Source organism: Oncorhynchus clarkii, chromosome 3 (genome assembly GCF_045791955.1).
Source record: "Oncorhynchus clarkii lewisi isolate Uvic-CL-2024 chromosome 3, UVic_Ocla_1.0, whole genome shotgun sequence".
NCBI classification, from domain to species: Eukaryota; Metazoa; Chordata; class Actinopteri; order Salmoniformes; family Salmonidae; genus Oncorhynchus; species Oncorhynchus clarkii.
The window spans coordinates 71,571,702-71,632,455 of record NC_092149.1 but is presented as its reverse complement, the minus strand read 5'-3'; the positions used below and the strand labels follow the sequence as shown (position 1 = coordinate 71,632,455).

The 60,754-nt window shown below is 40.6% G+C and overlaps 2 protein-coding genes across 5 annotated transcripts; one reads left to right on the top strand and one right to left on the bottom strand.

Moving 5' to 3' along the window:
* Positions 1-4,117: 4,117 nt before the first annotated feature.
* On the top strand, positions 4,118-46,551 carry LOC139403212 (F-box-like/WD repeat-containing protein TBL1X). 3 transcript variants are annotated; one of them, XR_011633301.1, is made up of 16 exons: positions 4,928-5,198; positions 33,554-33,663; positions 34,616-34,761; positions 35,551-35,770; positions 40,880-41,012; positions 41,235-41,376; positions 41,507-41,570; positions 41,679-41,776; positions 41,892-41,952; positions 42,068-42,189; positions 42,393-42,467; positions 42,574-42,701; positions 43,683-43,848; positions 44,118-44,219; positions 44,463-45,577; positions 45,721-46,547. XR_011633301.1 is itself a non-coding variant. In XM_071146930.1 (16 exons), the coding sequence occupies exons 3-16, from the start codon at positions 34,733-34,735 to the stop codon at positions 44,487-44,489; spliced, it is 1,422 nt and encodes a 473-aa protein (XP_071003031.1). In that variant the 5' UTR covers positions 4,928-5,198; positions 33,554-33,663; positions 34,616-34,732; the 3' UTR covers positions 44,490-46,550. The 3 variants fall into 3 exon arrangements, 2 of the variants coding, with proteins under 2 accessions (XP_071003030.1, XP_071003031.1); XM_071146930.1 differs by adding an exon at positions 35,246-35,300 and having other exon boundaries at positions 44,463-46,550; XM_071146929.1 differs by having other exon boundaries at positions 4,118-5,198; positions 44,463-46,551.
* Positions 46,552-46,778: 227 nt separating this feature from the next.
* Positions 46,779-60,253, bottom strand: LOC139406119 (G-protein coupled receptor 143-like). Of its 2 annotated transcripts, XM_071148597.1 has the most exons (10): positions 60,185-60,253; positions 59,580-59,860; positions 55,902-56,011; positions 54,651-54,745; positions 53,363-53,455; positions 52,702-52,811; positions 50,633-50,741; positions 49,723-49,840; positions 49,295-49,562; positions 46,779-47,743 (listed from the first exon to the last, which is right to left on the bottom strand). In XM_071148597.1, exons 2-10 carry the CDS (start codon positions 59,836-59,838, stop codon positions 47,640-47,642), a joined length of 1,266 nt encoding a protein of 421 aa, XP_071004698.1. In that variant the 5' UTR covers positions 59,839-59,860; positions 60,185-60,253; the 3' UTR covers positions 46,779-47,639. The 2 variants fall into 2 exon arrangements, with proteins under 2 accessions (XP_071004698.1, XP_071004696.1); XM_071148595.1 differs by lacking the exon at positions 60,185-60,253 and having other exon boundaries at positions 59,580-59,914.
* Between the last annotated feature and the right edge of the window lie 501 nt (positions 60,254-60,754).

Genomic DNA, 60,754 nt, shown 5'->3' with positions numbered 1-60,754 from the left:
ACACACACACACACACACACACACACACACACACACACACACACACACACACACACACACACACACACACACACACACACACACACACACCATTTGTATAACGGTTTTATGATCTATTTTGCAATAAAATGTAATGACAATGCCAATCACTGTAATCTCACCTGGAAAAAGATCTTTAGGAAGGGCTTAGTAACCTCATAAATGACCTTTATGATGTGAAAAATACTGCTTGTCCATTGCTCCAGTCCACCTTACACAACACCTTTCTTCTGCCACATACAAAACTCCCTGGCCCATAGCTCATATACACACAGTGTCATTGATATATGTCTTTATAGGAACTAAGGCAGCTCAGTAATTAAGTAGACCCAATGCATACACACAATCCCATTAGTAAAGCAAGGTGATAGTGTGGGGTGACGACTCACTCGGCTGTATTACTACTGTCATTGGCTGGCTGGGCTGAGTGGATGGCCCCATTACACAGCAAAATGCTGATATGACAAAGCACCAGGCTGAATCCACTGATTTCACAGCGGTAACTAGGCTATAGCAGACGTCCCCTAACCTTCAAAACAAACAATGCATTATCACTATTAGACCACATCTCCAGTTAGATTTCTGTATAAATCATATTTTGTTTTAGATGTATCCAGGCTGTGAGGTGAAATTCATGAACCATCCAGAGCATTTAGTGTCCCATAGGGGAATGCTGTGAAAGTTATAAACTAGACATTTAATGTTAGTATTTAGCTTGCTTTTATTTTACCAAAATATGCAATCGATCTTACAAGGAGTCCTGTTTTATTGTCTGAACACTGTGATGATGTAGAAATATAGACCTTGGTGATACTGTTGGTGATATCTTAGTACAATTATTTTGCATTAAATGAAAAGCTTTTGGTCTTCTCAAAGGTGTTGTTAGATTACATTGTGGTAATACACATTGGTTCTAATTACAAAGTGAAAGATTAACAACTGAGAAAAAATGAGGGCGAACAATGGTTTTGAATGAGATTTGTCACCTCAGTGGACAATGAAGCAGAACTGTAAATTGTCATTTCTAGCTACCGAGTGTGAAGGGGGTTCATAACATAATATTCAGCACCGCCAGCGTCTCCATTAAAACCTGGAATCGCTGACATTTCAACTAGCTATACCATTAAAGTAATCTGCATTGTACATGTTCTATTTTGGCTATTGTGACTAAAGACAATGTCTCCGAACATCATGTCTGCTGTGGAAAAGGATCTTTAATATATACATTTGATTCATTTAGCAGAATCAAACCCACAACCCTGGCATTGCAAGTGCCATGCTCTACCAAGTGAGTCACACAGGACTATAATATTAATTTAGATTACAATCTAAAGGCTTTCATATGTTTACTTTCCTGCAAGGGTATGTATATGAAATACATTCTCACATTGACTTTAAGTGGGAGTTGTAACAGCCTATGGCGTCAAAATCATTATAATTATTAAGGTTCATTTGGCCATTCGGACCCCAAAAAATATTGAGCAGTATTACATAGGCCTAGATGATGTGTAAACATATTGCAGTTTGGATACAGATTGTTCTAGTAATAGAGCCAAATCAAGATGGATTTTCTATAAGAGAAATCATGAAGGGAATCAAGTTGCTTCTCACCACAGATAATCCCTGTATAATCTATTGCACATTCTCAGTACATTAGAATATAAAACCTACTAGAGACATCAACTGTCATGTCATTCTTTAACACTTATTGTTTGAGTACTTGGAGGAGGGAAGGAAGCAAGAGGTGGAAGGAGGAGAGGAGAAGCAGCAGGAGCCTCAGGTCATCAACCCTTGACCCCTGACCTCAGCTCTTAAATCGCTGGCATATGTCTGATTTCCCCACTTTTCCCCTCACTCCCTCCATCCCTCAGAAATGTGACTATAGCTGAGAAAGAATGCACTGCAGTTACCCTTTAAGGAGCATTCCTCAATGTGTGAACTGCCCCTCTCTACCACCACTACACCCAACCTGAGTCACCTCTGGTCTCTTGGTCCTCCCTTTCATGAACACTCACACTTGACTTTTTTTCCTCTCTTACCACCTCTGACTTTGTTGATAGCTACTTTATTGAGTAAACATGTACTTACTATGACTGTGATATGTGGTTGTCTCACCTTAATACCTTAAGAGAGACGCACTAACTGTAAGTTGCTCTGGATAAGAGCTTCTGCTAAATGACTAAAATGTCATGTCAGATGTGAACATGGTAATATATTTCCTCCAGATAAACATCTCAGCGGAGAAGTATCGACCTAATAGATTTATGTGAGAAGATAAAATACAGTATACATTTGCAGGAAAAAGTGCAGTCATATAAAAAGTATATTCCCTCTGAGAAGTGGAATTTCACAAAGGTAAACACTCAAACCCTGTCGCTGAAAATAGCTTTCCTTTTCTTGTATGCTGTGTTGCTCTGTCTGGAAAATGGGTCTGTATGACATAACAGCACCATAGAAACCCTCATGCGTCTCTCGCCTGTGCGGTTGCTTGCAGTGGGGGATGGGAAGGATGGAAGTAGGGGGGGTACAGTGTTACTGAGTTCACAAAGCCTTTCCTCACTCACACGCATGTGCACACAGAGGCACACACATAGGCACTGACTTACACACACACGCACACACACACACACCCTAGCACAAACACACACACAGATGCGAGCACACACACACATGTGCATAAACACTAGCACACACACACATACACAGTAGGCTTATTCTTTGGTGGGTGGATTGTCTTGGCCCTGCCAGACTGACTCACACCTTGCCTGTGCTCGTATTCTCTTTATGGTATGAATAAAGCAGGAGGGCTTGGGAGCTAAATCCAATATGTCAATGGGTACTGCAGCACAGTGAGAAACAGAGACACAGCTGGATAAAACCCTGCTAGAGGCTGCGCTTCCCAGTGCTAATAACAGCCCAACAAGAGCTGTGTGACTATCGGCACCCTTCCCCCACATCAACATATTACCATCCCCACTCTGTGCTGTCTAGAAAGGTCACGTGACCCTCATCAGTCTCCCGGGTTGGGGGAGGGGGAACAGATTGAACCTGTTCTTTGTTAGGAGGTCAGACCCAGCTCCATGGCAGGAAGAGTTCTTACCACATACACACTAATAGCCGTACACTTACAGGCTACAAATTAAGCCCAGTTCAAATAATTAACATAGGCCCTACTTCAGAGCAGAAAACACTAGCCACGCTGGCCACAAAATCCCCAGAGGCCTGGAAAGTGTAGTTACAAGTGCATATTGGAAAAGGCAATTTTTTCGTCCGTTCACCCCTAAATAAGGGGGTAATATTGTAATAAGACAATGTGATGAGGAATATGATCAAATCCTTTAATCTGTTTGTACAGCCAATATATATATTTAATCAGAATAAAGTAGAAAATATGGTTTTACCATAAAATCATTTGCAGAAGAAAGGAGAAAGCTAAATCCTGGGATGCAAGGATGCAGCAACTTTACTCGCAATAATGATTTATAAAGTTTGATGTAAAAGTGTAATGTATTTGGATGGTTTTACTGTCAGTTACATCTTAATTAATCTAAATTATATTTAAATTCAATTTTGACTATGAGTGATGCTTTTGATATACAGTCACACTTAGCAGTTCAGAATCCACATTTTACTTGGCTACAATAGTAGTACAGTCGGTATCACTATCATTGGTGAAATAAAATGTGGAAACGGTAACAGTGATTACTAAAGTACTATGCAATACTGTGTAATACGTGTTAATAACAATGTTATTACATAGGTATGAATCCATTGCTATCTTTTTCAAACGTGTGCATGGTACTCTGACCTACTGTATGATGATGAATTGCATAATTATTTAGTCTTTTGTGCGCAAATATTCACGCTCATACGGTAACCAAAGGAATGTGTCACACGAATGTAGAGCAGTAACGATGTCAACTTGTTATTTACTTTCCAAATCTGAATGACTGAGCAATGCCAAAGGAGAATTAATCAACCACTATGTGACCCTACAGGCGAAAAATACAGATCGGTGGGGGAGGGAATTCAACTCAAAGGCCAGATACAATGTAGGGTTGTATCTGTGAAGATTACTACCGTAGCCCTTTTACCAGATCCAACCAACCCAAGGTCTTTGGCCTTTGTGCATTAGAAACACTAGTCATTTTCTAACAAAGCTGAGATTATAATGATTGCAATTCTTCAAACTTGGAATTCCGATTCACTTCAAATATATATTTTGGGATTACAGTGTAGTTTATTCTTGATTGATGTAGATGTGTAATCAAACAATAATATTTTACCATATAAAGTAATACATAGGCCTACTTTAAAATAATATCACCAAATATGTTTTGTAGGGGTTGCAATTACATTAATCAATAATCATTGTTATCATCACTCAATTTATATTTGTCTTTTAAAATGGCAAAATGCATTGTAAAAATTACAAGTAGGCTACCAAATACAATACATGACTATAGCTACAATGCTCTTTGGTTGAAGTTTGCAGTGGCCATGTTCTGAGACCACATATAGCCTACATGTACATGCAATTATGTACAATAAATTAACTTGAGGCAATAACAGCTAATAACCATAATTTTGAAATGGCACAATAGAGGAAATCATTGAAGAGAGGTCAAACAATGCCATTCACGTGCATTAGAATTGACTATAAATTCTAATTTTTTATCTATAAAGAACATGGCATGTAGGCAAAATAACATCATGGTATTTCGTTACCATTTAGGCTACTGGAAGGATTTTTATGTTTTGAATAAGCAGGATCAAGGTCAGGTGCTGATTTTTTCATTGTAGGTCACGACAGTCTCTATCTCTCTCTCTCAGCCCTCTTTCTCTATGCCGATGAGCGCTTGCTGCTGTCTCTTGACGTTCTATTTTCAGAAACGCTGAAAACTCAATTGCATACATCCCCAGCTTTAGACCTCGCGCTTCTTTAAACTTTACATGCCACACAATCATTTGCCAGGAATATATATTTTAGACCATCTCTGTTACCTTCGGAACGCAGTTAGAGATAGCAGCGGTGGACAGAACTTGAAGTATGATAAGCAAAATGGGAGGAAAGTCGTCCCTTGCTTATTGAGTTGCAGGCTCTCCTTGTGGAAGTGGAAGAGGTGGCGGCAACACCACGAGCTCACTCTCTGAGAAAGGTAAGTTAGAACTTTTGTTCAAGTGTCATTAATAGTAACATTGTATTCCCATGAATTATACATTGTTGCATGTTAGTACTTGCTGAACTGAGTAACACTGTTATTATGACACGTTTACTGGATCACACTACATGTGTAGATATGTCTTCCAAAGGAACATTTAGATTTTTCAATTGTTAGTAGTCTAATATAAACGTTGCTTTTTATTTTAACATAGTACTTTAATTATTGTATATTTTGACATAAATGAAACATTTTGTTGAGCTGCAATACATCAAATGTAGTAACTTCTGGTGGCAGTTACTGTGTTTCCCTGCTGAGTTATAATCCTGATTTTTAGATTAAAGAGTAAATGAAAAAGAAAACGTGTGATGCAATTTAACATACTCAAACTTAATAATAAAATGTCATATTGGCCACATTTAAAAGGTATTGCTCATGCTGATAGTTCGGAAGCGCATGAGTGGGGGAGGGGAAGTAGAGTCAACTGCACCACCAGTCAGACAGACATTGGCTTCATAGTAGCTTAACCTGCTGCCAGGGTTGCTTCTTTTTACAGTATAAGTCAAAATGGTGACATTTAGCCCATGTGTAAAAGCAACACTCACCCTCCAGCCCATTCAATAAATTAGTTCAAATGCTAATTGAGTATTAGAGTTTAGAGTTTGTGTATTTCCTTATATTTACACATGAAATTAGAGGAGTCTTTCGAGAATGGATATACTGAATGGTATTGGCGAAGCTTGAGGTTTGGAAGAGGCATCATCACATGGAATGTAGCCTAGGCCTATCCCACTGGGCAAAAACGGGTTGACTCAACGTCATTTCCACACCATAAATGTTTTTCAGCTTGGAATTGTTAAAAATGTAACTTTATTTAACGAGGCAAGTCAGTTAAGTCAGTTAAGAACAAATTCTTATTTACAATGATGGCCTACCGGGGTTCAGTGGGTTAACTGCCTTGTTCAGAGGCAGAACGAGAGATTTTGTACCTTCTAAGTTCAGGATTTGATCCAGCAAACTTTCAGTTACTGGCCCAACGCTTTAACCACTAGGCTACCACCTGCTGCTCTCTGACTCTGATTGGATTCGCAAAAAGTACTTTTTTTCACCCAACTTTGAACCTAAATCCAATATCATGGTTGAATTCACGTTAGTTGACAACTCAACCAAATGTAAATACAAAATAGACATTTAACTGATGTCTGTGCCCAGTGGGATGGCACCACCTCGATCACCTGTTGATCTGATGGTATCTAGGTCCTTACGTTAGACACAGAACACAGCGCTGTAAAGACTATTTAGGCTCTATGTTAACATAAAGTCATTTCCATCCTCCCACTTACATTTTATGGGATAATGTGCAGTCATATAAAACTTGACAACAAAAAACAACATTCTTCAATGTATGGCAAGAGTTTATCAGTACAGTGAGACTGGAATTATTGTATTCTAACTCTTATGATAATCCTCCATTACCGAGGAATCTGAACTAATAAAGGCCTAGAATACCAACAAAAACTGGAGCTTGTCTTGCCTGTGTCCACTGCTTTGGTTGTAGAGTGAAACCAAATGAGTCATAAGAACAACTGGTTTAGTGCCATCTATTAAAAGAACAATGGGGGTTTATTATAACTTAATTGCTGCTCCTGGATGACAAGGCTTTTCCATTTGTGGAAATCTACAAGCTATTAGAGAGTGGTAATGTAGAAAGTCATTAGTAAGCTATGACTGTGAACCTTGACCCCATTTTGGAGATGGAGCAGTATCGATGGTTAATAGCAACGCAAAGCCTTAATGCAGCGTTTCCCGAGCTTGGTCCTCGGGACGCTAAGGGGTGCACGTTTAGTCAGCGCTTAATGATTAGTTGATTATTTGAGTCAGCTGTGTAGTGCTAGGGCAAAAACCCAAACATGTATCCCTTAGTGTCCCAAGGACCGAGTTTGGGAAAACCTGCAATGATATTGTCAAGATTTTGAATTGGTTTATGTCTCAGTGAACATTATGTTCTGGGAGATTATATAGTTGTTTTTCTCCCGATGAGCAGTGTTTCAGAAGTCCCAGATTTTTTACACTTGAATGTCTCAGCTTTCTAGGGGGCCTAGATTAATAATATAGTTGGCCATGGTATGGCTATTGAAGGTTCAGTGATCTGATTTGGCCTTTGGCTTTAGTGGTGACGTTGTGTGTTCAGGTTAGAAATGCCTGGATGGTTGTTGCTAAAGTGCGCTAAAGTTACTAGAATTATATATACAGCCAACTTAACATAATTTGGTCACATACACTGGATATCTGTAGTGAAATGTGTTGTTTTACAGCAGACAACCCTGGACATGGAGTGCCACAGGCACTTTATGTTTTTGATTTATCTGACCTGGAAGACCAGGTGTGTTGAATTTAGGCAATCACTGAACTGATCAATTAGCTCAGTTGGTCAGGGCTGCTTTCAGTACATTAAAACGTAATTGAATGGAAGTGGTACTGTACTAAACGACCAGTTGAAAAATGGGGAAGGACTGGGTTGTGGGTTCAGAATGCACCGCTGCCCTTTAAATATGTCACTCATTGCGTCAAGCCACACACTGGCACGCCCAATGAATGGAGTAAACATAGCTCAATGTCCGTTCAAGAATGTTTTGGGAAAACGTGTCATTCAGTAAAAAACGTTCAGCAATGTAGCAAACGTTCAAGCGAACTGAATTCACCCCTTGTTTAGGGCCAGCCTAGATGGAACTTAACTTAATCCTGCAGTACCTTAGGCACTCCAGGAATAGGGTTGCCTACCCATAGCCATAGTAGTACGGCACCCCTGGAGCAAATTAGGGTTAAGGGCACATTGGCCAATTTTTATTATTACCTTTTTTATTATTATATTTTTTTTACCTTGTCCACTGGTTTGGTTGTAGGACCAATGCTCTAACCGCTAGACTATCTACCGCTCTTTCAGATGGACCCTTTGCCCTGAGTTGTAGTTTAAAAAAATATTAGTTTTCATTTTTCAAATAGACATGTTTTACATACAACAAAAACATTAATTGCCTGAAAAAAGAAAGTAGCGTAAAACAGAAAAGGTAACCTATTTCCTTCCATGAACCAATAACACAACCCTACCATTCTCCAATGTTCCACTGTATTCTAATGGCCATTTAGACGTTCTCCTTCAGTCAGTAGTTTGTTGTTTCCTTTGGTTATACATTTTGTTATTTAGATACATTTGTGAAAGTTACCCCTTTGTGCAAGAGATGAGATCTTTCAAATAGAGGGCATTTTGTGTGGAACTCCCATTTGTTCACAGCAGTGCTTCAATTCCCATTCACCAGCAGTACCTGAAGTTAGCCCCACATACAGAAACCCCATGTGACAACCACTCTCAAACTCTGCATATTTATGCAGCAATATTTATTTCTAATAGAACATGGGAGGAGGCATGGCAGGCAAGAGGGGCTTACGGTTCACATGGGCCACCAGCCAGTTGGCATGCCAATATTTTACTCAGAAATAACACCCATTGATGGCATTACAGCCTTGTTCAAGACTACATCCATTTATTTGGGATCTGGGATGGTTGTGTTTGTTGTTGTGTCTGGCTCTACCCTCATGACTTTGTTTGTGTGTAAAGACAAGTTGCAGGCCTGTCGAGAGTGTACCGGAGGCCACAACAAAAACCTCAATGTACATGTTGTTACGGCAACTGCTCGCTGCAGCTGCGAATCAATCTCTATTCTCAGACCTAAACTGTAATGATTGCTAGTGCCCTTGTTTGAATGCTATAGATTCCAGACAGACTCCATTCTGCTCCTGGTAAAGCACAAAAGTAATTGAGACATATCCAATAAGCTATCCTATGAATTGTGTAACCCAGGAGATAGTGGTGTCATATATGTGTCAGGTTTGTGACGTGTCATAAAAAGGATAGCGAGAGATTCAAGGGAAGTACAGGGGAATACACATTAAGCTTTAAACCCATAGGCCTACTGTTTATTGAAAGTTGTAAAAAAAAAAAAAAATAGTATTTGTAAAAAATTATGTCGATTTATCTGATGACCTCCCAATTTTTTCCATGTATGATTTCACAATATCACAGTGTATTTGGGGAGCATTTACTGTGAACCCATGATTTTGTGTGACATTGTATTGTCCCCAATGTGTTGTGAGGTTTTTTCTAGTGTGACAAAGAAAACCTGCGTCCCTTCTCTGGAGTTCTTTTGCTGTATTTTTTCCTTGAGAATAATTAGTTTGTTGTGAATACTTAACATTAAATCATTAGCTGTCAGCTGTTCGGCATGGTTACCACTAGTGGGGAAAACAATCGATACAGTTGCATATCGCAATGTTATTTTTGGACAATATTAATTTGACTCCAATTATCAATTTGTTAAAAGAATATATATATATATATATATATATATATATATATATATATATATATATATTAGAGGTCGACCGATTAATCGGAATGGCCGATTAATTAGTGCCGATTTCAAGTTTTCGTAACAATCGGAAATCAGTATTTTTGGGCGCCGATTTCCGATTATTTATTTTAATTTTTTAATATATTTTTTTATACCTTTTATTTAACTAGGCAAGTCAGTTAAGAACACATTCTTATTTTCAATGACTGCCTAGGAACTGTGGCTTAACTGCCTTGTTCAGGGGCAGAACGACAGATTTTCACCTTGTCAGCTCAGGGGTTTCAATCTTGCAACCGCACAGTTAACTAGTCCAACACTCTAACCATTGCACTCCACGAGTAATCTGCCTGTTACGCGAATGCAGTAGAAGCCAAGGTAAATTGCTAGCTAGCATTAAACTTATCTTATTAAAAACAATCAATCATAATCACTAGTTATAACTACTAATCCAGTTTAGCAGGCAATATTAACTAGGTGAAATTGTGTCATTTCTCTTGCATTCATTGTACGCAGAGTCAGGATATATGCAAGTTTGGGCTGCCTGGCTTATTGTGAACTAATTTGCCATAATTTTACGTAATTATGACATACATTGAAGGTTGTGTAATGTAACAAGACTATTTAGACTTAGGGATGCCAGCCGTTAGATAAAATACCGAACGGTTCCGTTTTTCACTGAAATAATAAATGTTTTGTTTTCGAAATGATAGTTTCCGGATTCGATCATATTAATGACCAAAGGCTCGTATTTCTGTGTGCCATTATGTTATAATTAAGTCTGATTTGATAGAGCATTCTGACTGAGCAGCAGCAGGCCCGTAATCATTCATTCAAACAGCACTTTAGTGCGTTTTGCCAGCAGCTCTTCGCAAGCACAGCGCTGTTTATGACTTCAAGCCTATCAGCCTAATGGCTGGTGTAACCAATGTGAAATGGCTAGCTAGTTAGCTGGGTGTGCGCTAATATTGTTTCAAACGTCACTCGCTTTTAGATTTGGAGTAGTTATTCCCCTTGCACTGCAAGGGCCGCGGCTTTTGTGGAGCGATGGGTAACAATGCTTCGAGTGTAGCTGTTGTCGATGTGTTCCTGGTTCGAGCCCAGATAGGGGCGAGAAGGGGGACGGAAGCTATACTGTTACACTGGCAATACTAAAGTGCCTATAAGAACATCCAATAGTCAAAGGTATATGAAATACAAATGGTATAGAGAGAAATAGTCCAATAAATACTATATTAACTACAACCTAAAACCTCTTACCTTGGAATATTGAAGTTTCATGTTAAAAGGAACCACCAACTTTCATATGTTCTCATGTTCTGAGCAAGGAACTTAAACGTTAGCTTTTTTACATGGCACATATTTTACATGGCACATATTCTTATATGGCACATATTACTTTCTTCTCCAACACTTTGTTTTTGCATTATTTAAACCAAATTGAACATGTTTCATTATTTATTTGAGGCTAAATGGATTTTATTGATGTTTTATATTAAGTTAAAATAAGTGTTAATTCAGTATTGTTGTAATTGTCATTATTACAAATGAAAAATATAAAAAGTAAGCCGATTAATCGGTATCGGCTTTTTTGGTCCTCCAATAATCGGTATCGGTATCGGCGTTGAAAAATCATAATCGGTCGACCTCTAATATATATATACATATTTGTATTTTTTGCTAGCGCTAGTCAGCTTTACCTGTGCCAAAACACTTGTATTTTTCATCTTATAGCTTGGCCTCAATATTATTTTTTAATAGTGAACCAACGTTTTTTCAGCACTTTTATTTCCATGACTGACTCATTTTCTCATGCACAGGTTAGATGGACATTCCTGAAACATTTTGTTGAAAATGTATTTTCTCAGAGAAATTATGCTAATTGGTTTCACCCAAATTGGCCATGTAAATATATAGGATTCAGATAATATCCAATACATATAGTACCCAACATCTGATTTAGACCAAACCTTTTCCTACCAATGAGTAAGACATGAGGAATCCCCCACTTCCCCAAGACAATCGCACCCCAACAACTAGTATACAGTATCAGTTCTCTAAGTTTGACAAGTGGTATGAAGCCTTGGCTTGTAGTATTGTTTTTCCATGTTATGTAATGTATTCCCGGTGAATCTGGTGATTCGTTTTTTTGCCCCTGTTTTGAGAAATTAGTAATTGAAGTCACTTGCATTATTTACCATAAAGTAGTGTGAAAGTACCAGGTTTTGGTATGGGATGTGGCGGTGCTATGGGTGGCTTTTGACCTTTTTGGGGGGGATTCCTCATCTTGCTCATTGGAATGAAGAAGTTTGGTTCAAATCGGAAGTTGGGTACTATATTTATTGAAACGATTTCAGAACAACCTGAGATTAGAGGTCGAATGATTATGATTTTTCAACGCAGATACTGATTATTGGAGGAACAAAAAAGCCTTTACCGATTAATCGGACAATTTAAAAAATATATATATTTGTAATAATGAGAATTATAACAATACTGAATTAACACTTATTTTAACTTAATATAATACACCAATAAAATCTATTTAGCCTCAAATAAATAATGACACGTTCAATTTGGTTTAAATAATGCAAAAACAAAGTGTCTGAGAAGAAAGTAAAAGTGCAATATGTGCCATGTAAAAAAGCTAACGTTTAAGTTCCTTGCTCAGAACATGAGAACATATGAAAGCTGGTTGTTCCTTTTAACACGAGTCTTCAATATTCCCAGGTAAGACGTTTTAGGTGGTAGTTATTATAGGAATTATAGGACTATTTCTCTCTATACGATTTGTATTTCATTAACCTTTGACTGTTGGATGTTCTTATAGGCACTTTAGTATTGCCAGTGTAACAGTATAGCTTCCATCCCTCTCCTCGCCGCTACCTGGGCTCGAACCAGGAACACATCGACAACAGCCACACTCGAAGCAGCGTTACCCATGCAGAGCAAGGGGAATAACTACTCCAAGTCTCAGAGCGAGTGACGTTTGAAACGCTATTAGCGCGCACCCCGCTAACTAGCTAGCCATTTCACATTGGTTACACCAGCCTAATCTCGGGAGTTGATAGGCTTGAAGTCATAAAAAGCGCTGTGCTTGTGAAGAGCTGCTGGCAAACACACGACAGTGCTGTTTGAATGAATGCTTATGAGCCTGCTGCTGCCTACCATCGCTCAGTCAGACTGCTCTATCAAATCATAGACTTAGTTACAACATAATAACACACAGAAATGCGAGCCTTAGGTCATTAATATGGTCGAATCCGGAAACTATCATCTCGAAAGCAAGACGTTTATTCTTTCAGTGGAATACGGAACCGTTCCGTATTTTATCTAGCAGATGGCATCCATAAGTCTAAATATTCCTGTTACATTGTACAACCTTCAATGTTATGTCATAATTACATATAATTCCGTAAAATTAGGCGGCCCAAACTGTTGTATATACACTGACTGATTGCGTGCAATGAACGCAAGAGAAGTGACACAATTTCACCTGGTTAATATTGCCTGCTAACCTGGATTTCTTTTAGCTAAATTTGCAGGTTTAAAAATATATACTTCTGTGTATTGATTTTAAGAAAGGCATTGATGTTTATGGTTAGGTACACGTTGGAGCAAAGACAGTCCTTTTTCGCGAATGCGCACCGCATCGATTATATGCAACGCAGGACATGCTAGAAAAAGTAGTAATATTATCAACCCTGTGTAGTTAACTAATGATTATGATTGTTTTTTTTTTTTAGATAAGTTTAATGCTAGCTAGCAACTTACCTTGGCTTCTACTGCATTTGCGTAACAGGCAGGCTCCTCGTGGAGTGCAATGTAATCAGGTGGTTAAAGCGTTGGACTAGTTAACTGTACGGTTGCAAGATTGAATCCCCCGAGCTGACAAGGTAAAAATCTGTCGCTCTGCCCCTGAACGAGGCAGTTAACCCACCGTTCCTAGGCTGTCATTGAAAATAAGAATGTTCTTAACTGACTTGCCTAGTTAAATAAAGGTGTAAAAAAATACATATAAAAAAATCGTCCAAATCTGTGTCCATTCCAATTAATCGGTCGACCTCTACATGAGATGGTGTGTGTCGCAATCCTCTTTCTTGTGCTTTCTGAGGTGTAACTACCCAGTATAGAATCGCAATACATATAGAATTGAGAATTGCAATGCATATTGTATCAGCACCCAACAAGCAAACCACACCGGATGCGTTGTGTAGACTTACATGTGTTCTGTAATTTCACCCACACAGCTTGCTTGAATAAGCATCTGCGTAGCCAAGTGCTAAAATAGAACATGGTTCTATTTGAAACACTCATCGCGCTGCGCTGCAAGTCCCCTCCGTATTGGAAATCAGGAAGATACAAACCCACGTGGATGCTTGAAAGACAAACGAGGTGAGATAGCAGATAATTAACTTAAAAACGAACAACGTTTCCCTTTATATCTGTTTATTAATTGTCGAAGTAGAGAATCACCCACGAAACACTCAAAGAATTCCGGTTTAAATTTCTACAAAGAAGCAACTTAAAGGAGGACCATATGCATGTCAGGTAAAATAACAACCCAAATGTTCATCTCTCGGGACAAGCTAGCTAGCTAAATGTCCAAGAATGTTCATCTCTGTTTTATGTATGTTTTGACTTGCCCCAAAATTAAAATAAATTGATTCACAGTTGGTTTTGGAATTTTATCTGCGTGTCATGATCGCGTCTGGTGGGGATAGACAAAATCAACATGCGCACACACACAGTCAGCATGTAAGTATTGTGATTTTATCTTATTGTTAACCAAAGTCGAAACAGTATATTGTTTTCTAGAAATGGGACATACGGTCACGGCAGTTAAAGGAAAATAACACTGAAGTTAATAATTAATGGTGGTAGTTGTAAAGAATTCTGCTGCTCTCATTATGTTTGTATGGGCCATAGTCTGGTGTGCAGCCTTGACCATGGCCTCTCGCTGTTCTGGTTTCCAGGATAACCCTGTCCTTGAATATTGGCTCTTAGAACACAGCTCTGGAATGGATGCCAAACCAATGTGTAGGAGCCATTGAAAGTTTCATGTCTACCTTGGTTAGCCTTTATCTCTGCCATTTCCTACCGTTTGTAATTTGAAACACTCACCCATACACTCTCATAGTAATACCACAGTCTGGAGGTTCTAAGAGGTTGACTAACACTGTGACAAGTAATGCAGACTTTTGCTTGTATTAGGCTTGGTCAGTATATCACACACACACACACCACACACACACACACACACACCACACACACACACACACACACACACACACACACACACACACACACACACACACACACACACACTTGAAGTCGGAAGTTTACATACACTTAGGTTGGAGTCATTAAATTTCGTTTTTCAACTACTCCACAAATTTCTTGTTAACAAACTATAGTTTTGGCAAATCGGTTAGGACATCTACTTTGTACATGACAAAAGTAATTTTTCCAACAATTGTTTATTTCACTTATAATTCACTGTATCACAATTCCAGTGGGTCAGAATTGTACATACACTAAGTTGACTGTGCCTTTAAACACAGAAAATGATGTCATGGCTTTTGAATCTTCTGATAGGCTAATTGACATCATGTGAGTCAATTGGAGGTGTACCTGTGGATGTATTTCAAGGCCTACCTTCAAACTCAGTGCCTCTTTGCTTGACATTATGGGAAAATCAAAAGAAATCAGCCAAGACCTCAGAAAGAGAATTGTAGACCTCCACAAATCTGGTTCATCCTTGGGAGCAATTTCCTGGCAGGAGGAATGGGCCAAGATTCACCCAATTTATTGTGGGAAGCTTGTATAAGGCTACCCAAAACGTTTGACCCAAGTTAATAAACAATTTAACGGCAATACTAATTGAGTGTATGTAAACTTCTGACCCCCTTAGGAATGTGATGAAATAAATAACATCTGAAATAAATAATTTTCTCTACTATTATTTTTCTTTAAATTAAGTGGTGATCCTAAAACAGGGAATTTTTGCTAGGATTAAATGTCAGGAATTGTGAAACCGATCACTAGAATCATGGAAACGTGTACTGTAGAACAATAGGCCCTCACTGGTTCGGTCAGACCGCTCCTTCTCTTTTGAACATTTGGGGACATGAATCACTGCATGGCTATTTGCTAATTTCTTCTGTTGTCATAACTGCATGCATGGATTTACATGCTATGAAATAGTTGAAGCTTGTGATATACAGTAGCCTGGATGGTATGGTTGGCTGTCATTATATAGCCAAGCCATCATACATTGAATCTTTAACTTGAAGGGTCTAAGAAATATTGGGTTCTACTTTGTCTTCAGCAAAAAAAATATGTTTTTTTACTAACTCTGAATAAAAGACGCATGACTTGCTTTGTTCCCCAAGATAGTGAATTAACAAACTACATTTTGCTCAAACAGAAGGGGAACTAACAAAGAGTCACTGACCACAACCAAAATGCGTCGCGTGCGCTAGTGCTGCAAAATAAATGTAGAAATCTATATTATTCAATTATTGCACCCACACTGCTTGCGTTCGCCAACGAGCGTCTGCCTTGCCAAGGGCTAAAATAGAAGTCAGTTCTATTTCTGATGCAGATCGTACTGCAAGTCCTGCCTCTCCCATCTCCTCATTGGTTTATAGAAGCAGGTACCCACGTGCCATCTCCTCATTGGTTATACCCACGTGGGTGACTGAAAGACGAACGAGGTCAGTGGCGGTAATGCACCTAATTTATGAAAGTTGCAATATAAAGTCAAGAGAATAAAATGCCTAGAAGGAGGAGAGATGTGTTAAGGTTCTTCCGGTGAAGGAGAGAAGGACCAAAATGCAGCGTGGTTATTATTAAACATCTTTAATAAAGATGATAACGAACAATACAAAAACAATAAACGTAACGTGAAAAACCAAAACAGCCCTATCTGGTGCAAACAAACACAGAGACAGGAACAATCACCCACGAAACACTCAAAGAATATGGCTGCCTAAATATGGTTCCCAATCAGGGACAACGATAAACACCTGCCTCTGATTGAGAACCACTCCAGGCAACCATAGACCTTTCTAGACAACTCCACTAACCACAATCCCATAACCTACAAAAAACCCCTAGACAAAACCAACACATAATTCACCCATGTCACACCCTGGCCTGACCAAAATAATAAAGACAACACAAAATACTAAGACCAGGGCGTGACAAGATGACTAGAAACTATTCGGTGGACCGTTTTATGTGTGGATTAATTGTCGGAGTAGAGGACCTTGTGCATTTCAGGTAAAATAACAACTCAATGTTTATATCCCAGGACAAATTAGCTAGCCACAGCAAGCTAGCTAAATAGGACAAATTAGCTAGCAAGTGCAAGCTAACTAGCTAAATTGAAATAAATGTTTAATGCTTTTTGACCTGTCCCCAAATTAATATAATTGGTTCAGAGTTTGTTTTGATATTTTATCCTGTGTGTGGTGATCGCGTTTGGTGTGGGGGACAAAATACATTTATGCACGATGGCGCAGCCGGTTTGGGTTCCGTGTCATTAGGGTGTCCACTAGCAACAACAACTGGGACCTAAAAGGCGCACACTAAATTGTCCCAAGAAGAGGCAAACAAAAGAAAACCCCCCACCAAACATAGACAGGAAGCAAACCAAAAAGGTGGAACAAAACGTAATTAGATAAAGGATTTGTTTGTCTAGAAATCAAAAATAGGGAGTGCCAACTAATGGTGTTAACCCTCTGCATCAAGACAACTGGAGCACTGGGCCAGCTACTCTTAAATATCACCTGGGCCAGCACAGGTGAAACACCTTCCCACTAACAAGATGTCAACCAGCACAGGTGTAACACAAACTGTCTAACAAGGTGACACCAATCGGCGCGCTCTACGTGCTAATGAGCTATATGTGCTAAACTCCAACCTGAAAACATGGGGCGGCAGCGTAGCCTAGCCTTGGACTAGCAACTGAAAGGTTGCAAGATCATATCCATGAGCTGACAAGGTACAAATCTGTCATTCTGCCGCTGAAAAAGGCAGTTAACCCACTGTTCCTAGGCCGTCATTGAAAAAAATAATTTGTTCTTAACTGACTTGCCTAGTTAAATAAATAAATGAAAAAACCAAACCTGTAACAATCAAATCCAAAACCTGTATTTCCGCCTAACAACCTAGTAATAATTTAGTTCAATTTCTGCCTATGGGTGAGTATGATCTAGAAGAAAAATAAACGCACACCTATTTAGGCGAGGTGCTGGCTAGCGGAGTAGAAAACTTGAAAACTCTAGGAGCTCAGATGCAAAAATGTAATTACCAACGTTTCGGCAGCCAAGCTGTCTTCATCAGGGTATAATATGGGTGAGTATGAAACATAGCCGTAATGCTGAGCTGGTATTGGCATGTAATACGCTCTTAAACTCTTGATGGTTGCTAGGCAGTACCAGTTAACCATCCTCCTGACAGTTCTAAACTTTGGGAGGCATGTCTCTTCCCCCATCTCTTCACATAGCCCACCACTAAGCATGCCCTAGTTTCTTAACCACAACAGGGTGGGTCCATAAAGAATTACTGTGGGAATAAATATCACTGAATGATGAAAATAATGGAGTAAAGTAGGCTAATGCAATTGAAGGCTTGTATCAAATTGTCACTTCCTGAAAGTCCCAAAGTCATCCAATCATCGTAATAAATTTGAAGAAATAGCCTACCCACGTGTGGTCAACTAGATAATTTGATTGAGACAGTGCCACCGTGCAGCGTTGAGACAAGCATGGGGACTCGTCTTGATAAATCAATTGTCAGATTTTTGTTTTCACTGAATCTCTGTTTGGATATTGGTTAGGCTATTATTAGGCTGGGGAAATGTTAGCTAAGTTGAGGTGAGTGTTGTTCATGATCATCTTGTCGAGGTGGCTCATTTATTACAATATTTTGCTATCATGTTATGGAGTTTAACATGTGGATTATTTTGCTCTTCAGTCGCTTTGTAGCCTAGGCCTACTCCCGATCAATATCCTGTGACTTTACGGGCTTGTTTCGCTGAATCGCTGTCTGTAAGCCATTTTATTATATTTTGTTTCTGGCTGGGCAAATAAGTGGAGGTGGTATAACTAATTTGTTTGTTTTTCATCTATCACTGATCAGAGACATTTAGCATGCAATAATGTAGCCTAAATCAAGTGTAGGCCTCTTATTTTGATTGATCGTGTATAGCTAACTCCAAAAACCCATGGAGGTTGTGAAATACTAACACGATGCTTTGAAAACAGGATTTCTATTATTTTCTATCTGTGTCATGAAGATACTCTCAATGTAAGACACTACGTCTGCTCCCTAATGAAGTGGAGTGAGGGTAAGAAAGAGATGAAACGCGGATCAAAAAACCATGGGCTTGGGCTCTGTATCAAAATATCACCTTTTTTTATAGGACAGCTGTTCCACACAATTCTGTGACACAAGTTGGGCGGGAAAAATATTATTTGTATTTTATTCTGTTATATTACCTTATATTCTTACTTCAAAAAATGTGTGTGTGTGTGTCTTGTTTATTTAATGAACTATTGATTTCATTCATTTGGACGTAACATAATTAAACTCAACATATGCCATTGTTTATTAGTCTTATAATGTTTCTTAGTACCTGCCTAAACAAATAAATTAATAATGGATTTATTTTAATGGTATATATTCAATTAAATTGTTAAAATAGAAGCCCACCCACATCTGCACATAACTACTACCACTCTTCGCCAGCATGCACAGAGAATGTATAAAAGGCATATGCAGGCAAGATTATTTTTTTGTTACAGACAAAATACTGTAAATCCTATGTGAAAGCAGTATCTGTCTCTATCCCATGTATTCTCCAGTGAACCCTAGAATAAAGGTTATAGATGACTCCAGGGTATGGCAGTAGATGTGTCCATCCATCTGATTGGCTGGCAACAATGTACATAACACTTGAGACAACTGGCTCCCATGTTATTTGCCATTTTGTCAAGTATTTTTTTAATTATATAATGATAATAAAAATGTAGGCCAAACTCCATGTTTAGCATACATGCTGCATTGATGTCATTGGTCGATATTAGTGATGCACCTATATGCCATTTTTGGCCGATACCGATATCCAATATTTTCCTTTCCAAAAAAACAATATCATTTTTTTTGCGGCCTTTTAAGCATTCTAGTACAGTTAAATAGTTAACACACACCGACGCAGCGGTCTAAGGCACTGCATCTCAGTGCAAGAGGTGTCACTACAGTCCCTGGTTCGAATCCAGGCGGTATCACATCCGGCCGTGATTGGGAGTCCCATAGGGCGGCGCACAATTTTCCCAGCATCGTCCGGGCTGTCATTGTAAATAGTTAGTTAAATAAAGGTTTTACACACACACCACACTAACTAAAAAGTTATTTTTGACATTTCGTATGTCCCCATTACCAGTAAAACATAATCAAATCCTTTTTCTTTCCCTCACTTGCTGTGCTGTTTCGTTGTTCATTTGGTCAGTCGTTTCATTCTCAACCAGGATTTCTATGGAACGTTGTTTGGATGTTGTGAAGCTAATAGCATTGACTCTATTACTATGTAACTTCGGTAGGGCAACATCTGAAAAATAGCGCAATTGGTAGTGTACCGGTGCTCTACCAGTCGGGAAAAGCCAACATCACCCACGACAAAGAACGGTTGATTGTCAAGGGCAATGAATTCCATTATTTTGGCTGTAATGGATTTCGCCTTTGAGTTGTCCCTCTGAAAATGTCTTACCCTTTCAAATGACTGTTGGACTTGTTGACTACTCGATCCACACAGCAGACGTTGTGTGGGCTAGGTTTTGAATGCTGTGTTGCACGTGCAGCGCAATATTTTACGTGCCGTTATTACGTCATGTACCTACGTTATATACTCTACCGTTCAAAAGTTTGGAGTCATTTAGGAATGTCCTTGTTTTTGAAAGAAAAGCAAAAAAAAATGTGTACATTAAAATAACGTCAAATTGATCAGAAATACAGTGTAGGTGTACTGCAGCGCCAGCTGTGCCATCAGAGTCCTGGGTTCGCGCCCAGGCTCTGTCGTAACCGGCCGCGACCGGGAGGTCCGTGGGGCGACGCACAATTGGCCTAGCGTCGCCCGGGTTAGGGAGGGCTTGGTCGGTAGGGGTGTCCTTGTCTCATCGCGCACCAGCGACTCCTGTGGCGGGCTGGGCGCAGTGTACGCTAGCCAAGGTGGCCAGGTGCACGGTGTTTCCTCCGGCGCATTGGTGCGGCTGGCTTCCGGGTTGGATGTGCGCTGTGTTAAAGAAGCAGCGGCTTGGTTGGTTGTGTATCGGAGGACGCATGACTTTCAACCTTCGTCTCTCCCGAGCCCGTACGGGAGTTGTAGCGATGAGACAAGATAGTAGCTACTACAACAATTGGATACTACGAAATTGGGGAGAAAAAGGGGTAAAATTCAAAAAAATAAATAAATAAATAAAAAGAAATACAGTGTAGACATTGTTAATGTTGTAAATTACTATTGTAGCTGGAAATGTACGTTTTTTTAAAATGGAATATCTACATAGACGTACAGAAGCCCATTATCAGCAACCATCTCTCCTGTGTTCCAATGGCACGTTGTGTTAGCTAATCCAAGTTTATCATTTTAAAAGGCTAATTGATCATTAGAAAACACGTTTGAAATTATGTTAGCACAGCTAAAACCTGTTGTTCTGATTACAGAAGCAATAAAACTGGCCTTTTTTAGACTAGTTGAGTATCTTGAGCATCAGCATTTGTGGGTTCGATTACAGGCTCAAAATGGCCAGATAAAAATAACTTTATTCTGGAACTCGTCAGTCTATTCTTGTTCTGAGAAATGAATGCTATTCCATATCTCAGATTGGCTAATAAAAAGAAAAGATTAAGATGGGCAAAAGAACACAGACACTGGAAAGAGGAACTCTGCCTAGAAGGCCAGCATCCCGGAGTCGCCTCTTCACTGTTGACGTTGAGACTGGTGTTTTGCGGGTACTATTTAATGAAGCTGCCAGTTGAGGACTTCTGAGGTGTCTGTTTCTCAAACTAGACACTCTAATGTACTTGTCCTCTTGCTCAGTTGTGCACTGGGGCCTCCCACTCTTTCTATTCTGGTTAGAACCAGTTTGCACTGTTCTGTGAAGGGAGTAGTACACAGCATTGTACGAGATCTTCAGTTTCATTTCTCACAACAAGAATAGACTGACGAGTTTCAGAAGAAAGATCTTTGTTTCTGGCCATTTTGAGTCTGTAATCGAACCCACAAATGCTGATGCTTCAGATACTCAACTAGTCTAAAGAAGGCTAGTTTTATTGCTTCTTTAATTAGAACCACAATTTTCACCTGTGCTAACATAATTGCAAAAGGTTTTTCTAATGATCAATTAGCCATTTAAATTGATAAACTTGGATTAGCTAACGGACCTCTGTACGCCTATGTAGATAATCCATTCAAAATCAGCCGTTTCCAGCTGCAATAGTCATATACAACAGTCATGTACCACATTAACAATGTCTACACTCTATTTCTGATCAATTTGATATTTTAATGGACAAAAACTTAGCTTTTCTTTCAGAAACAAGGACATTTCTAAGTGACCCCAAACTTTTGAACGGTAGTGTAGGTATGCTCGGTAGCTTTGACATAGTTTTTTTTTAACATCAGTGTTAAACTAGACATCGGGTCGATACCGATGCTGGCACTTTTAGCTAATATCGTCTGATTCCGATATATTCACTGATATATCGTGCATCCCTAATCAATATGCATGAACGTTCAAGTGAGGCGTGTACATGGATTCTATCTGGTCCTGTGTGATGTGTTGTAGGACGGAGAAGAACTGGGGGCAAAGTTAGTCACCGGATCAGTGGCTGAAAAGCTGCTAGCTGCAATAATGCTTTGATATTGCTATTCACTGTAGTAGTCAAGAAATGACTCCCTGATGTAGACCTACTAGATCCTGTTGGATTTGACAACCAATGTAACCCTTCAATATTAAAACTAGAGAAACACAGTGTAATCTTCAAACTGTTGTCAGTCAATCACCTCTATCCAGGCAGGTAAGGCAGGCGTGGAAAAAGTGGTTTCCCCTAGATACGGTAGTGCTACCATCCCACAGTTTCCCTCCCACCACACACCACCTGTCGTTTGAGCGAGTCCTTGAGAAAGGCAGACAATAATACACAAATAGTTGTTGTGGCTACCTGATTGTGGCATCATTAGTTATCCTCCCCATTTCCCTCCCTCCTTCCCCCTCTCTCTCCCTTCCCCCAATGGTCAGTCTAACCAATGGCAGGTTTTACTCAGAAGAGTAGTTCAAGAGAAAATGGCTGCTGTTTCCAGGTCATATTTGCACATCTTTCATGAGGTGACTGCACAGGAGAAAATGGGGTCCTCCTCAGCATGTTAGGGTAGAATGTGCCTCCCTGTGTTTTTGTAAACCTCTTTTTTTGTGTGTCCTGTTTTTCTACATCAATCCCCTTCAAAACCTATACACAGAAATGCCTGGCGGTAGAGTTTCTCTTCGCTTTACTGTCTCAGGGTATTTTGATAGCATGTTGTCTTCTTGAAGCCGATTTATCTTCATATTGAATACTATTTGTTGTGGTTGATGATTAGAAACTTATGTATAGAAGAAAATATAAATTTGTACTGTAATTTGCTAGGGGTTTGTGCATTTCCCCTGCAGTGTATGGACATGGTTGTTTTTTCTTTCCTCTCTATATCCAATAAGTAGATGTTAATAGACTTCTCTAGTCTGGGAGAGCACACTGTTTTGTCCTTAAATTCCAAACACAAACCATCCACATCTATTTTTAGGCCAGATTATCCAGCAAAAATCAGTATGCAACTTATTTTTTTTCTCTCTGTAATTACATCCCCCCCGTCGTGACCTTATCCGTGGAGACCTTATCATGAAGACTTCTGTACTGTTTGTAGATCTAGGAGAATAGTTAAGCAGTTTATATTTTTACAGTAAGAATTTACAATAAGCAGCAGCCATTTCTGTTTTTGTAGTGCTACAGAGTGCTTATGTACCATCAGTTGACCCTTCCCCAAATGTTTAACCTCACAGTTAGAGAGGGGGGGAAAAGATCAGACCATAGATCAACGTTTAAAGACAACTTCATCCTAGAGCAACTAATCCATGCCTGTGCTGGAAAGACTGGATGTGTTTTGCGGAAAAATTGTGAATGTAGAAAAAAATGACATTTTAAATGGAACGCTCATGAAATGCTTACATGACAGCAACACTGTTTTGGCTTGAGTCCTGAGATCGTTTTGGTTGAGCCATTTTACCTTCTGCAATAAGTGTTTGTACTTATGTGGACATTCAACCTGATGTGTTGCTCTTTCCAATGAATTTCTAATGGCTCAGGCAACTACTATAGTTGTCATTTGGTTCATAACAACTAAAAGAAAATTGGACATTCAGTTCAATTGTGTTGTACTTTCTCAGGCATAACACTCAGTTGAAACCTAAACATCGTAGCCTGGGTGAATGGCTGGAATCAACTTTACTGTGCATTAAACATGCTAATGATTTCCCTAATGAGTCACAGGGCTGACAACTAATGGGAAGCTCATAACTGTCCAGTGTTATTTCCATTTTTCTGCTGCTGCAGGCTAAATGCAATTGCTTGGGACCGTTGTGAATGCATGCCCCAAACAAGGAAAACAATTTGGAGCAAGACAAATAATGTATTTGAAATGGGTTTGATGAATGGCACTACACTATGATGTAGATTATAATGTGTACCGAAAGATTACATTAGGCAGATATGTTCTTCCAATGATATTGGTAAGATAACTGATATCCGAACCGAATTATGATGTTTAACTGATAGCATTTGTGGCATAGAGTAGGGGTTTGTCGGTATCCAGATTTTCATACCGTCATACCTTTTCTGTACCTTAACGGCATATACAGTAATTCCGGAAGTGCACACAAGGGGCGCTATTTAGAAAACAAAAAAAATGTAGGCAACAGGGATCTTGATCCAGGAGGGGATTGAATGTTTCTAGTCTTGTAGTATTTAGTTTGAGGATTTTGACATGAGCTAGCAACGTTTGATAGACTGGTTTCGTCTGGACAAAAAAAAAAAAGGTTAGCAACCGGATACCAACGTGTTCTGTGGAGAGAAAAAAGGTTAGCAACCGGATACCAACGTGTTCTGTGGAGAGAAAAAAAGGTTAGCAACCGGATACCAACGTGTTCTGTGGAGAGAAAAAAGGTTAGCAACCGGATACCAACGTGTTCTGTGGAGAGAAAAAAAGGTTAGCAACCGGATACCAACGTGTTCTGTGGAGAGAAAAAAAGGTTAGCAACCGGATACCAACGTGTTCTGTGGAGAGAAAAAAAGGTGATAGTTCCAGTATTTGGAGGATAGTTGTGAGCTTTACCGAAATCAGGATAAACTCCTCTGTTCTCCTCAAGCTCATTAATGATAGAATATTTATATTTGAAGATGTCATAGCCAGTCTCTTCGGCAATGACCAGGTAGGGCAAACAGTGGAATGTTAGCTATAGAGACTGGTACTCAGGCTAGAATCTCTCTGCTGTAAAAAAGAAGGTTGATATTAACATTTAGCCCCTTACCTAACAAGTTAACAAACCAAATGCAAAGCTGGAACGCTGAGCTGGATATAATTCATTTGACACATCTTAGATTTCTTATAGCTATACTGATCTTCTACATTTTTTTTACGGTATTGAAAATCATACCATCAGTATTTCAAAATACCCCGGTATATGGTATAAACGCTATATCGCCTAGCATAGACTATGTGTTTGATGTGGAAGCGAACTGTACAGGGCAATTCCACGAGTGATGCAGAGACTAAGATTTTCACTTTAAAATGTATGTTAAACAAAAATGAATGATTGTAAAGGTAAACAAACCATAGAACTCTATGCACAAGGACTACTTTTAGCAATTTCCACAGAAAATTTTACAAAAACACATACCTAATAAAGTGCAGATGCAAAATCTGGTAACAGAATGACGGTTTGTGCTGTCATTCTGTCACCAAACTTTGTATCTGCACTGTTTAACTTTGCAATCATTGGTTTTTGTTTGGCATACATTTTAAAGTAGTACATCTGAGTCTAAGCATCACTCTGTTACTGTGGAATTGCTCTACAGACAGTGTCAATATCACCAATGTTCTCAATCCACCAACTCAATTTGTCCTCACTGTACCTATATCACTCAACAGATCACGACGTTAAAGTGCTCTTGCTAGTTGCCACAGCACAAAGCAAATACCTAGGTTAGCATTTGTGTCAGAAGTGGGAGGAGTGTATAGGCTGTGGTGTTTTGAGGGAAGCCTAGATGCCCAGGAAGCTCTGTAATGGTTGATGCCGTCATGTGCCCATCTGATATATGGATTAGTGCCCCCCCCCGACCCGCTGGGCTTCACCTGGTAATTATGTTTCCAGTTGTTTGTTGTGATGGCGGCAATGGCTCCCTGCTTTGATGCCGATAGCCCTTCCCTTCCAGCCCTGCCAAAGAGAAGTGGTGTGTAGGGATGTCTTGCAGCCCACCCAGACTGACACAAAGACTCAAGCGATGCCTCTCATTCAATAACGTGGTGGTGTGATTTATGTATTCATGGAACGTTAGTGTGAATCCACACAGAGAATGTGTCTCAGCGTGAGATTGATCTTCACACCAGCTCCAAATCATAGCACCATCTCTGATTGTTGGCGGAAAATTCATGTGAACATTCACACTCAGCCAATATCAGGGGATATTTCATTTGAGCGCTGCATGTCTGCTGTGCGGTGCAATAAAGCCAGAGAGTCCATGTGAAAGAATATCACAGTGTAATCGGTGTGAAATGGCTGGCTAGTTAGCGGTGCACGCTAGTAATGTTTCAATCGGTGACGTCACTTGCTCTGAGACCTTGAAGCAGTTGTTTCCCATGCTCTGCAAGGACCACTGCTTTTGTGGAGCAATAGGTAACAATGTATCGTGGGAGGCAGTTGTTGGATTCCTGGTTCAAGCCCAGGTTGGCGAGGAGAGGGACGGAAGCAACACTGTTACTCCAAGGTGAAGACTTGCATTATTCATGTTGAGTAACATATTTGACATGGCTGGCACAGAGCCCAGTGGTAATTGGGACAACACTATTCTGTGTCTATTTTGCGCCGGTTGTTGCTATGCTACCAAAAGGGAACTCTTTAGAGTCAGTTCAGCTCTGTGTGGTGTGGTATGGTGGTTAGAGGCCTGCATTTCTTACTGACTGGCTCTACTCTGATTCTGATCTGGGAAGAAGTTTGTCCCTCTTGTCCAGTTCTACACCTCAGACTAGGCTGAATGCAGAAAAAGTAACAATGGCCATGATCCAGCTTTCTAAAGGTCAGTTCTAGGATCAAGTTCAAATGTATTGTTAATCTGAGGAATTCTTAACCTCTTGTGGGGGACCGCAAGGTTCTTTATGATGGATAACTGGCTGTTTTTGGAGAGGTAAATGATTGGAGCTGCCAACATTTATAGGAAGCATTTAACGATGTATTGTTGTCTACGTGGTCTCGAATACAGAATGTGATATACCACATACAATGAGCTCCAGAAGTATTGGGACATTGACACATTTTCGTTGTTGTTTCTGTACTCCATCACTTTGGACTGTCAGCTTTAATTTGAGGGTATTTTCATCCAGATCGGGTGAACCGTTTTGAAATTACAGCACTTTCTGTACATAGACCCCCCCCCATTTTAGGGGACCAAAAGTATCGTGACAAATTCACTTATATGCATTGAAGTAGTCAAAAGTTTAGTATTTGGTCCCATATTCCTAGTATGCAATGATTACATCAAGCTTGTGACTCTACAACTTGTTGGATGCATTTGCTGTTTGTTTTGGTCGTGATTCAGATTATTTTGTGCCAAATAGAAATTAATGGTTAATAATGTATTCTGTCATTTTTGAGTCACTTTTATTTTAAACAAAAAATATAATATTTTTCTAAACAGTTGTATATTATTGTAGATGCTACCACAATTACAGATAGTATTGAATGAAATATGCTAACCTCCCCTGTTATTGTAATGGTGAGAGGTTAACATTTCTTGGGGGTATTTTTATCTTTGTTTAACTAGGCAAGTCAGTTAAGAACAAACTCTTATTTACAATGACGGCCTTGGAACAGTGGGTTAACTTCCTTGTTCAGGGACAGAACAACCTTGTCAGCTCGGGGATTCGATCTAGCAACCTTTCGGTTGTTGGCCCAACACTAACCACTAGGCTACCTGTCACCTGATATACACTCATTATTATTATTATTATTATTATTCACGATTCACGTAAGTGAATTTGTCCCAATAATTTTGGTCCCCTAAAATGGGGGGACTATGTACAGAAAGTAATGTAATATCTATACAGTTCGCCCAATATGGATGAAAAATGGAAGCTGAACCGTCTGCACTTTAACGTTATATGCATTGTATCATTTCAAATCTAAAGTGCTGGAGTACAGAGCCAAAACAACAACAAATGAGTCACTGTCCCAATACTTTGGTGGTTCACTGTATTTGTCTGCTTTGCCTTCAGTTTGAAGGGAAAGTTCGCAACTTCAGTTCACTTTACTCGTCAACAGATACATTGGGCTTTGATACAAAATAATTGATTAATAGTTGATTATTGCAGTGCTTAAGGGCATTGCACACAAACGGGTTGCACCTACAGTTTCAGGATTTTGAGGATTGTTTTCTCTGAATTCTAAAAGTATTGTTCCAGTCTCACCTTCATATTTCATACCCTATTATGCATAATATACTGTGTACAGACAGACAATGGATTGATATATTGTTGGAAAATGATTCATCTTTTTATTTTTTTAATCAAATATCCGAAACATTCTACTTGCAGTGAAGCCGCTCAACGACTACATCATACCAGTTGCATGAGAGTGTGTGTGTATTTGCATGTATACAAACACCTGCACAGCATCAGCATCAGGCAAACCGGCATTAGTTGTAAAAACACTGCCCCTCAGTGTTATTCAAACATACTTTTTGATATGTTGTATTTTTACTTAAAAAAAAAAAACTTGTATCTTTGACCATCATTCTATCTCCCGTACAGCAACTCCACTCCCACAGCTTCCCTCAGCCCATCCCAACTATCTCTGCTGGCCACCCACTTCGGGTTTCTACGCAACACATATCTTTCAACTATGCTGTGATGTTTAACTTACAATTTCAATGATCTAATCGAATAGAATCCACAGATTGCGAGTTGAAGATAAATACTTTTAGGCTACCTGAGGGCAATACCAAAATATATGGTCTATTTATTCTGTATCCTCACAACAAATCTGCAGAGCTTCGATGATTTTATGCCCCAAATATTCAACATTTTGTTGGTGGCAAGAATTCTATATAATAATTTTACCTGAAAAGCACAAAGTCTTGAATCTTGCCTTGTTTTATATATCAACTCATACCCTCAAATACATCAAAAATCTCTTCCCAACTATTTTGCAATCGATATGGCACAGTTGTCAACATCCTGGTCCTCAAATGAAACTGGTATACTTTCCTATTTATGCTTTTTTTATTCCTCCACCAGTTTTGATCCTTTATATTGGGCAGACAGACCAGTTCCCTACCTCCTCCCTCTGCCACCCACCTCCTCCATTTTTGGGGTAATGCTGTAATCAATTGGTTGGACTCTTGGATTGAGCAGACTTTCCCGTTCAATTCTGATAACTCCTTGAAGCACATAACTCTACCATTCCAATTTACAATATAATTTAACAACAAAAAAATACCCTTTTGAAAGATCTTTCCCATAAATACAGGTATTTTATCAACCAGCACATTTGAGTTCAGCCATAATATTTGTTGTAATATTTGTTCTATCTTTTCAGGGGGATGACATTTAAATTGTAGCCAGCTCTTCAATGCTTGTTTTGAAAAAGAGAGATACTTTGAAAAAGGTATCATTTTCAATTAATCGAAAATGAGACATGGCAATCTGCACAAAGGCAAAAGGCCATTTTTAAACAATGGATGAGTTTTTCTTAGCAATCTACTTGAGAACCATTTAGGGTTCAAGTACAACTTTTGAATGAGTGAAGCTTTTAGAGAGAGGTTTAGTGATTTTATATTTAATAATCTCAACCCACCCAATTAATATTCATTATATAGATAGGCACGTTTTACTTTGTCTGGTTTTGCATCCCAGATAAAGCAGAATATTTTTTGCTCACTTGATTTGAAAAACGAATCATCAGGACTAGGCAGCGCCATAAGTAAGTGAGTAAACTGAGATATGACTAAGGAGTTAATCAGGGCAATTTTTCCATAAATAGACAGGTATTTACCTCTCCATGGTTGCAGGATCTTGTCTATTTTTACAAATGTTCTATTTAAATTAATTGTGGAGAGCTTATTTATATATTTTGTGATATTAATACTAAGTATGTCTACTTCACCATCAGCCCATTTTATAGGTACATTGCAGGGTTTATAGCTCAACTGTAAAAGTCGTATATTTTAAAGATCCAATACGTAATATTGTACAATCGTGGCCAAAAGTTGTGAGAATGACACAAATATTAATTTTCACAAAGTCTGCTGCCTCAGTTTGTATGATGGCAATTTGTATATACTCCAGAATGTTATGAAGAGTGATCAGATGAATTGCAATTAATTGCGAAGTCCCTCTTTGCCATGCAAATGAACTGAATCCCAAGAAACATTTCCACTTTATTTCAGCCCTGCCACAAAAGGACGAGCTGCCATCATGTCAGTGATTCTCTCGTTAACACAGGTGTCAGTGTTGACGAGGACAAGGCTGGAGATCACTCTGTCATGCTGATTGAGTTCGAATAACAGACTGCAAGCTTCAAAAGGAGGGTGGTGCTTGGAATCATTGTTCTTCCTCTGTCAAACATGGTTACCTGCAAGGAAACACGTGCCGTCATCATTGCTTTGCACAAAAAGGGCTTCACAGGCAAGGATATTGCTGCCAGTAAGATTGCACCTAAATCAACCATTTATCGGATAATCAAGAACTTCAAGGAGAGCGGTTCAATTGTTGTGAAGAAGGCTTCAGGGCGCCCAAGAAAGTCCAGCAAGCGCCAGGACCGTCTCCTAAAGTTGATTCAGCTGCGGGATCAGGGCACCACCAGTATAGAGCTTGCTCAGGAATGGCAGCAGGCAGGTGTGAGTGCATCTGCACGCACAGTGAGGCGAAGACTTTTGGAGGATGGCCTGGTGTCAAGAAGGCCAGCAAAGAAGCCACTTCTCACCAGAAAAACCATCAGGGACAGACTGATATTCTGCAAAAGATACAGGGATTGGACTGCTGAGGACTGGGGTAAAGTGATTTTTTTCTGATGAATCCCCTTTCCGATTGTTTGGGGCATCCGGAAAAAAAGCTTGTCCGGAGAAGACAAGGTGAGCGCTACCAACAGTCCTGTGTCATGCCAACAGTAAAACATCCTGAGACCATTCATGTGTGGGGCTGCTTCTCAGCCAAGGGAGTGGGCCCACGCACAATTTTGCCTAAGAACACAGCTATGAATAAAGAATGGTACCAACACATCCTCCGAGAGCAACTTCTCCCAACCATTCAGGAACAGTTTGGTGACAAACAATGCCTTTTCCAGCATAATGGAGCACCTTGCCATAAGGCAAAAAGTGATACCTAAGTGGAGCTTTTAGTATATCAAAAAAGGCTTGATATACCTCTACCGGTATGCCATCAAGCCTTGGGGTTTTTCCAGACTGAAAGGATTTAATAGCCTCAAAATATTAATCCTCTGTAATTTGGCCTCCCGGCTGATCTTTCAATGCATTTGTTAATTTTACATTTTTTATATTATTTGGAAAGTATTCCATACTGTAATCTTCGTTCAGTGGCAGAGGATGAGACGGAAAAGAGAACATCTGCCTAAGCGTTCCTATATATGAGATTCAGGAAGACTTATGTGCATTTTTCTCCATATTCCATCCATTTTGCTTTATTTTTGTAATAGATTACATTAGATCGTTCTTGAATAAGTTCCTAAAGTTCTTTTTGTTTTTCCTCTAACTTCTTTTCTATCTCTGTAGTATCGTTTTTATTGCTATCTACCTGTACTTTTAGTTCATGGATTCTCCTTGTTAGTCTTGTCTCTTTAGCCAGAAACTGCTTTTTTAGTATTGATGAATATTGATTTGAATGACCTTTTGAAGGTACATTTAAAGGTATCCCAAACAATAAGGGGATTTGCTGAACCTATATTATACTGGAAAAATTCAGTTATAAATGATTTTGTGTTAGTTAAAAATAAGTTGTCCTCCAGTAAACTTTTATTAAATTCCCAATGTCCACGTGGAAAATCTATAGGAGTTATGTGAATGCCAATTAGATGATGATCCGCATTCTGTCTCCTATTAAAACGTTTTTAACCTTTGATGAAAGAGACAAGAAAGTTGTCAACCCCATTCCTTTTTCCACACAACTTCAGGATGTAGAGTGAGTTTCCTGTAAACAGTATATTTTCTTTTAGGCATGTAAAGACTGATCTTCTTTTTTTATATCTGCTAAACTGCTACAATTATAACTGGCTATACTTATTTTTCCCCTTACCATAATTAGATACTATTCTCAGTCTAAATTGACCATAATTTAGTGCTTGTAAAGTTACTGCCATCAGAGGTATTAGAGCTTTCAAACGTCTGATATTTAGAATTGAATTCCCCTTGCTTGTTGTAAACATATATAAGCGTGTAGACAATTACATAACAAATATAGACAAACAATAAACACATTCAATTATAAAAGTTGAGAGAAGTGAAAGAAGAGAGCGAGATCAGGTGTGTGTGTGTGTGTGTGTGTGTGTGTGTGTGTGTGTGTGTGTGTGTGTGTGTGTGTGTGTGTGTGTGTGTGTGGTGTGTGTGTGTGTGTGTGTAAGTCCATATGTGTAAGTGAGCATGTAATTGAGTATGTGTGTGTTCATATCCACTTCATAGTGTTCAGATATTTTTACAGTTCCCATACTTTCTTTTTTTCGTAACCTGAAGTCCCTGTAGAATTTAGTACAGCCATGAATCATTCTTTGAAGCAAAGCACTCCCTAGCCTGAAGGCCCTTATCAGTGGGAACAATAAATCAATTGCTGTGATTCTAAAGGGTTCTGTTTTTATGTTTTTCTTCAGATCCCTGTAGTTTTGAAAGAATACCAAATTGAAATGTTGACGCAGTCACCAGTAAATTGTGTTTTCTGTGAAAGCGAGAATGATGTGAATGTTGACCAACTTTACCAGTAATTAGCCCTAGCCGGTGTGTTGATTTCTCCTCTGCAGTTTACTAGATAGCGACAGCAGGCCTTTAATGCCATGTCCTGCTTTATTAGGCTTCTTTACCCATCTAGTTCAGTGGCCAGGTCAATAATGGTAGACTGTTGCCACTTTCCCCTGCAAGCTAAATGGAAATGGACGCCTCTGTCTGGTCACAGTAAAGAGATGGGGGGGATACTTAGCCTGTGAAGTAGAGATGGATTCACTAGCTTAGTGATCCGGTCATTGACATTCTCAATGTGTGTGTGTGTGTGTGTGTGTGTGTGTGTGTGTGTGTGTGTGTGTGTGTGTGTGTGTGTGTGTGTGTGTGTGTGTGTGTGTGTGTGTGTGTGTGTGTGTGTGTGTGTGTGTGTGTGTGTGTGTGTGTGTGTGTGTGTGTGTGTGTGTGTGTGTGTGTGTGTGTGTGTGTGTAGGAAGTACATGCCTGAACTATGGTCTTGCTTTATCTTTGTATGTGAGGACATGGTAGCTGTCAAGTCATTTGATAATAATGATTGGGGACCTACCTAGATATAACCTAGATTTTCCCACTCATTGGGAATCTTGTCATCTTGTGAAACGATGTAGCGAGCTGTGTAATGAATCTAAAACTCATTGTCTTCCTCTCTTTCTTTCTTAGAGTGGGCCGATCTTTACTAGATACAGTACCTCCTCCATCGAGGTGGGCTAAGATGAGTATAACCAGTGATGAAGTGAACTTCTTGGTATACAGATATCTTCAGGAGTCAGGTATGTATGACTGCCAACCTCCCTGTAACACACTTGTCCTGTCTCGCTCTGTCTCTTGTCTGTCTGCTGAAATTATTATTATACTTCTGCTTTACATATTTCTTCTGTATTTGTTTCTGTGGTAATGTAGGAATTGAGAATGGCTTTGTAGTTGACCTTGTTGATTATGTTGTCATGGATTAGACTGCATTGACTCTTTCTAAACCACATGTGTCAAACTCATTCCACTGGCTGAGTGTCTGCGGGTTTTCACTCCTCCATTGTACTTGATTGAGGAATTAAGGTCACTGATTTGTAAGGAACCCCCCTCACCTGGTTGTCTAGGTCTTAATTGAATGGAAAAACCAAGACACTAGGCCCTCCATGGAATGAGTTTGACACCCCTGATCTAAACGGTCTCTAAAGGTTTGGGAATTTTGGCACACATTTTACCAATGGCTACTTCAATAAATTCACCAAAAACATGATGAAAAGCTTGAGAGAGTGCAGGAATAGGAAAGTAGAGGTGTCAGTAACTCCAGAAACTACCGTTAGTTGAAACCAAGCCTATTCTACCTGTCTGTTGGCTGTTCAGAATATCACTTTCCCTTCATATGTACCTGTGTCAACATGCCATTCACGCTACCCTATTTTTCACAGGGTGAATGAATTATTGAGATCCTAGCCGCTGTATTTGATTACTGTTGGGGCTTTCTTTGAAGCCAGTCATTGGATAAATGCTTGATAGCTCTGGCATTTTAACATTTCTTCCCCTGAAAAAGTCTACTTGGAATGAATGATTGACTCGCTGTCTACGCTCCCTTTTATTTTATGGTTTACATAACATTGATATAAAAAGTTAGAAATAACACCTCAGACATTGCAGATGTCTGTGTAGGAGTGAGATGTTTGTGTTGCAGGGTCTCTGGTGTTCTCGTTGTACTGACTGTGTTCTCTGTGTGTCCCTTTCCAGGTTTCTCCCACTCAGCGTTCACCTTTGGCATTGAGAGCCACATCAGCCAGTCCAACATCAATGGAACACTAGTGCCCCCTGCTGCCCTCATCTCCATCCTGCAGAAAGGCCTCCAGTATGTGGAGGCAGAGATCAGCATCAACGAGGTGAGCCTAGGGGCTCCAGTCCAGGCTGCCTTCTGGTAGTGCCTTGGGTCGCATTCATTAGTGCATACCGTAGCAAAACATTTAGCAAAAGAACACAACAACTATATGTATATATATATATATATATATATATATATATATATATATATATATATATATATATATATATATATATATATATATATATATATATATATATATATATATATATATATATATATATATATATATATGGTACTAGTCAAACGTTTGGACACACCTACTCATTCCATATTTTGATTTGTTTAACACTTTTTGGGGCATTATTACATGATTCCATATGTGTTATTTCATAGTTTTAATGTCTTCACTATTATTCTACAACTTAGAAAATAGTAAAAATAAAGAAAAACCCCTGAATGAGTAGGTGTGTCCAAACTTTTGACTGAGTGTGTATTCATTAAGGTTATTTTTCAATCTGTTTTCTTCCTTTTGGTGCCTGGAGAATACAACCCTGGCCTGGACTACCACACCCAGAACAAACACCAAACACTCTCCATGTAAATCAATGGGGTTATTTATATAAGACTAACCTCACTAATACAGTGCCTAAGATCAATACTTAGCTCAGCAGTCATTTGTATGCAAAATAAGTTTATCGAAGTCATGAATCTCAAACAATACCAAAATCAATACACTATTGTACTTGGCAAATTAAAAATGTAAATCCTACAGTTCGAATTTATTGTCCATCAGTGCACTCTTACATCCAACGGGGTAACCATGGCATATTTGGTGTTGTGTTGGCAGGATGGCACGGTGTTTGATGGGCGGCCCATTGAGTCTCTGTCACTCATCGACGCTGTGATGCCAGATGTGGTGCAGACGCGGCAGCAGGCCTTCCGCGACAAGCTAGCCCAGCAACAGGCGGCCTGCGCCATGGCAATCACCGCCGCAAGCAACCAACCCAACGCACCAAAGAACGGAGAGGCCATCGTAAACGGAGAGGAGAATGGCACACACACCATGTGTAAGAACAGCCTCCTGTCTAACAGAGCCATTTAGCTATCACTAGCTAGCGTTGTCGTGCCGTAACTTAACAAATGACAGCTAAACATTTTCCCACATTATCTTGATACTTACTATGTGAGACTTACTACATCAAGCAGCGTGTGTGTGTGATACTCTAGAGCCATGTGATTTTCACTGAATGTGAGGTAATTAGTGACATGGCATTGAGTGTTGGTGAATTTGACCCTGCATGCATTCACCTTCATTGTGCCTCCCTAACAGATGCTTCTAGAATTTAGCCAGTGAAACCAGAGAGGTATGGATCAGGTGAAGCCTTAGATTAGGGAGAAACTGATAGAGGATGTTGTGGATGTTTGTGTCAGCCGATCCCACTGGAGTTAGTCTGTCTGTGTGGGTGGGTGGCAGAACACCAGCAAAGACTATGTTAGTTTAAGTAATGGTTGTCTGAACAGAAAGGGATGCTGCAGCCCCGTAGGATTGTTCTTCAGCAAAAACAAGTCTGGAAGAAAAACACATTTTATCAATACTGCAGGCAGGATGTGAAGATGATTACTGGATTAGCTCTTAGCTCATCTCCCAGAATGGTTGAGCTTTGATCCTCTACAGATTGCTCCTTCCGCTTCAATTGGGTCAACAAGTACGTTTGATGCGGTAGTTGCAAATCTTAGATAACACTGTTATTTAAGACTTAGTAACTGTCTCGGGCTCTCGGCTTTTTGCCGTTAATGTTTTGTTACTAGCCTCATTTAAATTCTCTGATCTTAAATGGTTATGATTTGAAAGGGGAGAGGTTAAACACCTCAAATTTTTGTCAGAAACCAATTTAAGAGGGAAACAGTCCAGATAGTTAAAGTTTTTGCAACTGAATATGGCTACGGATGAGAAGGAAATTGAACTATATTTTCAATATATGTGATCTCCTGTATAGTAGGTATTGGGAGTCATGTATGTGTCTGTTTTTATTTCCTTATTTTATTTAACCTTTATTTAACTAGGCAAGTCAGTTAAGAACAACTTCTTATTTACAATGACGGCCTACCCCGGCCAAACCCTAACCCGGACAACGCTGGGCCATTTGTGCACGCCCTATGGGACTCCCAATCACGGCCAGTTGTGATACAGCCTGGAAACAAACCATGATATGTAGTGATGCCTCTAGCACTGCTTTTTTTTTTTGTTTGTTTGTTTATCTGTCGGCCCCAGCCTCGAACTCAGGCCCTTTGTGTAGTTAACCGACCTTCTCTGCCCATTCATCGCCATTTTACCTGTTGTTGTTGTCTCAGCTGATTAGCTGTTGTTGTCTTAGCTAGCTCTCCCAATCAACACCTGTGATTGCTTTGTTTCTCTCAAATGTCAATATGTCTTGTATACTGTTGTTGGTTAGAGCGTTGGACTAGTAACTGAAAGGTTGCAAGATCAAATCCCTGAGCTGACAAGGTAAAAATCTGTCGTTCTGCCCCTGAACAAGGCAGTTAACCCACTGTTCCTAGGCCGTCATTGAAAATAAGAATTGGTTCTTAACTGACTTGCCTAGTTAAATAAAGGCAAGATATATAAAACAAATGTTTTAGTTTACTGCGGAGCCCATAGTCCCACTCAACATGCCTCAGATATCTCCTTTGTCCGACCTCCCACACATGCGGTGACCTCACCCAGCATAACTAGCCCATCCAGAGATGCAACCTCTCTTATCATCACTCAATGCCTGACTTTACCTCCACTGTACCCACACCCCACCATACCCCTGTCTGTATATTATGCCCTGAATCTATTCTACCACGCTCAGAAATCTGCTCCTTTTATTCTCTGTCCCCAATGCACTAGATGACCAGTTTTCATAGCCTTTAGCCGTACGCTCATCCTACACCTCCTCTGTTCCTCGGGTGATGTGGAGGTTATCCCAGGCCCTGCGTGTCCCCCGGCACTCTCATTTGTTGACTTGTTGTAACCTGAAAAAGCCTTGGTTTCATGCATGTTAACATCCCTAACATCCCTAAGTTTGTTTTACTCACTGCTTTAGCACACTCCGCCAACCCTGATGTCCTTCCCGTGTCTGAATCCTGGCTTAGGAAGACCACTAAAAATTCAGAGATTTCCATCCTCAACTACAACATTTTCAGACAAGATAGAACGACCAAAGGGGGAGGAGTTGCAATCTACTGCAGAGATAGACTGCAAAGTTCTGTCATACTTTCCAGGTCTATGCCCAAACAGTTCGAGCTTCTAATTTTAAAAATTAATCTCTCCAGAAATAAGTCTCTCACTGTTGCCGCCTGTTATAGACCCCCCTCAGCTCCCAACTGTGCCCTGGACACCATATGTGAATTGATTGCCCCCCATCTATCTTCAGAATCCATTCTGTTAGGTGACCTAAACTGGGATATGCTTAACACCCCGGCAGTCCAACAATCTAAGGTAGATGCCCTCAATCTCACACAAATTATCAACGAACTCACCAGGTACAACCCTAAATCCGTAAACATGGGCACCCTCATAGATATTATCCTGACCAACTTGCCCTCCTAATACACCTCTGCTGTTTTCAGTCAGGATCTCAGCGATCACTGCCTCATTGCCTGCATCCACCCCTCATCACTGTCAAACGCTCCCTAAAACACTTCTGAAAGCAGGTCTTTCTAATCGACCTGGCCTGGGTATCTTGGAAGGATATTGACCTCATCACATCAGTCGAGGATGCCTGGTAGTTCTTTAAAAGTAATTTCCTCACCATCTTAAATAAGCATGCCCCTTTCAAAAAATGTAGAACTAAGAACAGATATAGCCCTTGGTTCACTCCAGACCTGACTGCCCTCGACCAGCACAAAAATATTCTGTGGCGTACTGCACTAGCAACAAATAGTCAGCGCGATATGAAATTTGTCAGGGAAGTCAGGAACCAATACACGCAGGCAGTCAGGAAAGCAAATGCTAGCTTTTTCAAACAGAAATTTGCATCCTGTAGCTCTAACTCCAAAAGGTTTTGGGACACTGTAAGGTCCATGGAGAATAAGAGCACCTCCTCCTAGCTGCCCACTGCACTGAGGCTAGATAACACTGTCACCACCGATAAATCCACGATAATCAAGAGTTTCAATAAGCATTTCTCTACGGCTGGCCATGCTTTCCTCCTGGCTACCCCAACCCCGGCCAACAGCTGCACACCCCCCGCAGCTACTTGCCCAAGCCTCTGCAGCTTCTCGTTCACCCAAATCCAGATAGCAGATGTTCTGAAAGAGCTGCAAAACCTGGACCCGTACAAATCAGCTGGGCTAGACAACCTGGACACTCTCTTTCTAAAGTTATCCGCTGCTACTGTTAAACCTCTCTTTCGTATTGTCTGAGATCCCTAAAGATTGGAAAGCTGCCGCGGTCATGCACCCCTTCAAAGGTGGTGACACTCTAGACCCAAACTGTTACAGACCTATATCCATCCTGCCCTGCCTTTCTAAAGTCTTCGAAAGCCAAGTTAATAAACAGATCATTGACCATTTCGAATCCCACCACACCTTCTCCGCTGTGCAATCTGGTTTCCGAGCTGGTCATGGGTGCACCTCAGCCACGCTCAAGGTACGAAATTATATCATAACCACCATCGATAAAAGACAATACTGTGCAGCCGTCTTCATCGACCTGGCCTAGGCTTTCGACTCTGTCAAACATGGTATTTTTATCGGCAGATTCAACAGCCTTGGTTTCTCAAATGACTTCCTCGCCTGGTTCACCAACTACTTCTCAGACAGAGTTCAGCGTGTCAAATCGGAGGGCATGTTGTCCGGACCTCTGGCAGTCTCAACGATGTCGCTCTTGTTGCGGGTGATTCCCAAACACCTCTACACAGACGGCACCATTCTGTATACATCTGGCCCTTCTTTGGACAATGTGTTAACAAACCTCCAAATGAGCTTCAATGCCATGCAACACTCCTTCGGTGGCCTCCAACTACTCTTAAACGCTAGTAAAACTAAATGCATGCTTTTCAACCGTTTGCTGCCCGCACCTGCCCGCCCGACTAGCATCACTACTCTGGACGGTTCTGACTTAGAGTATGTGGACAACTACAAATACCTAGGTGTCTGGCTAGACTATAAACTCTCCTCCCAGACTCACATTAAGCATCTCCAATCCAAATAAAATCTAGAATCGGTTTCCTATTTCGCAACAAAGCCTCCTTTACTCACGCCGTCAAACTTACCCTCGTAAAACTGACTATCCTACCAATCCTCGACTTCGGCGATGTCATTTACAAAATAGCCTCCAACACTCTACTCAGCAAACTGGATGCAGTCTATCACAGTGCCATCCGTTTTGTCCCCAAAGCCCCACATACCACCCACCACTGCGACCTGTATGCTCTCTTTGGCTGGCCCTCGCTACCTATTCGTCGCCAGACCCACTGGCTCCAGGACATCTATAGGTCTATGCTAGGTAAAGCTCCGACTTATCTCAGCTCACTGGTCACGATAACAACACCCACCCGTAGCACGCGCTCCAGCAGGTATATCTCACTGGTTATCCCCAAAGCCAACACCTCGTTTGGCTGCCTTTCCTTACAGTTCTCTGCTGCCAATGACTGGAACTAATTGCAAAAATCGCTGAAGCTGGAGACTTATATTTCCCTCACTAACTTTAAACATCAGCTATCTGAGCAGCTAACTGATTGCTGCAGCTGTACATAGCCAATCTGTAAATAGCCCATCCAATCTACCTACCTCATCCCCATATTGTTTTTATTTACTTTTCTGCTCTTTTGCGCAACAGTATTTCTACTTGCACATCATCATCTGCACATCTATCACTCAAGTGTTAATATGCTAAATTGTAATTACTTCACTACTATGGCCTATTTATTACCTATCTCCTATCTCCTTCTATTGTGTTATTGACTGCACGCTTGTTTATTCCATGTGTATCTCTGTGTTGTTGTTTGTGTCGCACTGCTTTGCTTTATCTTGGCCAGGTTGCAGTTGTAAATGAGAACTTGTTCTCAACTAGCCTACCTAGTTAAATAAAGGTGAAAAATATATATATAAAAAATGCCATGCCTTAGACCGCTGCGCCACTCAGGAGCCCCAGTCTGTAACAGAGTGTGGATGTGATCTGATTACAGATAACCACATTGAGCCCATGGACATGGATGTGGACGTGGAGATCCCAGCCAGCAAGGCCACGGTCCTCCGAGGCCACGAGTCAGAGGTGTTCATCTGTGCCTGGAACCCTGTCAGCGACCTGCTGGCCTCAGGGTGAGTCTCATTGGGGAGGGGGAAGTGTGGGGGGCACAGGGATGAGTCAGTACTGGGTTCAGCTTTTCTGGGACTTGTGAGGCTAGAGCAGCTCACACACACACACACACACACACACACACACACACACACACACACACACACACACACACACACACACACACACACTGTCTCTGTCTGTATTGACTTTCTCTTCTGTATTCTGCCTGTGTGTGTGTCTAGGTCGGGAGACTCGACAGCCCGGATCTGGAACCTGAATGAGAACAGTAACAGTAGTTCCACCCAGCTGGTGCTCAGACACTGCATCAGGGAGGGAGACCAGGACGTCCCCAGCAACAAAGATGTCACCTCACTAGACTGGAATGTGAGTTCTCAATTGTCCATTCCATCCATCTACTGTGTCAATTATCACTTGACTGAAATGGTCTGGAACGGAACATTAGAAGTCCTCTATACTGAGTAGAGTTAACTAACTGCTCTATTTGACCCCATAGAGCGACGGGACACTCTTAGCAACAGGATCTTATGATGGATTTGCAAGGATATGGACAAAAGATGGTTTGTTGAGTTTTGTTACATTTTAATTAATTTATATTACAGTGCCCAATGCCCAATCTGAATCATATTGTCATCTGTGCAGATGCATTAAACTCTTGTCTTTCACAGGTAATCTGGCTAGCACCTTGGGGCAACATAAAGGTCCCATATTTGCACTGAAGTGGAACAAGAAAGGAAACTCTATCCTCAGTGCTGGTGTAGATAAGGTATTTAAAAATATATATATTATTGTATATATTATTTAATCGAATTAATCAAGTAACTCCAATAGCAATCAACTATCCCTGCAGTATTTGCTATGTATCTGTTGTCATTTTCCAGACAACAATCATTTGGGACGCACACACAGGAGAGGCCAAGCAGCAGTTCCCCTTCCACTCAGGTAAGCCCCCTGTGTCCCGAACAGAAAGATGTAGGACTTCAGCTGCTCGGGTGATGTGAGTTAACCCTTTGAATACTGTCCTTGTCCTTTTGTGTTGCCTCCTGCCTGCCTGCAGCTCCAGCCCTGGACGTGGACTGGCAGAACAACACAACGTTTGCCTCCTGCAGCACAGACATGTGCATCCACGTGTGTCGAATGGGCAGCGACCGGCCGCTCAAAACCTTCCAAGGCCACACGGTAAACAAACTACATCTCTGTTCTACCCTCTACAACTCACACCACTGAGGACCAAGTCACACTTGGGATTTCTCTACATCCTGTATTTTCCCAAACTTCTGAAGGTCTGTAAACAGGATAATGTGTAACTATTAAACGGATAAGCATGATGTCTTATTGGTCCTCTACAAGCCTACATGTCTGTCTTCCCATGTGTTTTTCAGAATGAAGTCAATGCTATCAAGTGGGACCCGTCAGGGATGTTACTAGCCTCCTGCTCTGATGACATGACTTTAAAGGTAAGGCCAGCACTTCTACTTCAGCCAAGATTTTGGACACATGACCATGATCTCCATATGTCAATATAATAATGTAATGATTACACAGTGCTGTTCTCTTTCCCAGATCTGGAGTATGAAGCAGGACTCGTGGGTCCATGACCTCCAGGCCCACAGTAAGGAGATCTACACTATCAAGTGGAGCCCTACCGGCCCCGGCACTAGCAACCCCAACTTCAACATCATGCTGGCTAGGTGGGACACACTCACAGCACCTAGACTTGTTCTGGGACAGCGTTGTGATGAGTTGAGAATGGACAGTGTGTGTGCCAGTGAAGGGGTCTCTTGTCAGGAAGTGTCCCAGACATTCTCTCAGGGCTAGTAACTGTCAGTGGATCAGGGACATCAAGCCTATGCTTCCATATGTAAATGTTACAGTTCAAATACCACCGGCATTTACAACCTCTTCTGAAATCCCCTGGGATGGGCGTATATTTCACTCTGGATGTAAAACTGCCATTACTGCTATGACTTGTTAGGAACTTGATAGTAATCTGAGGTAAATGCGGTATTGTACACCAAGATACAGCTCATGTCTGATCATGTGATTTAATTGGCTCTTTCCCAACTTCTGTTTATTAATTTAGTTTTAATCTCACAATATTTTCCTGTGTCCTTGTAAAGTGAGATTTGCAATCTAGCCAGGGGCAGCCCCAGAAGACTTGGCTTACACTATCTAATAATACCATTTTGATGAGAAAGTGTTAATGAATGTCAGCTCCTCTTTTCATTAACACATGCTCTCATCCATCACATGCTCTCATCCATCACATGCTCTCATCCATCACATGCTCTCCTTTTGTGGTGACAGATGTTCTCACCGATTCTACAACATCACACATCTCATTTTGGCTTTGTGGATCAGCATTTTGAATTAGAGTTTGCATCGAGCACCAAAGCCAACTTATTGACATATTTCTTACATTTCATATCCTTCTTTCTATGTAGTGTTGTTGACAACCTGAACCTGGAAAAACGACTTGGTTGCTACTTTGTTATAAAGGTGTTAACTCTCCTGTCAAACCCTGTAAATTACCATTAGTACTGAAAGATCAGTAATGACTTGTTGGTATGAACAAAGTTTGAGTTTTCATGTATTTCAGTTACAGTACGTATTTTAATTTAGCAGATAGATGTAGATGGAGAACTGACCATGTGCTCTGTCCTACCCCTCAGTGCCTCGTTTGACTCGACGGTGCGTCTGTGGGACGTGGAGCGAGGTGTGTGTATCCACACCCTCACCAAACACCAGGAGCCTGTTTACAGTGTGGCCTTCAGCCCCGACGGGAAGCACCTGGCCAGCGGCTCCTTCGACAAGTGTGTACACATCTGGAACACCATGGTGAGTCACGCTGGAGGTTATAACTCAGTTAACAGTTTATAATATGTAACAGCTTTTAGCAGTTTATAACAGATTGTAACAGTTTATAACAGATTGTAACAGGTTATAGCATCTTATAACAGTTAGTTAGTAGGTCCTATGGTCAGATAAAACACCTGGCCCTATGTTTAATACAGGCTGTGACATTGTTGTTAGGTCAAGCAGGCAACTATGGTCCTCAAGCAGTCCTCACCAGAGTTGGTGGTAATGTGGTTGTGTTGTGGTTGCAGTCTGGAGCCTTGGTGAATAGCTACAGGGGGACTGGAGGGATTTTTGAGGTGTGCTGGAACAGCACAGGAGACAAAGTTGGTGCTAGCGCTTCAGATGGATCGGTATGTTTGATACGATTATGATTTGTGTTTTAAAATGTATATAATTTGTATTGATGTGTTTTTATTTTTTTCATTTATGCATGTACTACTACCACTCATTTTTGTACGTTAAACCAAAGTGATACAAATAAAAGACCTTAATGCTTTAGTCTCGGGACCAATGCTTTCAGAAGTGCATGGGGAGAAACCAAAATATTCTGAAGCATAACATGTATTATTAATCATGCTATCTTTGCCCTCCAGGTATGTGTTCTTGAGCTCCGAAAATAGCATCCTGCCAGTGATTTTGAAGATGGACCCTGGAATGTGCAGAAAAAATGCCTTCTGCCATCAGCAAACACACTCTAATGGTTCAGAGCAGGCCTGGCAACGTGGAGGACAACCTCAGAGTGGACACAGGAGACCAACAAAATACTTGTTCTAACTATTACAACCTACTCAATGGATTTGTGTCTCTTGTTTGAGACCACAAAGAAAATCTGCTGGGTTAATTCATCCACAGGACTGGACTAAATCTAATAATAGTTGTTCAGCCATGCTTTAAAAGGTGCCTAAAGAGGAAGTGAAATGACTACCTACCCCTGCTGTTATTTAACTAGGGCCTGAATCATGAGGAAGGTTTGCTGAGGTTTGGGTGTGTTTGGGGTCATATTGTGAGAGAAAGGTTGTGTTTTAGAATGTATCTAAGCACATGTTAACCCTATGGTGTCCTGAGTTGAGAAACAATGTGGGAGACATGAGGAGAGTGACATTGTTAGTGCTGCACTGGCCTCCTCAAATGTGATGTTTAAGTTGTCCTGAGTGGGAAATGATTTCTGTTTCAAGAGCTCTTCTTGCAAATTTTTCTCAAATGGACTTTTGAAAGTCAGAGTAACACAAGGCGTTGCTATGAGGTAGTTGTTCTCACATTTAATAACACCATTTCAATGAAGAAAAAACTAACTTTTAATGATGTTTTAATTCACGAGGAAGAAAACAAATATTTTTGTGGACATCTTTACAAGATGCATAAAGTGGTTTATAAGTATTCTCCCTTCTGGATGTAAATTTTATGAATGTAAAGATATGTGAATTAGATGAATACACAGACTTATATACTGCGTATATATGTTTATTTACATTACACTTTGGCGTCATCCTCTAGACGCTCAATACTGGCTAGAGATATTGCCCCTTTTCTTTGCTGATACTCAGTTACAAGACCCTGATTAAATTTAAAGCATGTCAGAATTATTTTTTCACCATGTATGTTCATTCTACCAGTTATGTGTGCATCAGGTTGGTTTGTCAAGTCAGGTGGCGCTGAGGTGGACTGTAGTCATTTCACAAGACGTGTCAGTGAATTTAGTCTGTATTCAGTCCTAATGACAACCAATGAAATGGAGATCAGAACAGACAGAGAACATGATGACTGACCAGGAGAGACCAGGAGGAGAGGAGGCTGTGAATGTTTTAATTGTGTTGTCTCAATGTTGCTTTAGTAGCAAACTGTCATCACTAGTCATCTATTGATATTTTCTAACAGTACTCCTCTGTTTGGCACCGCAAGCTATCTGACGTAAACCCAGGTTACACTGACCGATCAATCTGATTGGTCAAGCGAAAGTCCTGCTGTAGCTTCTAAGCTGTGATTGGTTGAATTCAGTGGAGGTCCTGATGTCTCCACTGCCTGATCTAATAGGTCAGATTTGACTTCTGATTTGAGATACCTGTATAATGGGTTTAGCTTTAAATGGGGAAGTTCGTTTTTCATGGCCCGTTGAACATTTTAGACCTCTCCATTGGTACTTAAGTGAAATCACCCAGGGCACCGGGCCATGCCAAACGAACTGGCCCGTTGTGTGCTGTATGTATACTTGTACTTACCATGGTCTAACGTGATATCTGTCTCTTCGAACTAACAAACTGACAATGCCTGTTTGTCCCTTTTCTCTCTTTCATTCAAGATCATTTTAAGAGCAATGTGTGAAGTGCACTTTTTCAGAAGGTAGGATCAGCTTTTGTTTGGGTTTGTGATGAAAGGGGAAGGCCAGCATTTTTATTTCTTGTTATTTTTACGGCATAATCGGGCGTTGATTGATGGAAGGTTCATTGTCTGACTTATTTTTTGTTGCTGCTGAGAGCCATTATTGTCTGTGTCAGACTGAGAATCGGACTGTGGTTGGTGGCCATCTTGGCATGCTGAGAAGCCCAGTGTGGAATAATATGCTGTGACTGACAGCGATCACTCTCCCCCACCCAGTCTAGGGTATGGTCATCTGTTTCCAAGACTAAACAATGAAATCACATTATGTCTCAAATAAAGCACTCTATTTTGATATTAGAAAAGCCTTTCCTTGTATTGTTGGGTTCTTGTCGTTTCCCTTTAAATGTGGCTCACGCGGCAGAATGCATAGCATTATGATAATGTGTATATGGAGAGGTAGATATTTAGTGTCAGTGTAGCACTTTATCAGATACTTCATGTGATCATTTAACTCATGACACATCAAACTTGAAAGAAATTACAAAATTCTTACCCTCCTTCAACTTGGGTTAAAGATAACACTATCACAAAACTTCATTGCGCAATGTTTAATACTGTATAAAATAGAACCAAAGTACAAGGTTAACAATGTAACGTTCAAAACCCTATCTACAAATCATTTACCTATAAACAACATCTCAGGTAGAGATATATTCCCATTCGTTTATGCTTTTGGGGGCTTCTTATGTACACAAGTCATAAATGCATACGTACAGTACACTGGGTCTGCTGATGTGCTGAATTGAATACATGCTTCTGGAGTAATTAAGGCACATTTTTAAAAGGCAGCCTCTAGGTTCACCAATAGTCAATAGTACAAACCTGACATTTCTTATCTGAATTGAAAATGAGACACCGTGAGGTAGTCTTGAGGACTATTCCATTACTGTACAGTTGATGGTTCAGTAACGTAACGCCAATGGTGATTAGGGAGGGCTGTGTGTTCCGTGCTGAGGCAAATTAACTGGCAAACCCTTTGGGGCCTGTCATATATGGACACCAGAGATATGACAAGCAGACGGACGGCCAAGTGTGTCATGTTGTTCTGTGATAACGAACCTTTAACTATGCTACAGTAGCAATGAAATGGCAATCCTAAAGAGAAAAATAACTTAAATGGTACAGGTAGACAGACCATTTTAACACTCCTGGTTTATCTAAAGGGGCGTCTATGGGTTCATGGTTTTCCAACAGAGATCAGGGACAGGGTCTAACATTGCGTCCCAAATGGCACCCTATTCCCTATATAGTGCACTACTTTTGACCAGAACCCTATGGCCCATGGTCAAATTACTGCACTATATAGGGAATAGGGTGCCATTTGGGATGCGAACTAAACCATGGGGGGGGTGCAGAGAGTGAAGGCTGGCAGCAGGTTTTGCAGGTGGCTCCAGCTAGTGCCTTGCAGAGCTCCCCAACGATTCTCCATCTGCGTCTATCTCCTCATAGTCTCGGTGCTCAGTGGAAATGTGGATTTCAATTGTACTAGACTCTGAACCTAGCAAGACAAAATAGGGGATAGGGGAGATGACTGAGTTAAGGCGGGTATATATATATCCCTTCTCTTACACTTCAAATCAAAACTCCCAAGAGTCTACAATGAACAAGTCCTCTGCTGCAGCTCTCTTCATTCAAGGCATGCACAACACCTTCATACAAATAGCATATCTCTTACCATTGTGATTTTTTTTAACAGTTTAGACAAGACTGTATTTACATGTGTTATGGGATAAAATATATGTTTGGATCCTCTTGTTAAACTCCCCCCCCCCCCCCCCCAAAAAAAAAAACAAGCCAAAAAAATGTCCAACACAACTCTATATCGAAACTTAAATATAAGATCCTTGAGAGTCATGATACAGGGCCAAATTCATAAACAAGAAACACTAAAGCCTTGAAAGTTGTTCTTTATTTCATGAGGAGTTTTCATTAAAAAGTCAGGTTCACTGTCTCAGATCCTGAACAACAATCAAAAACATTAAATATCTGTGTACATTATCTTGAAATTGTGCACCGAAACATCTCACTAAGGGCTAGATTCTATCTGATCCGAACTTGCTGACACCCGCACAGCGGTTGTTTTGGCTGTGTCGGCGGAGGAACTGCGTTAGTTGTCAAATCCAAAAGTGTATCCTTGCATTAGTTTAACCAGATTACTTTATAATCTAACAAATTCCACGCTACAAGTTCAAACACTCGAATGCGTGATTTTCTATTGTCTACACCTCGATTAGTCTGATAGGCTATAAATGAACATGAAACCATGTATTTGCCGACACTTCCTATCAACATTTTGAACTTCTAACGCGGTAGGGATAATAAGGAAGAGAGTGGTTTGTGACACACTAGGCAGCCGCTGAAATGTGTCTGCTCATACCACAGTTACACCTCTAACATCGCCACATGTCTGACATGTCTAACATGTCTGCCAATGCGGGTTAACACTAAATCTGATTGAATCATGGCCTAAGTCTGCTTAAATAGTAGAACATAAAAATAGAACATAAAAATAAACAAAAACATACATTTCTCCCAAAATACGTGATATATTTTTGTCCTCACTTAATTGTAATTTAACCATGTGAGAGCAGAAATATTGACATTATGGAGTTAAAAGATGCAGCAGCACATCGCAGGTAAATTCTACTACACATTCTACTACTACAGAAACAGTTCTGTCCCTGGTCATTTCTCCTGGCTCAGACCATCATCCTCTATAATACGTCATGTCAAGATGGTCCTGGGGGACAATCTCTGACAGTAATATATTTTTCAAAACTGGATTTATTAAGGAAAAATTCGCCCGGTGAGTGAGGCCATTCCCTATGAGTCTGAAGTCATCTATAACTTTTTAATCTAAAACCAAATCCATACTTGCTGGTATGATATGAAGCAAACTGAGTGCGGCTTTATTGGCAGCACCATGCACAGCAGAATGTAACGTTAGATGATGATGCCCAGCGTGTGTACAACAGGTTTCACCAGCCTTGATACACTGGGGAGTTACCATTGCCATTCTCCCCGCTCTGCAGCCACACATGCCCTTTACCTTCTGATAGGACGCTGATGGCGTCGGAGGCCGGCTGCCCGTTGCCTGTCATGTTCTTGCCTGTCATGTTCTTGGCCTCCTGGACATGGCTCTGGTAGAGCAGGGTGGAGCCCACGATGGGGTTGTAGCCCCCCACGTTAGCCGCCGAGGTGGAGGCTGAGTCCCAGGCCAGCTCCCTCCTCCTCTGCAGGCTGCAGTCCACTTTGAAGCCCGTCCAGCCATGGAAGGCCAACGTGTTGAGGAAGCCTGACATGGGGTTCAAGATGCCCTGGAAACAGTAGAACATAACACAGAGACCTTCAGATATGAACAAACCTGAGCCTTCAAAATAACACACTAACATTGGTGCTGGACTGGTTTGCTGTACAAATGAAAACTTCTGTCCAAGATCGTTTACTATGAAGTAAATGCATTGACAGAGAACCCACCATGATAAACCATGTGATGAGGGCTGCGTTTCGTATATTCTTCAAGTCACCAGCTTTTATATCTGTCTGCATCTCCAGGTAAAACAGCAGGCTTTCATTGATGATGTTGGGAAGCCAGCTGAAAAGTGGGAATCATGATAAAGGTATCGTACATTAATGTCAGGAAAGCATACTGGATGTCAATACTTTTTTATAATTAATCTTTATTTTCATTATGAAAATGAGTTAAGTTCCTTTACTGACTAGACAGATTCACCAAGGGCTAGCTACAATATGCCAAATTAGGTCTCTGGCTGCATTTACACAGGTAGACCGATTCTGATATTTTTTCCACTAATTGGTCTTTTGACCAATCACATCAGATCTTTTCACATCAGATCTTTCTCAGAGCTGATCTGATTGGTCAAAAGACCAATTAGTGAAAAAAAATTTTATCAGAATTGGGCTGCTTGTGTAAACACAGCCTTAAAGTAATTGATAAAAAGTATAGTAAAAAAAAGTGCCAGTTCTTCAATTTTGAAACGTGGATCTTAGAATTCAAGGGCCTCTGCAGCTCTCCATAATGTTCGGAAAACGCTTTGTATAAATAAATGGATTTACACTACAGCATTATAAGTATGGCCTCTTTGAGGAAGGTCATGGACTTTATGAAAAAAAGGTCACACATAAGCCATTCTCCAGCCTTGCCAGGAAACACAGTTGCCTTAACTTAATCAAATGTATGTTTACTTTATTGTCAGGACCTGTAATATAGGTTCCTCCATAACCCATTTACTTGCCGTCAAGTTTCGTATGCTGTTTGGCTAACACAATACAATAGTCAGGAGAAATGTTATAGACTACATACTATGTATCCCACAATGACATGCAATATTCTGGTCTTTCTCTTAGATAAAGACAAGTTTCTTGCCAAATAAAGAAGACCAGCATGATTTTGAAGAAGCGTATTTTTATCTCTGTTCCCAGGCGTCTCTCGTTTTCTGTGTAGATCCCTTGTCGTCCCTTCAATAATGATGTCACTGAATGGAGAAAAAAACGACAGTTCACTTTCTTTCTGCTTTTACAATAATCGCAGAATGTTTCTTCTGAAAAAGAATAGCTATAAAAGATTGAACCCATTTAAACACATTCTCTGTAGGACTCTACATTTAGATACAATAGAGCTGTTAGTATTTACAGTTGAAGTCGGAATTTTACATAGACCTTAGCCAAATACATTTAAATTCAGTTTTTCACAATTCCTGACATTTAATCCTTTTAAAAATTCCATGTCTTTGGTCAGTTAGGATCACCACTTTATTTTAAGAATGTGAAATGTCAGAATAATAATAGCGAGAATGATTTATTTCAGCTTTTAGTTCTTTCATCACATTCCCAGTGGGTCAGAAGTTTACATACTCTCAATTAGTATTTGGTAACATTGCCTTTAAATTGTTTAACTTGGCTCAAACTTTTCGGGTAGCCTTCCACAAGCTTCCCACAATAAGTTTGGTGAAATTTGGCCCATTCCTCCTGACAGAGCAGGTGTAACTGAGACAGGTTTGTAGGCCTCCTTGCTCACACACGCTTTTTCAGTTCTGACCACAAATGTTCAACGGGATTGAGGTCAGGGCTTTGTGATGGCCACTACAATACCTTGACTTTGTTGTCATTTTGCCACAACTTTGGAAGTATGCTTGGGGTCATTGTCCATTTGGAAGACCCATTTGCGACCAAGCTTTAACTTCCTGACTGATGTCTTGAGATGTTGCTTCAATATATCAACATGATTTTCCCCCCTCATGATGCCATCTATTTTGTGAAGTGCTCCAGTCCCTCCTGCAGCAGAGCACCCCCACAACATGATGCTGCCACCCCCGTGCTTCCCGGTTGGGATGGTGTTCTTCGGCTTGCAAGCCTCCCCCTTTTTCCTCCAAACATAACGATGGCCATAATGGCCAAACAGTTCTATTTTTGTTTCATCAGACCAGAGGACATTTCTCCAAAAAGTACGATATTTGTCCCCATGTGCAGTTGCAAACCGTAGTCTGGCTTTTTTTATGGCAGTTTTGGAGCAGTGGCTTCTTCCTTTCTGAATGGCCTTTCAGGTTATGTCGATATAGGACTTGTTTTACTGTGGCTATAGATACTTTTGTACCTGTTTCCTCCAGCATCTTCACAAGGTCCTTTGCTGTTGTTCTGGGATTGATTTGCACTTTTCACACCAAAGTACGTTAATCTCTAGGAGTCAGAATGTGTCTCCTTCCTGAGCGGTATGACAGCTGCGTGGTCCCATGGTGTTTATACTTGTGTTCTATTGTTTGTACAGATGAACAAGGTACCTTCAGGCATTTGGAAATTGCTCCCAAGGATGAACCAGACTTGTGGAGGTCTACAATGTTTTTTCTGAGGTCTTGGCTGATTTATTTAGATTTTCCCATGATGTCAAGCAAAGAGGCACTGAGTTTGAAGGTAGGCCTTGAAATACATCCACAGGTACACCTCCAATTGACTCAAATGGTGTCAATTAGCCTATCAGAAGCTTCTAGAGCCATGACATAATTTTGGGGAATTTTCCAAGCTGTTTAAAGGCACAGTCCACTTAGTGTATGTAAAATTCTGACCCACTGGAATTGTGATACAGCGAATTATAAGTGAAATAATCTGTCTGTAAACAATTGTTGGAAAAATTACTTGTGTCATGCACAAAGTAGATGTCCTAGCCGACTTGCCAAAACTATAGCTTGTTAACAATAAATATGTGGAGTGGTTCAAAAACAAGTTTTAATGACTCCAATCTAAGTGTGTGTATACTTCCAACTTCAACTGTATCTATGTATGAAATATCTGATATGAGTGTGCCTGTGATTGCGGCCTGTGGGCCCTGGTCAAAAGTAGTACACTAAATAGGGAATAGGGTGCCATTTGGGACGCATTTGCCTGTCCAAGGCTCTGAATCATAAAGAGCTAGCCAGCACCAGAGGGGCAGTTTGAACTGACCTGCAGACACAGTCCTGGCGAACAGCGTAGGGTTGACTATAAGCACCAGCAGTAGAGGAGCGTAGGTAGTGATGTAGTGAGGAATGGCATGCTGCAGGCCATTCTCACAGCTGCAACACGAGAAAGGCACTGCACATCACACAACCTTACATGTATCCTCCAGGCATGGGGGAAGGATCACAGGAGGTAGCAGTACAGAGACATGTTGGGTTAGCACACCACAATCCTCAGTCATTTAAAGATGTAGTTCAGGATTTTGGCAATGAAGCTCTTTGTCTACTTTTCAGAATCAGATGAACTCGTGGATACAATGTTCATGTAATTGCATCTAACTTCCTTCATCCTGGACGCAGATACAGTACATAAAAATCCTAAGTTAATTTGACTCTGGGGAAGTAAATAAAGGGCCTCATTGCCAAAGTCCCGAACTATCCCTTTAACGACAATAGGGCTATTGACTGTCAGTGTACAGCACAAGTCTTGGAATGCACATAAAACTGGTCTAACATCAAGGATCCTGAGACAATGTTCCTTCAAGTATCTTGACAGTCAGCAGTACAGTAAATGTTGTCACAATTTCACAAGCCTACATTTTCAATGTGATTCATGACAACACAAACTTGATGTCACAGACACATCCAATGGAGAGCTGTTGACATACCTGGAGATGGATGGGTAGTAGAGCATGGCCACACCCTCCACACACAGCAACACGGCCAGACCCCATGTGATCATGTGATACAGGATGATGGTACTGACGGAACAACAAGACATCACGTCATGAGGCCCTGTGTTTTGGTTAATTATGTCACATGACCTGGATTTTAATCCTTATTTAAAGCTTTTTCATTTCAATTTTATTTTTTATTTTTATGTCAGATGGTCCAGTACCATCCTCAGACAAAAATTGTTTTCCTTTTTGGTGTAATTCTCATTTCTGGAAAAGGCTTAAAATAGAGGTTAAAATCCAGGTCATGTGACATGATTTACTAAAACACAATGACATGATTCATGAGCCAGGCAATGCTTTCAACACATAAACATACACTAAATGTATGAAACATTAAGGACACCGTCCTAATATTGAATTGCGCCCCCAGTTGGCTGGATGTCCTTTGGGTGATGGACCATTTCTTGATACATACGGGAAACTGTTGAGCGTGAAAAACCCAGCAGCGTTGCAGTTATTGTTTTGTCTTGCCCATTCACCCTCTGAATGGCACACATACACAATCCATGTCTCAGTTATCTTAAGGCTTAAAAATCCTTTAACCTCCTCCCCTTCATCTATACCGATTGAAGTGGATTTAACAAGTGACATCAATAAGGGATTGTACATTTCACCAGGATACACCTGGTTAGTCTATGTCATGAAAAGAGCAGGTGTCCTTCATGTTTTTTACACTCTGTGTAGTATATTTCACACAATATCCTACGGATTACATATGAGATACACAGTAATGCCCAGAGAGAAGTGGTATCAGAACTGAAGAGCAGATTTTCACATGCTCTGTCTAATGGAAGTGGCATATCATTAGGACAGTATGAATAATTAAACACAATATTTGTTTTTGCGCTACACAAGTCGCTGTGGTACTTTCCCCATCTGGAAAGACAGAAGAGTATTATATTGAGGAGTTGCAGCTATATTATATTGTGAGATTACTGATATTATATTTATGAGAGCACACATCAGAGAGCAGAGGAGGCTCATGAGGGGAGGATGGCTCATAATGAATGGAATAATATCAAACACATGGAAACCAGGTGTTTGATGTGTTTGAGACCATTCTTTTGATTCCGTTCTATTGATTCCGTTCCAGCCATTACTATGAGCCCATCCTCCCCATTTAAAGTGCCACTAGCCACCACTGATTGAGAGAAAACATATTTGATAGAGAAGTGATTTAGTAAAATGTGATTGATAGCAGGAGGAGAGTATAGACTACCTGATTCCTGCAGATCTTTTGACCACAAGGAAGACATCCACAGCGTAACAGAAGGTCCACCAGAAGGATGCACTGAAGAACAGCTGGATCCACATCTGGGGAACACAAACCAGACTAAACATCAGAACAACACACTGTATATAAACCATACTGCAAGGGCCTCCCGGGTGGCTCAGTGGTTAAGGGCGCTGTACTGCAGCGCCAGCTGTGCCACCAGAGACCCAGGCTCTGTCGTAACCGGCCCGACGCACAATTGGCCTATAGTCGTCCGGGTTAGGGAGGGCTTGGCCGGTAGGGATATCCTTGTCTCATCGCGCATCAGCGAGTCCTGTGTCGGGCCGGGCGCAGTACGCGCTAACCAAGGTTGCCAAGTGCACGGTGTTTCCTCCGACACATTGGTGCGGCTGGCTTCCGAGTTGGATGCGCGCTGTGTTAAGAGCCTTCGTCTCTCCCGAGCCCGTACGGGAGTTGTAGCGATGAGACAAGATAGTAGCTACTAACAATTGGATACCATGAAATTGGGGAGAAAAAGGGGTAAAATTCAACTAAAAAAATAAAAATAAACCAACAAGCATCATACAGGAGGATATTGTACACGGTGCAGAATCTCTCCTTGATAAGTAACGATAGCTTTCTAATGTAACTAATCTCATATTTGAAATAGGCTCATGTCTGTGTCTCTGCATGTTTAAGAGCACATCTAGGCATCTCTGCTGTGTGTCAGTGTGTCCAACACCCAAACACTGGATCAACGTTGTTAAATGCTACATGCAGAATAATTGACTTACTCAGGGAATTTCAAATTCTCTAAATAATGGTGATGGTTCAACACTCTTGACTGTGTGCAGTGAGTTTTATTTTATGGTTCTTCACAACAATAACTCCTTTAAGCACCATTTTGTCATGCAAGTGACTGTTTCAAATGTAAAATACAATCTGCTAGCCCATTCCTGTCAGTACTGTATATTTGCTGAGCTCCTTTTTGTCTCAGTTTAGTAATTTAGTAGATGCTCTTATCGAGAGCAACTTAAAGGAACAATTAGGATTAAGTGCCTTTCTCAAGGGCACATTGACTGATTTTGAATCTAATCTATTCAGCTCAGGGATTCAAACCAGCAACCTTTCAGTTACTGGCCCAATGCTCTTAACCGCTAGGCTACCTGCTATAACTCTTCTTCTGCCAGGTCAGGAGTTTTTCCTGGTCAGGTTACATGGTCAGGAAAAAGTCCTAGACGTGGTTATCATACGTACTGCACTGCCGACGCAGAACACCTCTGGCCACACGTCGCTGTTGTTGGCCACATTGATCCCTCTGACAAGGTTGGGCAGGCCCAGCCAGATGGATGACCTCACTATGATACCTGGAGGAGACAAGCACAACATCTCAAAACATCTGTCCGTCTCATAAAGATCTGTTTAATAAGGCTCCTGACCCCCTCTTCAAAGGGGGAGACACCCTGGACCCAAACTGTTACAGACCTATATCCATCCTGCCCTGCCTATCTAAGGTCTTCGAAAGCCAAGTCAACAAACAGGTCACTGACCATCTCGAATCCCACCGTAACTTCTCCGCTGTGCAATCTGGATTCCGAGCCGGTCACGGGTGCACCTCAGGTACGCCACGCTCAAGGTACTAAACGATATCATAACCGCCATCGATAAAAGACAGTACTGTGCAGCCATCTTCATCAACCTTGCCAAGGCTTTTGACTCTGTCAATCACCATATTCTTATCGGCAGACTCAGTAGCCTCGGTTTTTCTGATGACTGCCTTGCCTGGTTCACCAGAGTTCAGTGTGTCAAATCGGAGGGCATGCTGTCCGGTCCTCTGGCAGTCTCTATGGGGGTGCCACAGGGTTCAATTATCGGGACGACTCTTTTCTCTGTATATATCAATGATGTTGCTCTCGCTGCGGGCGATTCCCTGATCCACCTCTACGCAGACGACACCATTCTGTATTCTTCCGGCCCGTCCTTGGACACTGTGCCATCTAACCTCCAAACGAGCTTCAATGCCATACAACACTCTTTCTGTGGCCTCCAACTGCTCTTAAACGCTAGTAAAACTAAAGGCATGCTTTTCAACCGATCTCTGCCCGCATGCGCCCGCCCGGCTAGCATCACCACCCTGGATGGTTCCGACCTAGAATATGTGGACATCTATAAGTACCTAGGTGTCTGGCTAGACTGTAAACTCTCCTTCCAGACTCATATCAAACATCTCCAATCTAAAATCTAAGTCGGCTTTCTATTCCGCAACAAAGCCTCCTTCACTCACGCCGCCAAACTTACCCTAGTAAAACTGACTATCCTACAGATCCTTGACTTCGGCGATGTCATCTACAAAATAGCTTCCAACACTCTACTCTGCAAACTGGATGCAGTTTATCACAGTGCCATCCGTTTTGTCACCAAAGTCATAGTTATATGTTATAAGTTATACCTCCCACCACTGCGACCTGTATGCTCTAGTCGGCTGGCCCTCGCTACATATTCGTCGCCAGACCCACTGGCTACAGGTCATCTACAAGTCCATGCTAGGTAAAGCTCCGCCTTATCTCAGTTCACTGGTCACGATGGCAAAACCCACCCGTAGCACGCGCTCCAGCAGGTGTATCTCACTGATCATCCCTAAAGCCAACACCTCATTTGGCCGCCTTTCGTTCCAGTTCTCTGCTGCCTGTGACTGGAACGAATTGCAAAAATCGCTGAAGTTGGAGACTTTTATCTCCCTCACCAACTTCAAACATCTGCTATCTGAGCAGCTAACCGATCGCTGCAGATGTACATAGTCTATCGGTAAATAGCCCACCCAATTTTACCTACCTCATCCCCATACTGTTTTTATTTATTTTCTTTTCTGCTCTTTTGCACACCAATATCTCTACCTGTACATGACCATCTGATCATTTATCACTCCAGTGTTAATCTGCAAAATTGTAACTATTCGCCTACCTCCTCATGCCTTTTGCACACAATGTATATAGACTCTTTTTTTCTACTGTGTTATTGACTTGTTAATTGTTTACTCCATGTGTAACTCTGTGTTGTCTGTTCACACTGCTATGCTTTATCTTGGCCAGGTCGCAGTTGCAAATGAGAACTTGTTCTCAACTAGCCTACCTGGTTAAATAAAGGTGAAATCAAATCAAATAAATAAAAAAGGAGTCTCCATTGATAACACACTCAGTAGAACGGTCAAACAAATGCAACAAGGCTCAGATCACAGAAACTAAATAGAAATAGAGGGTGATTTTTAAACATCTGTCCGTTAAACTGTCATCTTTGTGAGGTGGACGGAAATCATCATGGCATCATACACACCTTACAGGGTATTATACTGGAGTTAAATCCTCACTGGCTTTAATTAACACTGGAAACAGATAATGAAGCTGGTGCTTATTTGGCTCGCATTATTACAAACCTTGTTAATGTGATTCTGTCATGGAATCCTTTTTATTGTGGTTACAAGTGTAATGGAAATACTAGAGACCTCAGGTGATGGTTCATAAGGGCCTTAGCGCTGCCCTGCTGCACTGTGCCATGAGCCTTGGAAACATGTGAGTGTACTACACTTAACGTGATGTACTTGATGCTCTAGTGTGCTTTGGCTGAAATGTGGCATGTTGAACGTATTAAAGTTGTTTTTATTTGCAGTAGGAAAACCACCCTGCTGGGAGAAACTGGAACCACATACTATTCAGGTTAATTACATTATTCTTTGACACCTTCTGTAGAAGCAAAATAACAAAGAAAGACATACCTTTGTGGGTAGAGAATGTCAAATGTATAATTTCTCACTACCAATTGATGTAACGTGTTGATTCATTGTGTTCTAATGTCATTTTCCCTGTAGACAATGAAATAGGTTTTCATTGCAACAAATATATCAGCATATGCATATCAGCATATCAGCAATGAAGAATAGAATTGATCAAACACCCTCAGTTCCATTCTCACAAAAGGACAGCAGTCCTCAGCTTCTTCTCCATTAGTGTCTTACCTCTACTAGACCTTCTAGTAAAGGCCATGACTCAACTTAAAGTGCTTTGATTTAGTATGCTATCATTTTGTGTGACAAATGTCCATTTTGTGACTATTTCAGAGGGCTTTGAGGATATAAAATGTCAGCAGTGACAATTCAAGCAATGATGGCTGACTAGACTACACCTCTCACATGAGTCTAGTTCTAATCTTACTATATCAAGGAATTATCCAACACATATTCTAATTTCAAACAGTAGCCTAAGTGATGTTAAGAAACTGAAACTACTATAGTAGCTAGGCCTATAAATGGCCTCATTTAGACACTGCCAGGAGAAAAATCAGTCCAATGGTTGGCTTGTGGGACATACTGTATTTTCTTCATTGTGTATAATTGATTACCGTTATGAAAACAAACTGGTAAGAGTCCATTCTTTCACAATGCATAAATGGTTTATAACAACTTGAAAATGTTGGCTCGTGCGTCATCATAATTAGGCTTAGCTACATGACGTGCCATGAGTGGATTTCCACGTGAGACTGTGAGCTATTACAAAATGAGCAAATTGAGCAATATGCCCAATTGCATGTGATATTTGTTATTGTTATTGTGTTACTTTTAATTTTAGTCTACTTGGTAAATATTTTCTTCTTGAACTGCACTGTTGGTTAAGGGCTTGTAAGTATGCATTTCACGGTAAAGTCTACACTTGTTGCATTCGGCGCATGTGACAAATAAAGTTTTATTTGATACGAACTGGTGTTTCACTAGCAACAATAGTAGATTCCATTGTCATAGGTTATGATGAACAATTAAAAAGTTTAGCGTAAAGTAGGCTGACACAATTCTAAACTTGGTGTACGCCTACAGCTTTGATTAAACTCTCCATCGTATCGGCAGTGACGTGGAAAGTGTTGATGAAAAGTAATGGGACATTTCCTTACCTGTACATCCCAGAATATCACATATGCTGATGATAAACAATATTCTCGACGAAGACGCTGGCTTGGGAAGAGGGTACTGTCCAAGGCGTCTGTAACCCCTACGTTTGGGCAAAAGTTGTAATATAGAAAATACCAAACTTAAACCTGCGCTACCAATGCAAATGGCGCTAAAGAAGAGGGGCTGAAAAGTAATGACAAATTCAGTCGATGCGTCTCTGTTTGGGCAGCAGAACGTCTCCAGCCTTGGGGATGCCATCATGGACTAGATGCAGAAAAGCAGGCTACGGTGTCAGGGGAGAAAATAAAGGGAAATTCATTCATTTAGTCGTGGTATGAGCTGCTCCTAGTGAAAATCACGGGTTGAATCATCATGTGCTTCTATTTAATCTTTCCAGTCAGGGTTTAACTGCCCCACATTGGTAAGAGCCTACAAAAGGAATGTTGCTCTGACATTTGGAGTAAAAAGGCTTACTCTTTGTTCAGTTACATTTTTCCAACAAGTTGTCCATGCCTCTATAATATTAAGTATAAATTGCATTATGAGTGTATGAAAACGTGAAAATAGGAGTGAATCAATGTGTGTTCAGGAAGAGACTGTGACTCACCTTTAATAAATAGCAGAGGCTGTAGTCCTGGTGGAAAATATGAAATGCACAGTATGCAAACTTTTTCATTTTCTACAACAATTTACCCAATTATACAAGAACGTGATCATATGCAGTCATTTAGAGTGGTTTGAATGTAGGTAGGCTACATCTGAAAGTTGAAATACAGTAGCAAAGGCACTACCCTGTCCAGGCAGATAGATTATGAACACCCCACTGCACAGCCACTTAGCCTGAGTAGGTAGGGAGCTGCTGCATTCCAACTCTTAAGAACCAGAAAAGCAGGTGCGGAAAGGATTTGTGGAACAAAACAAAGGAGCTATGAATATGCATTGATTACAGAGAGGGCATTGAGTAGGTTTATGCAATGATAAACTATTATAATCCATGCCCTTTCTCTGACAAGGCACAAAGTAATTTATGTGTTAGGTTTACAGTGGCAGGGATTAAATCAACATCATTTACTCCTGAGGTACTGACCTGTTGCACCCTCTACAACCCTGCTGGTCATCTATGAACAATTGAACATCTTGAAGAACAATTTTGCCTTAATGGCCATGTACTCTTATA

Excerpts from the sequence above, each read along its gene's own strand:
- LOC139406119 (XM_071148597.1), bottom strand. The coding sequence starts at position 59,838 with ATGATGGCATCCCCAAGGCTGGAGACGTTCTGCTGCCCAAACAGAGAC. Across the intron at positions 52,812-53,362 it reads TACTACCCATCCATCTCCAG|CTGTGAGAATGGCCTGCAGC; the intron begins GTATGTCAACAG and ends CTCGTGTTGCAG. Across the intron at positions 49,841-50,632 it reads ATGCTGGTCTTCTTTATTTG|CTGGCTTCCCAACATCATCA; the intron begins GCAAGAAACTTG and ends CCCACTTTTCAG.
- LOC139403212 (XM_071146929.1), top strand. The coding sequence starts at position 33,606 with ATGAGTATAACCAGTGATGAAGTGAACTTCTTGGTATACAGATATCTT. Across the intron at positions 35,771-40,879 it reads GAATGGCACACACACCATGT|ATAACCACATTGAGCCCATG; the intron begins GTAAGAACAGCC and ends ATCTGATTACAG. Across the intron at positions 42,468-42,573 it reads CTGATGACATGACTTTAAAG|ATCTGGAGTATGAAGCAGGA; the intron begins GTAAGGCCAGCA and ends TCTCTTTCCCAG.